At 33.3% G+C, this 72089-nt stretch overlaps 9 non-coding genes across 9 annotated transcripts; all 9 read right to left on the bottom strand.

Moving 5' to 3' along the window:
• Positions 1 to 46037: 46037 nt before the first annotated feature.
• Trnaq-uug lies at positions 46038 to 46109 on the bottom strand. Its single transcript has one exon. It is a non-coding gene; the product is annotated as a tRNA-Gln (tRNA).
• A 75-nt stretch (positions 46110 to 46184) lies between these two features.
• On the bottom strand, positions 46185 to 46256 carry Trnaq-uug. The gene has a single exon. It is a non-coding gene; the product is annotated as a tRNA-Gln (tRNA).
• Positions 46257 to 46768: 512 nt separating this feature from the next.
• Trnaq-cug lies at positions 46769 to 46840 on the bottom strand. The gene has a single exon. It is a non-coding gene; the product is annotated as a tRNA-Gln (tRNA).
• Positions 46841 to 46915: 75 nt separating this feature from the next.
• Trnaq-uug lies at positions 46916 to 46987 on the bottom strand. Its single transcript has one exon. It is a non-coding gene; the product is annotated as a tRNA-Gln (tRNA).
• A 75-nt stretch (positions 46988 to 47062) lies between these two features.
• On the bottom strand, positions 47063 to 47134 carry Trnaq-uug. Its single transcript has one exon. It is a non-coding gene; the product is annotated as a tRNA-Gln (tRNA).
• A 75-nt stretch (positions 47135 to 47209) lies between these two features.
• Trnaq-uug lies at positions 47210 to 47281 on the bottom strand. Its single transcript has one exon. It is a non-coding gene; the product is annotated as a tRNA-Gln (tRNA).
• A 74-nt stretch (positions 47282 to 47355) lies between these two features.
• Trnaq-cug lies at positions 47356 to 47427 on the bottom strand. Its single transcript has one exon. It is a non-coding gene; the product is annotated as a tRNA-Gln (tRNA).
• Positions 47428 to 47501: 74 nt separating this feature from the next.
• Positions 47502 to 47573, bottom strand: Trnaq-cug. The gene has a single exon. It is a non-coding gene; the product is annotated as a tRNA-Gln (tRNA).
• Positions 47574 to 47648: 75 nt separating this feature from the next.
• Trnaq-uug lies at positions 47649 to 47720 on the bottom strand. Its single transcript has one exon. It is a non-coding gene; the product is annotated as a tRNA-Gln (tRNA).
• Positions 47721 to 72089: the final 24369 nt, after the last annotated feature.

Genomic DNA, 72089 nt, shown 5'->3' with positions numbered 1-72089 from the left:
AATCTGAATCATAACTTCTCGTCGATATTCAGTATTTGGATAGATCCATGTTCAATTCCTATACTTCAAAGTCTCTTCGGAAGGGTGAAACCCAAGTAAAGGCTTTCACATGGAGTGCTTAAAAAAACAAATACCTGAACCGAGTTTGAAAGGAATCGATAATGACTAGCGTTTTATTAGGGTTTTGTTTGCCATCTCATCCACCGAATTATCTATCTATAGTGGATGCTTTTCTACCGCAGCACCCTTAACCCTTTCTGAGCGGTAAGTCTGGGGTCGCAAATAAATCTCTTCAACATACACGAAGGCAAACCTCCTTTTGTGTACCTAATAATAAAATACATTTTTCTTTTTCACTGGAGCATGGTTTATATCATATTTTTTAGAATATGTTAAAAGGGTAGGTACCCCGAGATAGTGCAGAGGGTAAACCATTTTCGGATAAGGGTTGTAGTTACCATATGTATTATCATGCATATGCAAAGTAACGGTTGGAGTTTTTTTAATCAACTATTGCTGTTCAACCATCCACAGGGTACAATATGAAAAAAAATCTTCGGGTTTTTTATGGTATGAGATTAAATTCTTCCCCTAAAAAAATTTTCTCTTGTTCGAAAAATAAATTTCAACACAATTCTGAAATGGTCTCAATCATTTAATATTCCCAACTATAAATAATAAAATAATAATAATAAAAATATAATGATTAATTCATTTAAGATTGAGATTTCCGTTTTTTTTTTAAATTTTATAATTATTTTATACTTTGATATTGCCTATTAAAGATAAATTAGAAAAGAAAATGAAATGAGAAAATTAATTGAATAATTAAGTACTTTTTCTTCCAGATTTCAGTATCTAGTAGATTAATCACTCTTTTAAAATAGTGTTGATTTTTATTTTGATGTATACAACACCTTCAAGAAAAACAAATTATTCGTCATTGAAGAGAGAAAAAAACCTTACATTTCAGGAATAATGAAATAATTTGATAAACTTGAAGAAAAATTTTATCATAAGAATAGTTACGGAAAATATTTAAGATATCATCAGATGAAATCATTTTTTATGTTGAAGAGTAACTAAAGCAAATTACATGATAATCAAATAAATACTTATTGGTACCAGATCACAATTGTACCAAAAGTTATATTTAGCGACATGGAAAAAGAAAATATTTCTAATTTAAAATTTCCTTAGCCAATTTCTGAAATGATAAACCACATTGAGAAAATGCAAATAACAAAAAATTGAATTATTTCACTGGAATCATCCAATCGTATCGGCCAAATTGCCGAACAAAATACTTTGCAGTCTATTGACGGCTTCTTTTCATCCTTATTTGCATAAAACCACAATTTGCAATCCCACAAACGCCTTTATTATTCATTATTGCAATTATTACCTACTTCCGTTGCAGTAACATCACTTTTTTCTTGGAAAAACTGTCCTGCATGAGAAATATACTCACACTAAAGCCGTTTATCAAAATAATAACACAGCTTATAATTACGCGAAATGCATCGCACATAGCCTGAAGATTTAATCAGTCGAAAGAGGTAAAGTGGTAAACAGGATACTGCAGTGTCCCTGGTATATAGTCTATACACCTGACAGGACGATATGTTCATTAAATTGCTCTACTGGTAATATATAAGATGTTGAAGCTACTGCTGTTTTACGTTTTCCTATGAACTAACCTTTCATCCTGGTTCTATTCAAATGTTTTTTTTTTCATCACAAAATTGTGATGACACTAATAATAATATAATGACACTAATATTTGACACTAGATGTCCGGGCCAAGCATAAGTTTTTTTTTTGTATTATATACCAAATGAAGTCATGATCTTTATAATCTAGCTAATTCTAATCATTCAAAGATTTTACTTTTGATTTTACCGAAGATTGAGAAAGGAGCCTAGTGTCCTTCTCTCGAATACAAAAAAGTGTTGGTCTCCGAAATTCAAAATTTCCTCAAATTTTGAAGCAGTCTTAACGTACAGGATACTTTTCTGTATGAAGCGCATTGTAGGGCCATAATTATAACCACACTCCTATTGAGTGAAATGTAATAAATTTTCAATAGGAAGAGAATACGACGCTACCTTAATGTCCGACGAAGTTGACTGTTGACCTAGATAATATTGAAGTACCTAACATTCAGATTGTATGCACAGTAAGCTAAATAAAAAAAATTAAAAACTTCAAACTCTGATTATTTCAACCCAACAAAACTAAAAGTACTTTTTTGGTCCTTTGAGTCGGATGACACAATGAATCAGTGTATTCAACAACAACATGACCAGGCCCAGACAAGGCAGAATACAACTTCACAACGAAGAACTACAACTGCTTTCGATTGGAAACTGTCGTTTTGACCTGAGGTTCTGAAATGCGCCTCACACGATATGATCAATTAGAACGACTGATCCAGTAGACCAAGATCTGACGATCGGCGATATTAAGAGGGAACACCACCACGTGATATTCTCGTGATCTGTCAATATTTACCTAGAGGTGGGGAGACGAAAATAATATGCAGTACTGCTAAAACGATTGAATGATCAGTAAAAGTTGGGAATATTACAGAAGTTCCAACTTTCGACAAAAGATTGTACTTTTTCACCGAATATTTTTAAAATACATCTATACTTTGTAGGGAGAACGAAAAATTTTCAAAAATTTTTTTTCTATCCGCAAATTGAAATATGGAAATAGTACAATGTAGGTTATCTTTTATCCAAGAATCGGTGATTTATAAGAAGAAATATATCTAATTTTGAGTGTTGGAATTGCCTTCTGCAACGAGTATTAGACGATATTTTCTCTATTTCAGTCGAGTTGTGTGGAATATTGTCGAAATTCAATTGAAAATTCAGATTATACATCTTAGTGACTTTTGTGTTGTATCTTGATAGTTGATGTGATTGCTACGAAAATACACAGATTACAGAATTCGAATTCGAATCGTACGTTTCGAATTTTAATATAAATTATAATTACCCATTTAATTCGTGAATCATGTCTGACGAAATCGATTTGACACGATCAGAATTAAGAGAAATTGTGAATAATGTTGCAAATCATTTCACCATATCCAAATTATTTTATATTAACAATTGACCTGTGTTGTGTGTTGAAATTTGATAGGTTCGGAAGGCTGGGTAGACAACCACAAAACGAAAAATATAACTGAAAACAATGCTGTAATGAGTTCATTACAGCACTGTTTTTAATACTGAAATAGAGAAACGTTTTTACGTTTTGAGTTGCTCTTGCGCAGATCCCTGTTTGAGACTGATCGGGAAGATAATCGTCCAAATTTTCCTGTTTAGTGTGAACAGGGATTATGCCCATAAAACGTCAATTGAAGGATGGTGCTAGGGAAATCAGAAAGAATTCAACGTTTAATTTTTAATCAATGTTTAGGAAAACGGTGCAACTGGCCATAAAGGGTTTATTCCGTAAACTTCCTAGTGCCAAGTGAACAAGGCCAATTACCTAATGTTTCCTTAAACCTGCCGTTTTATTTCCATATCTATTCTTACATTCTAGACCCCTTGTATCGAACACGTTCGATTCAACATAGCTTCACCTGGAAATTAAGTAGGGGAACGCGCCTCTCTTAATGCCCCTATACAGTGCGATGTCAACAGATCGTCAGGTTCCTTTCAAGCCAGTGGACAGGTGGAGCGTTAAGAAATAGCTCGCACACATCGACTACTTTCAGCATTTTTGTGACATCTGAAGAAATATATTATTACCGGTCATTTCCGCCCAATAAATTGACACATCATTCCACTTTGTTATCGCAATCTCGAGTGAGGAACAGTCGTTAGAACATTTAAAAAAATACCGATTTCATTGAGACCGACAGATGGCTGATTATATGTGTGTATTTCGAAGGTGTCGCTTAGTTTTATGACAAATTCGAAATTAATTATCACCTGGCGTCTTAATTTTAAACTAAAGGGTGTTTTTTTTTGAGCTATAGAACTTTAAATTGCAATAAAACAACGATAGATCATTCGATTGATATGAATTTTATTCATCCGCAAGATAATCTTGTGGCATTACATTTTAAATATGATTTCTGGCATATGATTGCCACGGCTGGCTCGGATGTAGGCCAATCTGGACGTCCAATTTTCGATGACTTTTTCCAACATTTGTGGCCGTATATCGGCAATAACACGGCGAATGTTGTCTTCCAAATGGTCAAGGGTTTGTGGCTTATCCGCATAGACCAATGACTTCACATAGCCCCACAGAAAGTAGTCTAGCGGTGTTAAATCACAAGATCTTGGATGCCAATTCACATGTCCAAAACGTGAAATTAGGCGGTCACCAAACGTGTCTTTCAATAAATCGATTGTGGCACGAGCTGTGTGACATGTTGCGCCGTCTTGTTGGAACCACAGCTCCTGGACATCATGGTTGTTCAATTCAGGAATGAAAAAGTTAGTAATCATGGCTCTATACCGATCACCATTGACTGCAACGTTCTGGCCATCATCGTTTTTGAAGAAGTACGGACCAATGATTCCATCAGCCCATAAAGCGCGCCAAACAGTCAGTTTTTCTGGATGTAACGGTGTTTTGACATACACTTGAGGATTAGCTTCACTCCAAATGCGGCAGTTTTTGTTTGTTGGCGTAGCCATTCAACCAGAAGTGCGCTTCATCGCTAAACAAAATAAAATGGACGTAGTGCGCGATACGTATTCCGCACAGAACCATTATTTTCGAAATAAAATTGCACTATTTGCAAGCGTTGTTCAGGCGTGAGTCTATTCATGATGAATGGCCATACCAAACTGAGAATAAATCACTTGACAGCTGTTAAATCGGTCGCCATCTTGAACAGTAATGCCAACTTAAAGTTATATACCTCGAAAAAAAACACCCGTTACTACTTGGACGAAATAATCATAATTTGTTGGATTTGTTGGATCATCCTAAAAACTGCATTATTATTTCCACATAAATGAAGAAAATTGATCTTCAAAGATTTTTCATTTGAATATTCATTATGAGTATAGATTGAGAAAAACACTGAAAATTTTAAATAAAAATCAATTACTTTTCGTTTTTCACACAACTTAGTATGAAAAAATCATTGAACCAAATAATATTTCGCTGCTTTGATGCTGAAATTATTAGCCCAAAAATCCGAATTGAATTTTCAAAAATTTATAATTCCGAAACTATTAAGGACTTGCTCCGGTGGCTCTTTTTCCTTTTAACTTCATTGTGGAAATATCACACAAATCCTATATAAACAACGATCGCTCAAACGATCTCAAAATTTTATGTGGTTAGCACAACCAGAACCATAAAAAATTCGAAGAGAATATCGAAAAACAAAAGCCTGTTATTTCAATGGCAAACCTATCCGAACGACTTCAAATTTTGCGTGTATATAATGTGAATTAGAAATTCCAAGCTCAATATTGAAAAAGAATCTCGCATATTTCCTTCAATACAGATTCGAACGAGTTGAAATTCTGCGTTTATATATAGAGAATAACTATTTCAAGCTCCGTTGCGGAATTTCTTATCAATAGCAATATCTGAATTCTGAACCATAGAAAATATGTCAGCAAAATAACGAAAAACATAAGGAAACCACTAATGTAAAGACACGGTTGCTAGTTGTCCATGGTGGGGTCATGTATTGACTATCTCCCCGGTCTCGGCTAAAATATTTCTATGCAAAATTTGAACTATGATAGTTGAAGAGATATTATTCTTTCTAGAATGTGTGTGAGATGTCTGACAAAGAAGAAGAAATAAAATGAGATGACCGATGTAATTTCGGTTTTTTTTTTCAAACTTCTACGTTTCCTCAAGAACGATTTTTGAAGAAAGTGACAAATGACATTGTGTTGGGAGTAAATACTCTATAATTCCATTTTTTGGGCATGTCCTGTTGCTGATTAATTGAGGATTCGTTTCCATAATTATTGAATGTGTAACTCGTGCTCAAAAGGCTGAATATTAAATACTGAAGTAAAAATCTATCGTATTAGAAAACGTTCATTCTCACTGATATATATTTAAGAGTGTAAATATTAAATCGAATGCACGATCTAGGTTGTGAGTGAGAAATCTACTACTAGGTTGTGAGTTGGTGGTTTAAAATTCACACGATATTTCTTGAAAAAAATTACTTCAATATAAATTTGAACAAACGTTCAAAAGCTCCCGACTCCAATGATTTCCTCATTTTGGTTTTTCAATTCTAAAAATAGATGAAAACATCGAAGGAAAAATTCAACTTGGATACAAATGAAATTTTACATGTCACCTCTAAATCTTTCCGCTTTTTCCAACTGATAGAATTCTAAAAATTTTGAAATTGAGGAAGTGAACTACCACCCACGTGTGTTTGCAAACGTTCTATCCTGACTGAAGATCTAGACCTGACGATCGCCGGGGAGAGTGTAGGAAAACTAACGATCTGCAAATCTTCCCATATCTACAGGTCGCAGATTGGTGAGTAGGTACCCTAAATCTCATGATTCGTTTCATATTTTTGACATATGTGTTTGCCATAAATCAAGATTACTCAATTACATTGACGAATAACTAGTATTTTCTGTAATGGTTGTAAATCCCATGCAGAAATGCAACTTATCAATACCGATAGCACAGCAGATAGAGAAAAAGAGGAGATTTATATCAACAGGTATTCAAATGGTTCAGTATCCTTACAACTCTTGTTGTCGAGATGAAAATCAAGACATCACTCTACCACTTAGTACATAAGATTTTGTTTGCTGATACCAATAACAGTGTTTAGATCAAGTCGATAATAAACAAACACTAACAACCTGGTACCTAACCCGTTTGATCAGTTTTTGTACCAGTACTGCAATGATATGTCAAGTGTGTGCAGATATGTTGGTTAACTGTTTTTCTTACATTAGCAGTTGATATAATTCAAAATATAAATAATTCATGAACATCATTTACGATCCTTATGGCCAGATTTACCGTTTATTTTGATTAAAAATTTAAAGGTTGATCAATTTCTGATTTCACTTGCACCGACTTTTATAGGACGTTTTATGCAGAATAATCATCGTTTATACTAAGCAAGCGAATTTGATAGTTTAGTTTTGAAAATTCTGCGCAACTCAAAACGTATCTATAGATATTCATTCATCTATGCTTATAGACATAAGAGAAAATTCAAAACTGAAAGATGAATTATCATTTGATTATGGCCAACACATTGAAATGATCGTAGCATCACAGAACATTACACTAGATACTCAAGTATTTAGTTCTTGTTATCCGAAAATGATACATATTATAGAAGAAATTATAAGCACACATTATTGAAATTGTTGTTTTATAATTGTTTACTTTCTCACTATAGATAATAATCTCGAAAGAATGTGCGAGGAAACGTTTAAGGATTAATAAAATAAAACAATCTGATTTTATAACTCGATTACGAAACAACCTTCCAAAATTTATTCCTCAATTAATTCCCTCAAATAAGTGTCTCTTTCTACACTGATTCCATCGGTTTAACATTGGAATAGCCTCCAGATTGATAATTAATTACTTCCATAAAAACATTCAGGTACTAAAAACCTAGGATAGTGCTTCAACCCCCTTGTCGTCGTACAGATGCGGGTTGCCCTAATGAAAACCTGAATTTTTAATTTAAGGGTGTAATGATCAACCATCCCCACCAGGCAGCTCGAACCCCTTCCCAAAGGAAGGGTTGGATCTTTACCATACTCAATATTATAATATCAGTGTAGTATCTATACCTATCGCGAATAACATTACTTGAAAAATATCATCTGATGCAGTTTTACGTGGATGCTGGAGTGTTGTGATGACTTCGTTCGATCAGAACTTTTCGAATTAAAAATTAGTGCCTTATGAGATGAAAAGAGGAAAATGTTGATGTGACGTTGGTTTTATTCATAGAGGTGTTGTACAAATGTTCATGAAGTTATATGTAAGAATACATTTTTATTTTCGTACTACATATATTGCAATTAATTATTATTGAAAATCTTCTAATAATAAAAAAAAATATATATTGTATATATTGCTATAATTAATTTTAAACTATTTGTCATATTTCCTATTTAATCCTATTTCGATAATACTCCAAATATAGTTAATAGTAAAGTTTAATTAACCCTAATTTCCAGTTTTGCAATTTTCTCATAGAAATATCTCGCGATTATCGATATTGATTAGAAGGAAATCCAACAATGACAATAACAAAAATAAAATCAAATAAATTATAAAAAAGTTCATGCCTCATAAAGAAAACTATTGTCAATTCTCAAGACTTGTCAATGTTAATACACGATCCAATGTTAAACCACGGCTAGCAAGCCCGAAATGATCCAAAAGTTGAAATCAAAGTCTCCACGGATATAATTTGACCATTTTTTATGTAATTAACAAAATAGCTATAATTTCTGTTGAAACATAATTTTTATTCAATACCGGAATATTTCAATCTATTATTCTGTTATAAATATGTAATGTGTCGTTTTTTCCTGAGCACTTATAATTATTATATATTTTATTGATGAAGTAGCCGTCAACTTTTTCGAATGGGAAAGAAGTAAATGATAGTTTCAACCGAATCAATAGTCCATAGTGGTATAACAATATGTATGGGTATAAAAAGATAATTGCGTATATATTCATTTTATAATTAATAAACGGGATTTCCTTGAGTTTTCAATCGATTCACTGAGAATTGATTTGACTTATTTCTGTCGTTCTCGCATGGAATATTTTCATAATTGCTTCACTAATGTTGGAAGTGGATTAAATGGAGCAAGTAGCACTTTGCTCATTCTGAAGATAATTAGGAATGAAAACTATTGGGAAACTATACCAGAGTTCCCGAGAATTCGAAAAATAACGTAGAAAAATTTGATGAAATAAGAATATTTGGGAGGACACCAAATAAAAATTGGGAATTACATAACATATAGCATAATGGAAATCAAGACAGCTTCAAAGTGAAAAAATTTTTTGACACGAGATTTTCTGTAACTTTACTTAGAAGTTAGACTTCAATTATTAGGTACGTACTTCACAATGTCGAACAATTAATTTATTTTTAGCAATGACATGACATATCGAAGGAAACTGTCGTTGCCTGACTGACAATCCTTTTTCAGCTTACAAAATTCTGAGACACAATTCCTAACGTTTCATTATCACTAATTCAAATTCTCTTAATGAAAAAATATGAGTATTGCAATTAAAAATTTTATCCATATTAACCAAAATCAACTCCTATTACTAATGACATAAGAATGCACAATCATAATAAGTATATAGCAAAGGGTTGACAACACAAACATTAGAATTTTGATTGCGTTCTCAAGGTGCAGTAGGCTTTTTCGATTCGCTATACGTGACGTCATGCCATTCCTTAAATAAATTAATCATAGTTTCAGTTATTTCGCACATTGATTGTTTAATTCTTCTCGTTTGATAGGCATGATTGGAAGAAAGTAATAAACATATGGAGTATCTAATTATAGTTTCATATCCCTAAGTTTTGCCCAGTTACCCAAATTTTAAGATATTATTCTAAATACATCCATTGTTCCTTTATTTCATTTTTTGGAAACACTATTACATTTAGTTTGTATACAAAGCATTATGTATTGGATTTTACACAATAAAGAAGTGGAGGTTAAAAGCTAAAAGATCCATAAATTGTATGTAAGTAATACTATATTTTCTTGATATACCTGAATTTTTTGAGTTGAATCAATCAAAAATCTCGAAAAGGAAACATCTTACGGAGATTTTTTCTTTCAATACAAAAACTGAAATTACAACTCAAATGCGTTCCTTCATTTGTAGTCCATGAATAGGTATAAAAGAAAATTATGAAAAATCTTTCAAAAAATTATAAAAGTTCATTGAGTCTACTTGATGAAGGTCCTCTGTGAATCCTCACTAGAGAAACAGTTACGTTTAGTTCGTTTGAAGTTCCTCAATTTTTGTGAAGTAGGTATATAAGTGGTGATTTGGTAGATTCAGTAATTTTTTTGAACTATAAGGCACTGATGTGTAAAAATTGTTAGATATAAATATAAATTATATATACCAAAATTCCGATAAGTACTTCTGTCTTTATGTTAATTCATTTATTCAATTTGCAACCGTTTACTCAATTTGTACAGGGTGGGCAAATAAGCGAGGTAAGCGGCTATATCTCAGGATCCACTCATCGTAGAGACTTGCGGTAAAAAATTTTAACACTAAAGTGTACAAGAGAACACACTGGAAATTGTTTTGAAGTTCATACCTCTATCGCTAGGGGGCGTAATAGCTACCGTCGAGTAGAAAAATGAATCTTACTCGAAAATGTTTCATATGAAGTTGAAAAAAAAATATCATCACTGTAATCCTTGGAAAATACTCTATCTTTTTGAATTGTCACTTTCGATTTTACGACATCAAATAAGGGTAGGTGAATGGGAGAAATCTGACTGATTGAAAAGCCCGTAATTTCAGTTTGGCTCAACATTTTTGAGCAAATTAGATCTCGTCTGAAAGATAATATCTTGTTGATTGAGGACAAAATATAGTCATGATAAATTTGATTTTGCTGCTTTCGATAGGGGGCGCTAAGTCAGAAGTTCATTGTTTTGTTCATTTTACTCCGAAATTTCAAATGTAATGATAAAATTTTCTTCACAGAAACAGAAATTCCATCAAATTTGCATGAAAAAACCTGAAGGTCGCAAAGCGATAATTTCATGCGTTCTGAAGTTATGGCCGAAAGAAGATATTCTTCAACTGATGCACTGCGAAAAACCAAATTGTGTCTTTAAGTTCTAACAGAAACAGAAATCCCATCAAATTTGTATGAAAAAAAAAATAAGGTCGCAAAGCGATAGCTTCAGGCATTCTGGAGTTATGGACGAAAAAAGATATTCTTCAACTGATGCACTGAAAAACTAAATTGTGTCTTCTTTCGACCATAACTCCAGAACACCTGAAGCTATCGCTTTGCGACCTTCTGGTTTTTTCATACAAATTTGATGGGATTTCTGTTTCTGTTAGAACTTAAAGACACAATTTGATTTCATTTTCATTTTTCTACTCGACGGTAGCTATTACGCCCCCTAGCGGTAGAGGTATGAACTTCGAAACAATTTCCAGTGTGTTCTCTTGTACACTTTAGTGTTAAAAATTTTTACCGCAAGTCTCTACGATGAGTGGATCCTCAGATATAGCCGCTTACCTCGCTTATTTGCCCACCCTGTACAGTTGTAGTTATTTTGAGTTAGTGTATTACTTTGGAAATAACTCACATAGACGGTTTTGTAATAAATTGTTTTGAAGGTAAATATCTTCATATGTTCCATTTACCAAATTTTGGCATTTTATTTGCATAGTACTATGAGGTTTAGACCCCACGCGTAAACATTGTCCAGTGCTGACATCTACATTGCACATTTCATCTGCTGTCGGTCATGCAAGGGTCCGAAGCAAGAACTTACGGCGTATTTACCCGTTCATGTTACAATTACCGATGCCTGTATGCACCATTAAGCATTATTAAGCTGCATTACCAAACATCTGCACCATGTGGTAGACATGCAAATTCGGAAATTCGCAAGTAATTCGTGTTTTTCGCATTAACCGCCATTATACGAATAATCGGAGACGTTCAAAGGTCCGGGAAAGTTTGAGACGACGACCATGGCGTGAGCGAATTTCGCAACACAAATCGAAAAGTGCAATGTCGCCTGCAGACTTCGCAGCCATTAATAACGATCGGCTTTGTGGCGAAACACATTTCGTGGCTTCTTTTCTCGGGGAGAATGTCGACTCATGGAAATTTAATTCGACTAGATTGGATTGTATTCTCGATATTTTCGGTTTCGGAATTGTGCACAAGCATTTGGGCGTTCTCTGAATTCGTTTTGGTACAAATATGAAATGTTGGTCTAATAGGGATGTTGCGTCAAATAATAAAATCAAATGAATTTAGGTTTTGCACATTAAAAACTAACATAACATTTTCATTATCTCATTTTTCGAATTCAATTCAATGAAATTGATTTAAATTGCGTTAATTCTTATTGACTAGCACGTGACTGCGATCGCCAATCAAGGCAATTTGACGTCATAGCACTGAAACGTTTAGAACATAGACAAACTAATCTTATCTTGAACTAGTTTATCTATGGTTTAGAACGTCAGATGATATAATCAAACTGACACGTTAGCAACGTGGTAAGAGTAGAAGAACTAGTTAGTTTGTCTAAAATGATGACTCTGTTATGCAGTGACGTCACCATAATAACGTGACAGAATGAAGGGTTTCAGCGGGAATTTTGAAAACTTTTTTTATTGGTACTTTCTATATTTTTCCAGAAAAACATTTTTTTTCGTGTTTATATGGCTTATCTACAAATTGAAAGCAATTTAAAATATAGGCTGTTAAATTATATTTAGGATTTGGAATATTTTGTTATAACTTCAGTAAAGAACTTGGTTTGAAAATAAAACTCTTTTATTACGTATTACGACAACTTGTACAACTTCTACAACTTGGTTAAGTCACAGACATATATTGAAATGTCATATACTATGTTGACCATAGAATTAGCAGGTGGGTATGTTCAACATCCCCCTTCAATTTAAATATTCATAACAAATTTTTAAATTGCGAACAAAAAAATATTAATACATTATTTTACATTTAACATGTTTCTGAAATAAACAAATTTTTCTCTTTGTAGAGATTTAGTAAAAATATCAGCTACATTTTCACTTGTGCTTACAAATGATAGTTTGATTAAGCCTTTTGCAACAATATCTTTGATAAAGTGAGCTTTAATGTCAACATGTTTTGACCTTTTACTATTCTCAAAGCTTTCAATTTGTTTAAGAGCACTTTGATTGTCTATCAATAAAATTGTGTTTGAAATGTTCAATTCAAAATCTGCACAAATACCTTTTAAGTAAAGTAACTCAGAAGCAGCCACAGCACTGGCTAGATATTCAGATTCACAACTTGACTGAGCTACCACATTTTGTTTCTTCGATATCCATGTCACTAAATTTTTGTTTAAAAATATTGCACAACCACTTACACTTTTCCTGTCTAGTTGGTCGCTTCCCCAGTCTGCATCAGTGTAGGCTGTTATCTCAAAGTTTTCGTTGCTTGTTTCATAAGTCAAATTCAAGTTAACAGTACCTTTCAGATATCGTACAATTCTTCTTGCAGCGTTCCATACTTGCTGTGTAGGTTTTTCCAAAAATCTGCTTAAAAATATTACAGAATATGCTATATCAGGTCTGCTGATTGTAGCAATATATAGTAAGGATCCAATAATTTCCCTATATGGTACCTTAATAACTTCTTGATCTTCAACTTGGAAGTTTGGTTCCATAGGTGTTTGAGCTTCTTTACATTCATGTAGATTAAACTTCTCTATGATTTTATTTATCAACTTCTTCTGGCTGATAAGCCATTTGTGGTCTCGTTCAATAATTTCCATTCCTAAAAAATTTTGAAGTTTTCCCAGATTTTTTTGCATTAAATTCTAGTTCTAATTTATGTTGAATAAAGTCACTGTTTCTGCCAGTTACAATTATATCATCAACCCATATTAAGAGCCATACATTGTCTCCTGTATACAAGCAGAAATCGTTTTTAGATCTCTTTAATTTGTATTTTTCTGCAAATTGCTGAAACCTCTCGTTCCAAAGTCTTGGAGCTTCTCGTAAACCGTATAGTGCCTTTTTCAATTTTAATGAATTGTATTTTCCTTTTGTATTGACACCTTCAGGAATTTTAATAAAGATATCGATGTTCAGTTTTCCATTGAGAAATGCTGTAGGAATATCAAATTGTTTTATATCCCAGTTCTTTTCTAGAGCATGAGAAATAAAGAATCTTATTGTTTGATATCTTGCTACAGGTGCATATGCATTATAATGATATTCTTCTTGATATCCCTTAGCTACTAATCTAGCTTTCTTAACTCCACATTGCTTGGTTCTAAATACCCAACGTGTATCAATGGCAGTTTTTCCTTCTGGTAAAATAGCTGGTTCCCATGTTCCATAATTTTCGTGTGCCATAAGTTCTTTGCTTATTGCATCTTGCCATCCATTTCCAATTTTCATGGCCTCTTTATAGTCTTTTGGATTTTCGGCTTCTGTCAAAAGACAATAAACATGGTATAATTCATAATCGTTGAATCTTGACGGTATTTTTGTTTGTCTTCGTGATGTTGTTTCTGTGTCACATAGCTTGTCTTCTTGCGGTTCTCCAATTACATAGTTTTCTTCATTTTTCATGTGGTTATCAGATTCTCGATATGATGTGTCATTCTCATCAAACTTGACATCTCTGGAAATAATGATTTTATTCGTTTGTGGATTCCACAATCTGTATCCATTTGCGCTATATCCCACCATTCTCATTGGTGTTGCCCTGCTTTCGAGTTTGTCTCCTGAATTTGGTATTTTCACAACCCAAACTTTACTTCCAAATACTCTTAGCTTGCTCAAGTCAGTCTTGGAGTAGAAAATACTGACTGGTATCTTTCCTTGCAAAGCAGCTGTTGGTGATCTGTTCAACTGGTATGCGGCACATTGAATAGCTTCACCCCATAAACTTCTAGGTAGGTTTGTTTCTGTAAACATAGCTCTTACCTTGTCTAATAATGTCCGATTGGCTCTCTCACTAACTCCGTTCTGTTGTGGTGTGTAGGCCAGTGTATACTCGGTTTTAATTCCTTTTTGTTTACAAAAATTTTTCAGTTCGGTACTTGTATATTCACCTCCTTGATCCATTCTTATTCTCGAACACACAAATCCTTTGGCTTTCATTTCTCTGATGTACTGCATTAGATTGAAAGGTGCTTCGCTTTTGTTCCTCAACAGGTATACTGTAACAAAATGTGAATGATCATCAATTATAGTTTGATAATACCTTTCCTCATTCAATGTAGGGGTTCGTATTGGCCCTCCAATATCTGAATGCAAAAGTTCCCCAACAGATTTGGATCTCGGTAGTTGTTTACTCTCAAAAGGTTCTCTTGTTCCTTTGGCTTCTCTACATGGACTGCATGTGGTTTTTGGAGTTGGCAAATTCATCTTCTTCATATAACATTCCGAAATATGTCCCAACCTTCTATGCCATATATCTCCTGTTGCTACTAGGTTACATACTTCTTCTTGTAATTCAAATGATGCTATGTATAATTTGCCCATAGACTTGCAATTTATTATTGTACCATCCATACTTTCTATGAAAGTTTTGTTTTTATCAAAAATCACTTTTTGTCCTCTTTCATTTAACCTTTTCACAGACAACAAATTATTTGTCAAATTTTGTACAATAAGAGCATCAAATCGTATGTTCCTGTTTTTATATATAACTCTTAGTGTACCCATTTTCTTCGCAATCAAAAAATTTCCATTTGCAACCCTGATTTTCACTTCATTGTCTAGATTTCTTACATCTGTCATCAATTCTTCTACTTTTTCAGTGACAAGATGGTCAGTGGCTCCACTATCTAAAACAAAATTTATTTTCATATCAGAATATGTTATATTCACCTCTCCTGAATTGAGAATTTCTGAAATGAAGACTATTTCTTTCTCATCTGAGTTTTCCTCACTTGTGTAAGCTCGTCTATTGACATTTCTGTTGAATTTACCTCCTTTTCTCTGTGTGTAATTTCTTCTACCTCTACTTAAACTTGATACCTCATTTTTGTTCTTCTCCGGACAATCTCTCAGAAAATGATCTCCTCCACAACCATAACATTTGTAGTCTTTTTGATTCTTCTTTGTTAAAAATACTGTGTTTCTTTCAGTGGGTCCCTGCAAATCTTTGAGCTTCAGTTCTGCATCCAAAAGTCTATTTTTCACAAATTCCAACGTTATGCCTGTGTTAACAGTTTCTATGGCTGTTATGACTGTGTCATATTTTTCGGGCATTGTTAACAATAAATAACAGACCTTATCACTTTCATCTAGATTTGCACCCGCTCCTTCAAGTTCTCTCAGCAAACTTTCAACCTTCATGAAATGTTCCTGTAGTTCATCAACTGTACATTTCATTTTCAGAAGTCTTTTCATAATGTACAACTTTGCTAGTGGACTTTTCCGTTCAAATATGTTCTTCAAAGATTGTAACATCTCAAGAGCAGTTTTGGCATCCTTGATGTATTCCAAGTGTTGATCAGACATACATTGAACTATTGTACCTTTGGCTTTTGAGTCTGATCGATCGAATGCTAACATATCTTTCTGACTGAGTTCGTTATATTCATCCTGGGTGGTTTTTAGCACGTGACTCACTCCTTCCTTGTCCAGCAGGATTTCTACACGAAATCTCCAATTTGAATAATTCGTATTCGTCAATTGAGGAAATGGCAGTGATACTGACGACATTTTCTTGCCTTTTTCTTACTTTTACTCTTCCGTTATAACCTCCAATTTTCCAGTAGATTTTTTTATTCTTAAAAAATCTTGTTTTTCTCCAAACCTAAATATCAATCTGCATGTCTGGTCCCATAACCTGTTAAATTATATTTAGGATTTGGAATATTTTGTTATAACTTCAGTAAAGAACTTGGTTTGAAAATAAAACTCTTTTATTACGTATTACGACAACTTGTACAACTTCTACAACTTGGTTAAGTCACAGACATATATTGAAATGTCATATACTATGTTGACCATAGAATTAGCAGGTGGGTATGTTCAACATAGGCAACATCCTCATTGTAGTTTTTCTGTTAATTTCCAGTCTACAAATTTCATCAAGATGAAAATTTGCATTCGTATAAACAACGAAAATTTTAAGCCTCAGAACCATCGAAAATTCAAGAAGAATTAAATTTTGCACATATACCGGTTGTTATTGAATATCGACAAACTCCAGGGGCTGATTCTTCATGAAAAAATAATAAAATTTTGCCATATAACTTTTGTTCGCAAATGCTTCGTATTCCGAGATATAAGGGTTGTTGAAGTGTATTCATTGCTCTTAATTTTTTGAAAGAAAAAAATGGCACGCCACTGGAATATTTAAAAAGAAAAATCATTTGTGAATTCCTCGTTCGATTTATGAAAAAAAAATCTTTTATTTTTTGCATAAAAACGACACCCCATACGAAAAAAATTAATAGGCTCTATGATGTACCGTTTTCGATAAAAAATAGTTCAATGTTCGATACACCAGTAATTTTAAAAGACATATTTATATATCTTGCAGAAAAGGGAGATCGAATAAAAAGTGTTGATTACTGTGAGTCAAATATTGATGTGTCGATAACATTGAAGTTATTTTTCTCGAAAACGGTTTTAACGACATTTTATTCAGGTTTTTTTTTGTATAAGAACTGAAATTTTATTTCCTTCACCTGTACTATAATTTCTTCAATTTTCTACTGTTGCCTAATTGGGAGTCTTTTCTCCCTTCTGCATAATTTCTCCAATTTCGTACTGTTGTCTATTGGGAGACTTTTGTCCCTTTTGCATGTCACTCTTTTTTCAATTTGGTTCTTTGAAAGAGGTGTGTCCTCTTATCTGTTTTTCTTATTGGGATTTGTATTATCTTTCTTAATTCCCTATTCTCATGATCTTTCAGAATCTATTGTTTCCTTTCGTTGTTTGTTAATTATTTTCTCAATATTTTTAATTTCCAATTCTTCTTTGATTTGGTGGTTGGTTATATACCATGGGGCGCCAACCGCTGTTCTGATTTCTATATTTAGTGTATTTTGCAACAGATATTTCTTGTTGTCTTTCGTATTATACCAGGTTACTCCTACATACGTAATGCTAGTATTATTTTTATTATCTTCATCTTGTTTTCTAAGGAAAGTTCACCTTTTGGGTTGAGTAACGGGTAGTCTCCCGTGCAATTGCCTTCCCCTTTTATCTGCTTTCTTCTATTTGTTTGCTAAAGTTCATTCTTTCAGCTAGAATTACTCCCAGATGTTTTGCTTCCTTTTTCCATTCTATCGTCTGATTTCCTACTTTTTTTTTAACGACATTTCAGATGGGTAGCTTGTTGATGAATATGAGTTGGGAGCATCAGGAAATTACTCTGAATAGACCCTTTCTCCATTGGCCTGTTAGTTAGAGGCGATTGAAGGCACTATTGATAAACCCGAAAATTACGCCTCTCAGTCTTCGTAGGAACTCAACAAAAACATGAAAATATCGGAGTACAATAACCTCCAAAATCCAAACGTTTATTATTCAAACTTTTCAGAATTTATAATGAAAAAAATTCAGTTTAACAACTTGTATCTACGGAAAGATTCTAGATATAAAAAAATAAAATTCACTTGAAGGAAATTCTCGTTTTAACTAGAACTATCACTCCATAAGGTTATGAATGGCCCTGTATAATAATAATCATTTATAATTTTGTTAAACAGAAATCAGGCGGCCTTGAGACCTTGGAAAATACAATTTTCCCAATCCTCTCACCGTTTGTTGCGTTGGTAGCGGTCCGCAATTAGGACGTCCGTAATGGAAGCGACGCTCCATGAATGAACCTAGCGCCAACCAGGGAGCGACTCAGAGACAGACCGACGCCCGCAGAAAGAGAAAACGAGATGACGCGACGCCCGCCGAGGGAAAACGCTGGCATGGCAAGGCTTGAGGGGGGAAAGAGTGATTAAGAGCGGAGCGTCGACGCCCCTGATTGGTAGTTAAAGTGGGTGATTAGTTCGACCGTCTGTTACGGCGTCACGACGGCCATGACCCAGACAACTCTGTCAAACTTAGGCGGCAATTAAATGGGAGACGTCGGAAATAACAAATTCGGAACTGTGTCACCGACGCTGATTTGTTACTCGGAATTCTGGTTGTTGCTCTTGATTCAGTTTGTATACAGGGTGGATAAATTATTGAACGGTTTATTTTTGTACTTTGTTGAACAAAAATTGGCTGCAAATATGGATCCTACATTTTTCCAACATAAAAAAGTTTGTTTGGATTTGCCCCCCTTTATTCTTATTTATTATTATTTATATAAAAACCTTCAAAATCCACTATAGGCCCTTTGGCAGTATGAGAAATATTGTCCTATTTATTTCTATACTCACATACTAATTGATCAAATTTTGAGAACGGTTCACATAAATTTACCAAAAAATAAGTTATTAAATATTTAATAAAAATACTCAAAACATTCGAACCTTTTCTCACGGGATGAGAATTTGCTGTGAGCTCGTTCTTTTGGATTTAGTGTTTTGCTAGGAATTCAGACATTTACTACAATAAAATATGGTACTTATTTTAAGAGTTTCAATAGATTAATCATCCCTATATTAAGATTATTGATAACTTGAGAAAATTGAAACAACATCGGATCCTATCCTCAAACAGATAACTCTTGTAAGAATGCTAATGAAATACTATTAAATTATATCAAGATTATTACACGCATGAAATATTGTAATAATATTCGAAATTGTGGGAATAGAATTTAATAATTTTTAAGGTATGAGAACAAAAAACTATCTCTAAAATATTTGTGATTTCCGTTATCTCAACTTATTTGAGTTAATAAAAAAATTAGTTAGTCACAACTCATTGTAAACTTTATATACTCTAACAAACCGAAAATTCGTCACTTCGAAACTAGTTGTAGTAGCCTATTAATGCCATAGTCACCAAAAACCATAAGTTGTTGATATTATTTATTATTATTTATTTCATTTGTAAATTTTCGACCTTCAATGTTCATAATTCGTTTTTTTTAGCAATTATTATTGTTCTATTCAGTTTCTTATTGGTTATAGAGACAAGCAATAGCATGGAATAGAAATAGTAAGCATGGATAGATATATTCCATAAATAAAATAATATTTACTCAAGTCGAAATGAGTAAATAATTTCCTGAAATTGTTTATTTCCAAGAATTTTGTAAAAATTTCATATCAGCCTTTTTGAAATTTCTCTAATTTTTTTGGTGAAGAAATCTACCGAATTTTTGATGTAAAGTTTTTTAATCTCTTTATGATATTTGAATTGGTTTATGAAACGAATATTCTTATGAAGAGATTAAATTTAATAATAATATTTCATAATAATGTGCACTTCAGTAGGTATCTAATTTTCTATCATATTATATGATGTTTAAATGAAATTTTCATCATTTATTTCTCATACCATTTTCTTTTAAAGACTTTTACATTATTATGTAAGTTTTCTAGAGTTTTAGGTATAGTATAGTCAATGGTCCCCTCTTCGATTGTTCCCTTTGAAAAAGACTAAAAGTGTTTCACGATAAGGAATAGTACATCACTCCTGTACGAAGGTTTATGAAATTACCATACGAAGATGACGAAATACTGTTGGGACGATATCACTACATCCGTCAACCCCTTATATATTTCTCCCCCACATTGAAGGGCAACGAACCTAAACTTCAAGATCCCGCACTTTTTCAATACATGCATACTACATCAAGTTCGACAATATAAAATTGATTTTCCCGAAGGAATGAGGAAACATACGAGGAAGATATGCTACAGACCGTAACAAAATGGAAACATTCGGATGTATAACTTTTTTCGTCGGTTCAATCTATTAGATATGAATTAAATATTTCGAATAGTCACTTGAATACTAGGGAAAAAAATTTTTGAATCATAAAATTTCAATATAAAAATAACTGGCTATATTAAACACAGAGAATTTCGATGAAATATTTTTAAATTAATAATAAATCACAAAATAAACAGAACAGAGAATATATCAGGAATAATTTTGAATTATTTTTAGATGGTTAATAATAGAAAATCATTTGCAAATTTTGTTTTCAATCAAGACGTAGTAATCTAATAGAAATTTAATTGTTCTCACTCACATTCTATATTTCTTACATATCTTAGAGTCAATCAGAATATTCAAATCACATATTACGAGTATCAACGAAGATGATCTATTCATACAATAAGTAAATATATACTATTTAAAACTATAAAAATACCAAAGGTATTTAAAGAAATAGTGTAAAAATTACATTATTCTGATGGCGAATACTGCAAATTATTCGTTTTGTTTTTAAAAATTCGAAACCCAAAATAACGGAAAAATCGTAAATATAACGAATAGAATAATCAACAATAAAAAAAATTTTGTGTTTATCCATAACCTAGTAATCTTATACATATAAATTACATTTTTCTTGCCCACATTCTGCATTTATCATTGTTGATTAAAAGATGCGATGGAATAAATCATATGTAATAGCATATACTGCAATAATTTCATGTATACCGTAGCAGTATTATCAGAAATAATATTATATAAGAAGACAAACTAAAAGTAATCAGAAACTTCTCCAAAATATTCAATTACGAGAAATGATATTTATCAAAACAATGACAAAACGCTCGATTAATCATTAACAATTTTTGACAAAAAAACAAAATCTAACTCACCTCTCTCTTTTCCAGGAACAACTGAAACCGCCAGTTTGACACCTATTCGCTCACATGGACAAGATCAAGGATGGCGCTGAAATTGGGACAGAGAGAATGAGGTTATGTCGGGCAGAGTGTGCCATGTGATTAAGAGGGAAAATTATCGCGGTGATGAGACAGAACGGAGAGAAGTTGAAGGGAGGAGAGGAAAAGAGCGAATGGAGCTTTCCGCGAAAGTTTTCGCGGACTCATATGATGCATACGCGCTGGAGTAATCAAGTAGACCTATGTAAGAATTTTCATCTCGCTCACGAGGGGTAAACGAACGAGGGTGGAAGGAAGAAGGAGCGATTGTATCTCTTTGCGAGCTGCTGGTGAGGAAACCCGGAGCGGCGTTGCCATATGTCGCGATTCAAGGTATATTTCTTGTGTGGAAGAAATAATCGGGAAAGTTTTTTCAGAATATCAAAAAAATTGATTCTTAGAAAAAATAGCATATAACCGATTCAATCAATGAAATATGGAAATTAAATGACAGTTACTCTATTACCACTTTTATTCAAATAGTTAATATAACAATTGTTTCGCTACACAGTAGCTTCTCCAGATATTTTTAATTTTTGAATAACTAACTAAAATGTAAAATATCTGAATCGAATAACTGTCGTTTAATGTATATCAAAATGAATTCCATCAAGTGAAGACCGAATCAATCCGACCAATGAAATATCTTTCTTGATTCAAGTGAAATAAAAATTTTTGGTACATATTAGCTACGGAAAATATGAAAAAACTGATATATATTTTTTTAAATTACATCCACTATGTTTTGTTAACAGTATAGCTTTCAGATGAATTAGAAAAAATATTATCCTGCATTACAATATATCTTCTGCTTGCGAATTTTCATATATTTTACCATTTCAATATATATTTTAGATTAAGATAGATAAATATAAGAGAAGAAAAAAAAGAACCCAAGATTTAAATATTGAAGTGCTAGTATAGTCATATATTATTAATATTGTTCTTGGAATAATGAGTTTTTGTTATTTCTCTAATTATCGCAACAAAAATAGCATATAATATTATTACATTATTTACCACTAAGTGCCTACCTCAAAAAATTTATATTGAATGTTTTACGTAGGTTTTGACCCTGTATTATTCGTCGGGAAATTCGAAAAAAATTTTCAAGAAACTATGCTGGCCAAGAAGTTATTGTGAGAAATATTGTTTTCAGTGTCATCGCATCAATATTTTCCAAAAAGTTCTTGTACTTCCCGAAAAAAACTTGAAAAAATTCAAATTTGATTATGATTATTATCAGAAATAATTTTATAGAAAATAATAACATAACATAGTCATATAATCTAAAGGGAGAACTAAAAAAAAATATTTAAGCATAATCATAATAATTCCATAAAATTCTTTCAATTCAATTCTTCAGCTTTATACGATGAATTAATATTTCTTCGAATTTTTTTAACAAGAATCATAAAGACAAGCTTTTTTGCGCTTTATTATAAACCAATGCGTATCTCGAAAGTACCCCAAAAATTATATCCCAAAAATGTTATATGTCGTAATGACGCATAGGCACTCATCTATCAACGAGAAAATTTTCTCGCCAAATATACAATTTTCCACAATTTCGAAAAAAAAATAAAAGTGCGATCTTCACCATCATTTCATTCTATTGGGGATTTTGAAATGTACCTATTCATACTTCGAAATTATTGTCAAAATTTGGGGCGAGAGAAAGAATATCAAAATTTAAATAATGTAATTTATTAACTTGCAATTGCTTCATCATTATAAACAATAAGTGAATTCGAATGGACTGTAGATAAGTTTCAAATTGGTCAAGAAAATACATAGGATGAAACACTTGAAATTCAAATAAAAAAAATTAAGCAGTATACAATAATTAGAAGCAATACAATCTGAAGAATGATAACTGAATAAATGGAAACATGAGATAACTTACTAATTCCCTCACTCAGTTGCATGAGAACAGCGATGAATTATCTCAACTATTTCAAAGAAACTATAACTGTTTCTGTTAACCATGTGAAAATTTCGCCATTTATTCGCTTCAGCCTGGTGTACCTACCTACTCAGATCGTATTAATTCTTAGGGAGTTGATAATTGACGAAGTTTTCTACCATTTAAATACAGCTCCAACAATCACATGCGTGTGAATAAGTGCCACATTGAGCTTGTAATTCCTGAAAATTATACGATGATGTGGGCTGACCGATAATAATTTATGATCAGCGCCATCTTCGTTCGAAATCGTAATTGAACATTCATCATACCTTTTAATGAGTAATGACTGAGGATAGAACATTTGTGTTATTTGGATTGAGACCTGCTTCCTTTTCATAACACGATATACTTATGCACATAAATAAATAAGAGTTTTGTTGCTGATTGAACGTTTACCAGAGGTTTATATATGATTACATTGTTTTTGTTCGAAAAAACTAGATATTTTCATCCATGATTATTATTACATAATTATACATAATTATACATAATTATATTATTTTAGAAAGAAACATCATTTAAGTCACATAACATACAAAAACGAATTTTCGAACAAAACTCAATGAATCTTATTGTACAAACAGCATATTTTATTCCACGCTTTTTAGTTCTTTTTCACGTAGAACACTACAATCTTAAATATTAATTATTTCCTTCGATCTACTTTAATAGATCGAGTCATCACAAAAAAGTTCATAAATAAAATAAAAACAAAAAATTTCCACAAATGTATGTGGAAATCAATTTTTTTTCATTTTATTTATAACGAAAATCCGCCAAGTAAAGATGGAATCCATCAAACAAAAATATTTAATGACGAAAACATATTATGCGGCATAGGTAGTTTTAATTCAATTTTATTTTCGTTAAATTATACGAATTATTGTCTAACTTTTGAGGAAATGAATTTTTCATTTTGATTATTTATATTTCAAATTCTTCAAGATCCATGGGTCAATAATGTTATTATTGTCATTTTCAGTAACTGGCCCATAAACAGAAAATTCATATTTGTCCTGAAAAAATTCCAGAGGTTGACAAAAATTTTGTTTTCCAAACAGAATAATTCGAAACAAATATTCATTTTGAGTAGTAATAAGGAAAAATGCATGTATAAGACTGGAACGAATATACCGAAATATAGAAAATTCAAATTACCTGTACTGAATTGAATAAACACACCCAAAAGAAGATGACTTCAAATGATCCAACCTTTACATGATCAGATAGTATCGTACTCAAAAATTGGAAATTCTTTTGTACGGTTTTTAAAGGTTTTTTAATTCTAAGAAATAATACAATGATTAGGATAACGACATATGTACTTACATACTTCAGTTTAACTGTTTGTCACTGCCGATGAGAACTTTATGAAATTTGACCAAATTTAAGGCAATAGTGCAAGCAGAAGGAAGAGTTAAAGTTTCAAAGCCCTTGTTCCAAATGGTCAATCTTTGGAATTTTCTGGTGAACGTAAATATATGAGCACATTTAACTGGAAAAGAGACATATAGAAAATTCTTCGTAAGGCTAGCAGGTATGTGGTCTAGGAAAAGGGTTTATTGGCAGACTTGGGCTAAAACCAAAAATGGCGATGTTGTTATACATGGTATGTCCCTTGCATGGTGGACAAAAATTGAAGTCATAACACTCAATCAGTAACAGCAGCTGTGACAACACATTTTCTACAGCGGCGATAAAGGTCATACTGAACTTGCCTACTTACCTTCCTTATTTGTTACATGTTATGAAATGTAGCCTGCTAGATAGTATAAGAATCTCCCAGAGTGATAAGCTCTTTAGAAGGACACGTGCTGTGCAATCTCTGGAATTAGCTTGTGTAAGGATAAGGACAATACACCTAGACAGACCATTTCATTAACCTTACGATGTGAAAACTAAGGCTCCTAAGGATGTTGTCAGGTTTGCCAACAGTATAAAAGATCACCTTTTTACTAATTGACAGAATTTTAAGAAGAGAAAATCAAAAATGGTTTTAGTTCTGACAAGCTCTAACCGATCGCTATAATCTAATATAATCTAGTAATCTAATTTTAGTATAGTCTCAATAATAATTGTAGAAATATTTTTACTCTATTCTTCGGTTATCTTCTTGGAAAACCTTTCCTTATTTCCTAGAAAATCTCACAATTTTGCAACAGCGTCGAAACCCCGACGAAGAATGTGTATTATTGTGAGGCATCCCCCTCAAAAGGACGCGCATGTTCAAGATGGCTGATTCCGACGTCACCCTCGCTTCTTTTCATTTAGTTCGCGGTTCATCCTTGTAATTATTACACGTAATTAGATCCTCCCGACCTATCTCAACTCTTCAGGAATTGCCTCTAGAATATAAGGCTTTTATTGCTGGTCCGTCATTTGATATATCGCAGATTTGAACGGATATTTTTTGTGGATTTCGTCACGTGTGGTGACTTTGGCGTCCTCTCCCCCATTTGATGGTCTGTCATCGATTTTATTTCCTATACACGTTCTTCCAACAATGGCGAACACAGATAGTTGGTTCAACAGGCATGTAGTTTTCCATTCGAAGTTGATGGAATGGATTTTATCGGAATTTCGGTGTTTGCACGTATTGGGGGTGTGTTAAGAGAGTTGAAAGAGGTTGTTGGAATATTCCAGAGAACATGAAAATACTAAATTGGAAAAATGTTTCTAATCGGCATAATTTCTTGAAGAATAGTATGTTATTTCTTAAAACTCATTTATATTTGCAATAATGGAACTTTGGAAATGTTGAGTAGAAAAAATCGTTTGGAAATACGAAGAATCCAAAAGTTCAATGAAAATAAACCATCCGTTTGCCTTATAGATCTTTCAATTTCTGACAATTTCTGACAATCAATATTTTTTAACCTTCCATATTTCTGGAGGAGTAAGTATTTCCAAGTCGCTATCACTGTCCATAACATAAATATATCCGATATTTTTCCAAAAAACTGTCAGATACTTCATAAGTTGTCGAACTATAATTATCATGGACACACAGTGTGTCCGTAAAGTATGGAACAAATTCATTTGAAGCTAAACAGTCCATTTTACGAAATAATCCTGAAACACGTCGATTTTACATTTTAATTCACCGTATTTTGAAATAATAATCTAATATACAGGGTGAATTACTTAGGAGTAATGACGTCACCGTCATTTTTTTTTCAAATGGAACACCCCCATTTTGTCTCAATTTTCCATTACTCTAGCTGAGCTGATTCCTAAAATATATCACATGTTGATTCCAATTTTACAGGGTGGACAAAAATACAATAGATTCGTGTCCTCATAAAGTAACGCGTTACATTCTTTATTAGTTAAATTAACAATATCATCAAAAATACTTGAATGTAACACGCTGTAGTTTGTTACATTTTTAGATCAATAAAAATGAGCAGTTTATACTTGTGGTTTAGAAGACAGAATATGAAAAAAATTATTTCTTATCAATTAAAAAAAAATAGTCAACTAGTTTTTTGTGAAATGTCATTATTTATTTATTACCACTAGACAAAAAGTATTTTTGATAATATTGTTAATTTAACTAATAAAGAATGTTACGCGTTACTTTCTGAGCACACAAAACTATTGTATTTTTGCTCACCCTGTACCAATTGAAATCAACATGTGATACATTTTTGGAATCAGCTCAGCTAGAGTAATCGGAAAATTGAGACAAAATGGGGGTGTTCCATTTAAAAAAATGACGGTGACATCATTACTCAACTTATATTAGATTATTATTTAATATTCGGTAAATTAAAATAAAAAATCGAAATGTTTCAGGATTATTTCTTAAAATGGTCTGTTTAGCTAAAAATAAATTTGTTCCATACTTTACGGACACAGTGTATACATTTCCATAGCACCCAAGCATTCCAACAATTGCGATTTCTATCAAATTTCGTTTTCATTTATCACTACAGGAAGAATAGAAAGATTGATGGGAATTGTAATAACTTTCGAATACGATATCCTACATGTATCATTATAAACAATCGAAGAAAAAATTATATGTTTAACTCGGCAGCAAAGTAGATTGACTTGGCTGAATTCCTAGCCTCCCTACGCACGGCTATGAACTATCAGCCGAGGTAGTCAATCTATAACTTTGATGCCTAGTAAAACAAATAACTATTCTCAAGTAGAGTAGGGAAAAGTTATCGACTGTAGGATTGACACAACAAAAATTATTGGGATAACAGCCAGGTTAAAATTAGAATTAAATCAGATTAATTCATTCGAGCTTTTACTAAATGTTTTATTAGCATCTTCAGAAATCTACAAATATATTCAGTGTAACTCTCATGTTCAATAATCTACAAAACAATAAGATGGAACTCACGATTAAGTTGAGGTTATACACGCTAAGCCATATCCAGAAGCAATCCTTAATGTATGTTTACTCATACAGATTATCACTTGGACAATAATCTAAAATTACCTACTATTGTTATTATTAGAGTCTTCTAATTTTGACCTGACTGTTTATCCCAATAATTTTTGTTATTCTCAAGTATATATTGGTAATTTTCTTGGGATTTTGTATTTTTCTGGGAAATTTAATCCAAAATCGTCACAAATTACATTTGTTCAGAAAATTCGACATAATTATCATTTTTATTTTTTATCGGCTATACAATAGCATGTTATGTGGGATGTGTCTGAATGCTAGACAGCCCAGAAATTTTCAATATGGATCTAAATTGTTGGTTTTCAAAAGTCCAACCGAAACTTGCACCGAATTTCAAATGAATAGCTTTCACACTTTACGAGAAAAGCACATTACTTGAAGAATACTAATACAGAAAGTCTTCTTCAGTAGTTTTAGAGATATTATATTATTTCAATCCTTCCGATAAATTCACTCACCCTTCCTTCAGAACCGAATGCGAAAATGAAAGCCTCCGGTAATCTAATAACAAACCCATCATCATTTCACTTCCTTCTGTATCCAACCCCTTGCCGAAGAAAAACTACCTACAGCGTCACTCGATACTATTCCAGACGATGAATAATGACTATCCCATTCTATGCCCGCATTTTCACAATTGGGCCTGATTTGAATATTCCAGTCAGAGCAACCGTTATTCTAGATATAAAAAAGGAGAATGCAGTCCAGGTAAGCGACAGACTCTTTATTCTAACCCGACATGCAAATGTCACGAGGGGCGTTTGACAGTTCTTGAATTATACTCCAATAAACCCACTGGAGGTTTTGTCTGTGGACTTGTTTGTGATACACACTCGTTTTTCATTCACGTATGAGATTTTCTCCTTTTCCTGCGATTCAGGAAATTCGCTCCGATTAAGATAAGGGCTGGTTGATATTTGGCTTGGATGTGGGGTGGTCAAATACTTATAATATAATTCGAACAGTTCTACGAATCAAGTTAAAAACTAACGAGCATTCATCTAAATTCGTGGTCAAGAGTGCTGTGGAGAAATTAGAATGGATTTTCTGTGATTACAAGTAGCGCTGAGCTTCTACCATATCATTATATGGTGATTTGTCCATTTCACTTGATTCTGTCATATTTAGAATTTGGATTTTCGAATCTGTGAGAAAAGTATTACTAAATAATGAAAATTGGGTTTTTCCTACGTACAAAAGGCATTCATGATGGACATCTGAAGGCGTATGAAAATATTCTATAGATGAATGTAACGAAGTTCAGAATGTTCCCATTGATTATAAATGTTTCTCTATTTCAGTATCGTAATGAGTTCATTACATTACTAAAAACAGTGTTGTAATTAACTTATTACAGCATTGTTTTCAATTATATTTTTCGTTATGTGGTTGTCTACACTGACTTCCGATCCTATCAAATTTAAAACACATTTCAAGTGTCAATATAATATCATTTCGATAAAGTGAAATGATTTACAACATTATTCGCAATGCCTCTTAATTCTGGTGATGTTAAATCGATTTCGTCAAACATAATTCATAAATTGAATGCGTAATTATAAATTATTTTATTTATTTATTTTTAAATTCAAATTCCGTAATCTGTCAATTTTCATAACAGTCACACCACCTGTCAAGATACAATACAAAAGTCACTAGAATGTATAATCTGAATTTTTCATTGAATCTCGACAATATCTCAAAACTTGATTGAAATAGAGAAAATATCGTCTAATAGGTACTCGTTGCAGAAGGCAATTCCAACACTCATGCGTTCGAAAACTCACGTTTTTCTTTCTGACAAAACATGGTTTCATCTTTCTGTATGTCAACTCATAAAATATGAGAATGTGGAGAAGTGAAAATCCTTTTTTTTTATTGAGACACCCCGCCATTCTCGAAAAATTGAGTTTGGTGTGTCGGAGGCGAATTATTGGCCTAATTTTCTTCAATGGAAAATTAACAGCAGACCGGTATAGGGAAGAAATTCTTGTACCATTTATTGAATTTTGAGGAATTGACTAAAAGCTTCTTCCAACAAGATGGTGCAAGAGCACATACGGTCTTGCGACCTCTCACACCTTGTGATGTTTTTTTGGCCTCATTTGAAAAATTGTATTTTTCAAGTACCTAGGTATACCTGATTTAGTCCAACTGAAGGACAGTATTATCGAAAAGGTTGAAGAAATTAACAACAATTCACACCATACATTAGATAATGTCATCAATGCCATCACAAAAAATGTGAAATATATTTAGAACAGATTTCCAGCGGCTCCTTCAATTGAATTTATGTTTTTGTATGGTTAAGGATCGAATGAAAGTCTTATGTTTCGTACTTTTATTTTTGGGATAAATTCTTAACTTTTTTCATTCCAAATGAGAATTTCAAGCTGATTTTTTGAAATTCCTTAACCGAAAGTTGTCAGAATCCTCATATTTCATCCATTCATGCAAACTTGCCAATAAATTCGCAATTTTGAGGCAACCATTTTTGTGAATCGAGGGGTAATTAGCCAAAGAAAGTTGAAAATTGAACTGGAAGTTTTGTCACGACCATTTGTTGACATACTTCAATTCTGGGAACGATATGGTACTAGCTAAGAGCTACTTATAATCACAGAAAATGATCTCTAACTTCTCCACAGCACTCTTGACCACGAATTTAAATAAGCGCACGTTATCTGTCATGAAGTTTTTGAGTGGGAACAAGGCCGTATGATTTCTTACAAATGTCTTCATTCAAGTACACTCTATGAAAATGTAGCTCCTACAAAAAGATTAAAGAAACTTTTTTGGTGGAATTCTAGAGACACCTTATCTTCATAAAAATTAGAATAGGGGTGTAATAAAGGATGTTTACTCCTTAAATATAGATTTTTGCTTTTTAAAGAAGAGCATCCGAGCTCTAGATGTCAGTTGGTCGACAAGGACTAGCAATTCCCATATTCAATCCCAAGCCTTGACAAACACACGAGATGCCGTATGCAGATGTTGTCTAAGATACCTGCTGACTGCTTTGCATATGGCCCTAACCAACCTCCGTTTCCGAGTGTCAGTCAACCCCTTCTGGAAGCATTGTCCCTTTCAGGTAGCTGCCTTCCGTCTTCTTTGTGCCCAGATACAATCTCAAAGAAAGTAAAAGGGTTCCTTACCATATGTCCCAATGAATATTATAATGAGCGTCCTTTGAATCTATTCAAGGTTTTCCTACGACTATCATTTGGGATTTTTTGTTGCCTTTCAAGCCGTCACTTGACGTCTTCTATGGGGAAAATTGGGTCGCGACAGTGAATTGGCCTATTTTGGAGCAAGACTTTGTGAGAGAAATTGAATTAAGCACTTTTCTCATGGCTCTTTTGTCATGCAAACAGATATCATCGCATCGATATGTGCAGGTTTGTTGGGAATTACTCTTGGAATTAGCGTTGGAAATAAAGCGAAATTTATTTATTTATTTATTTAACATAAGCAGGAATCCTAACAGGAATAACCCAATCACAAGGATCCACAACAAAAAAGAAGAAATTTACAATTGAGAATGAACATGAACTATAAGATAAAACATATAAACAATATCACAAAAAATAAACAATTTAGTAATTTCTACATAGATACAAATATAATTTTTCCCTAGAAGCAACTTGAGAATTATTGAAAATGTCAATAAAAAAAATGTGCCAGTTATAAAACCGCATGATTTTCAAAAAAGTGAAGTTATAAAACAACGACGTGCGCGCTCTTGGGACATAAAACAGTTCTCTTCGACGTCCGGTGAAAGCACGAGTGTTCAAATAAACCTCACTAATGAGAGGAAAATCATTTATTATCCGATATAAAAAAGTTTGATCGAATACAACCCTTCTTTGCTCCAGAGTAGTCAATCTATAAAGCCTCAACCTTGCACCATAAGGACACTCAACTTGTCTATTCCAGAATCTGTAGTATAAGACTTTAGTGAACTTTCTTTGTACTCTTTCGATCCGATTAATATATTTGTGATAAACGGGATTCCAAATTGGGGTTGCATATTCAACTAAACTGCGAACAAGCGAAAAGTGAAGAACCTTAAGCGTTTCCTCACTTCTGAATGAACGCGAAATTCTCAGAATGAAACCGAGCATTCTGAAAGCTCTGGAAACATCATCTATGTGATGTTCAAATGATAATTTCGAATCCAGATATAATTCCAAGTCCTTGACTACTTTCACTTTCTCCAGAATCTTATTGCTCAGAGATAGACACGATGTTGACGATTTTAGTGAATGTTATGTGTTTGCACTTGTTAACATTCAAGGACAAATAGTGCAGGGAACAAAATTCATAAAATCTGTTCAAATCATCCTGAAACTTCCGGGCATCACCCGAATCCTTTACTGCAAAGTACATCTTAATGTCATCCGCGTAAAGATCGAAATTTATGTTATGAAAACATTTGCAGACATCGTTGACATATAAAATGAAAAAAAAATAGTCCTTATTTTTCCCATTTTTCACTAATAAGACTTATTTAGTGTTTCAATTTTATTAAGTCTTGATTGGACTTTGAATAGTTATTTATAATACAAGTGCAGAAGGCATTGATATTCTTCCACGAGTTCAAAATTCAAAAACGAGCCACGAAGTGGCGAGTTTTTGAATGAACGAGTGGTAGAATGAGCCTTATGTACGAGTATTATACATTATTTTCTCTAATTCATTGCATTTTTATTGAACTTAATGAAACATTTCCATAAATATCATTTAGTGATTTTTGCATTGAAAAATGTTGGTTGGCAGAACTGATTTCTTCAAGGCAAATTGATGAATTGACAGATAAAGCCGTGGCGGAAAGTTCGGAGTACCAACATAGAATAATAAAATATAACCATGAAAACTGTGCGTTTCTGATATATTCTCGCACGATTTTGTTCTACAAGATGTGGAAGAATGAACGGAATAACCACAGAATTAGAGAAACTAATAACCCATGTGCCTATAATGATTCCTCACCATAATCTGCAGTGTTTTTCATTCAATATTTCGATTTAAAACTAAAACATCTCAAAAGTGAATTGTAATAATTCTGAAAGGGTTGAAAGTATTATTTTATGAGTTTACATTTGAATAATGCTACATCTATCTGTTGTCGACAAGTTTATTTGGCAGTTTATGATCAAGTTTACGAATCAAGAACTTTTCTGGGAATTTTTAAAGTTAGTCGAAGATGTTGAATCAAAGTGATACCAGAAAAATCCAAAATTCCTATTACAGAGAATAAGAAAATTTCATGCTATGAAACAAGCTCGAAATAAATATGTCCGCTTATTTTTGTTTCATCACCTAGCAACTGCTGAAACACGTCGTGTTTAAGTTTCGATATTTTGCACTCTTTATATGATTAGGATTGAGTAATGGTAAAAAATTGCAAAAGTCGAATGGACAAGTTCAAAAAAGTTGGAAAAATATCAATCAAGCAAAGTACATAGTGCTTACATACACGTGCGTATTGAGCAATTGTCTGCAGCCTGTTGGCAGCTGAAATTTATGCCATACGCGGTGGTCTGACCACGAAAATATTTCATTATTCCCATGATTTACATCATGTAGAATACTCGAGTCATGAACACAAGGGTCCTCCTCATCGGTATAATTTGAATACAGCAGTTCCTCTTCCGGGAATAACCCTCTCTCAAACAGTTTGTGATTTATGTTCGGACTTTATTACCTGCCCCGAGCGTCAGCTGTTTTACACTCCCAATACCGATTGTCTATAGCTGGATGGTAACGGGTTTGTTTTTTTCTTTCTGCGTCGACAAGATCTTGCTTGATAAGTGGTAAATTATAGTGATGAATTTGATCTTTGGTCACGAGCACTGAAAGCGATTACATATGCATATGTTCCCTCCGATGGCATGATGTGCTCCTCACCAAGAAGCAAGACTGAACTGAATTTGATATACGGGGTGAAGTCTCGAAATGTGTTTTCATGGAAAAGTTATGGAGTAGTGTTCATTTCTTTAATTTTTTTGTGTGCTGAATCCGAATCTGTTTTTTGCATATAACTCGTAAAATATCAATTTTTCGTGAATAACTTATCTTTACAAAAATAAAGTAAATAAAATTTCCTACAAATTCTTTTCATTAAGTTTTTTCGCCGATGAATCGTTTTGGCTCAAACGATAGTTAAAAATTGGCGATTTTTTTTCTGTCTCTGCAAAAACCCTATTTTTAGCCGAAGGTGGATAAACTTAACTGAAACAAGATCCTTATAACTAAGCCGAAACCGAAAAAACATGCTAAAGTTGATGATTAAGCTCACAGAATTTTTAGATTATCGTGGTATTGACTCAGAATTTTCATTTGAAGATCAAACAATAATCAAAATTATCTGAGCAACATATGGCATTCTAGAGAGCAAGTTATTTGAAAAGACCAAATTTGTTGAAAGTACATATTTCACAGTGACGAACCATATCATCAGTGTCAACAAAAATCATATAGAATCATTCCGGTATTTCTTCGATTTCTTTTAATCGATATAAAAAATAAAAGAAAACTTACGATTAGTATTGAAGAATTCTGTTGATTAGATTATTCGTTGCTTAGAGTGTGTCTCAAATTCCATGCACACTGAGAGCATCTCGGAAACTATGGGATTCTATGATCTATTACGAGTAAAATATAAACCATAAAAATTCCTGAAAAAAACTTTTTTGAATTTTTTTAACATCTCGAATAGAAACCTACATATAGCGAAATATTTGGAACAGTAATTTTTCATAAACTCTCTTCAACTCAAGAGCAATACAAAATATTCAGAGTCTGATTTCTGATGTTATTATTTCGAGAAAAGATATCGGGGTCCTTGAAAATTCTTATAATTTTCGAGGAGCTTTGCGTGAGTATCAAATTTGGGACATTCTGTATTATTTCGGACGATAATTTTTTCCAAAATATTCTGTAGGTAACGCAATAAAAAGTATTGGGAATGTGTCATAGGCAATACCCAGAACTTTTTAACATATGTGACACACATTCACTTAACTAATAATACATATAATTAAAAATCTTATATGGGATGAGCCCGGGTAGTAAGAGTTATTGAAAAAACGATTCACTTCATTTTACATTATCCATGATCCATAACGACATTAATTCTACATTACTAATCTTTCATAGAGAATGTTTTGACCGTTCTAACAACCAATCAAATTTGTCAATTTCACCCAATAATGTCAATATCACACTGTTGTCACATGTCAAAATCTGAGATTTTGGTGGTTTCGACTAATAGCAATGCATTATTCCAGCCAATCATTCGGGATTATACTAATAATACTACTTCCTCATCGATAATACCTTGTTTACATTGAAACGTCAAAATTTTACTTTGAATTCGTCACTATTGACAGCTTAAAGTGCATTTTGAAAAATTAACACAAACCGATTCAGTGTCATCACCCAAGAAATTATTGAGCATTTAAATTGTTGAAGAAAATAATATTCTCAAATAAAACTCGTTCTTCGAATTTTATCAGATAATTTTTCATTTTCATCATTCAAACTGATTTATTTGAGGCAAAAACATTCAAACAAACCGAATATAGATAAAATCACGAGTCCGTTAGGACGAGTGATTTTATCAATCGGTTTGTTTTCATGTTTTTGCCAAATAAACAAGGAAGAATTATCGATAATACTCGTGGGATTACCTTTGATAATTGCATTCAGTGCAATTATCAATCACTATGGCAACACGATTGAGTTTGACAACTTCATCCAAAAAAATTTCAAAACGTCACGTTTTGGCAATGCGTAGGTATGTTCAAAGTATAACAAAGTATGAATGCGCTAATCAAGGAAAAATTCCCAGAAATACAACATACTATCACAAATATATTTGGGGAATATTATTGGAATTTTGCTGCTAACGAGAATACTGAATTGAATGAACAGCTCAGAAGAATTGACGTTGATACTAAAAGATTGGGCGGACTCAAAATGCTTCAAATAGTGATTGCATTCTAAAACTGAAACGATGATGGGAACAAAGTCTATAATCATATTTTAATCAACTCATTTATTAATAATTGATTCGACCTTTGATGAGTTTATTTTTATTTCTTAAAACTTTTCCGCTTATAAAATTCCTTAAAATCGCCCCATGATGTTTGCCGATATACTTATGAAACCCCCTGTATTGTGTAATAATTATTAGTATTGGCCAATACAGGAGGGGAAACACCGAAAACCGGGCAAGGGCGAATATACACACACATATGGCCGACTTGATCGGTTTACGCCATCGAAATACAAAGTGATTAAACGTTCAACTGATTAAACGGCCACGTTCATCGACTGTAAATGACAGTTACACGCTCGAAAATAGGAAATTCTATGGACGGTATGCGATAATGAGGCCGTTGATATTCAGATAACGTCAAAAATACCTCTTAGGCGCTGAGGAGGCGTGAAGAAGAAATAATAAAGTAAATTGGAATGTTATTGTTGAAAACATTGAGTTTTATGGACCGTCCGTTTCTGATAACGGCTTTTTTCACACTGGGAAGCTATGAATTTATTATGTCCTGTTGGAGTATCTCAAAAAACATGGGAGTTTTACTTTTCCTTCGAATGAAATACAAAGAATACAATATTGTAATTAGGAAAGATTTACTTCTTTGACATGAGATTCAGCCGTCTGAAAAGTTGTTATAATAAAATATTCTCATCTCTAAAATTATTTTAATTTTATTTTTTCTTTCAGGTTATCCAAGGACAACGGCTCGAAAAGGTTCTTTTCAGATGTCAAGAACATTACAAATTTTTTTGAATAAATAATTCTGCTGACTGTTGTTTCATTTATATATGTTCCATCAATTTTCATTATGTAGTAGCTTATGCTAATATGTTGATGCAATTTACGATACCGATTCATTTTCAATAATAAAAAATATGCGGAATGTTTCATAGGAAATATTTCAGGAGATTCAACAATATTTTTTTTTGCATTTGCGGTTCATATTACTAATTTTTATGAAGAATTTTAATTAATCATTATCATGTTAATGAATCCATTTAAAATATTTATATCCATACGATATTATGTAGCATTGTTTGGACACATTTTTCAAGTCATTTTTATCAAATGTCCCAAAATTATAGTTCAATAATTCACCACCAAGATGGATTTTATTTATTTTTCACGGAATTAACCCAGCTAAAATCATGATATTCGAGTCGAGTCGAGTCTTCGTACTCTTAAATATACTATGCAAATTTCAACCAGGTGCGTCTCAAACTGGTTGCTCAAAGGGTAAAATTCATGATAACTTTTCATAACTCAATATTCCACAATTTTGGGGCAGTAGGTCGATTATCAAATGTTTTTAAATTCTTTTTTTAGCATAGAATCGAATGTTTTTTAGTAGGTACATAACATTTTCATAGTATGTTCACAGTAGTAGATAGAGCTCCCTAGTAACAAGAATCTTACCCAATTTCGTGATTTGTGAGAAAATAATCCTTCTTGAGAGTCAAGGGTTGTTGCTGCGGCGGGAAACATTGTTTGGAAAAGAATTCCTCAATATTGTTGGTCGTAGAGTACAGTGATTCATTATCGACTATTAAATCTGGGACAGTCTGCATATACAGGGTGTTTCCTAAACATGCGGCAAAAATTCAGGGGGTGGTTCCTTGGACTATTCTAAGAATATTTTGTCCTTTGATGATTTTTGAAAAACCTATTTGTTTCGAAGATACAGGGCGAACAACATTTTTCATATTTTTGAAATTAATAATAGTTTAAATAAAAATGCGTACCGCACTGTGTTCACTAAGTAGGTACAATTTATTTTTAAATTTGTTGACCAACATTCCAATTACTAAAAACGGCCAGTTTTTTGACTAAAAATTGCTAATACATCACAAAACGAATTCAAATGAAAACCGTGTTTAATCTGTATTCCTTTACCATCTGCACTTATCAATTTTTAGTCAAAAAACTGGCCGTTTTTAGTAATTGGAATGTTGTTAAACAAATTTAAAAATAAATTGTACCTACTTAGTAAACACAGTGCGGTACGCATTTTTATTTAAACTATTATTAATTTTAAAAATATGAAAAATGTTGTTCGCCCTGTATCTTCGAAACAAAGAGGTTTTTCAAAAATCATCCAAGGACAAAACATGCTTAAAATAGTCCAAGGAACAACCCCCTGATTTTTTGCCGCATGTTTAGGAAACACCCTGTATAATGGCGAACTAAAGAATATAGTTTGAGAATAACACTTTCCATTATCCCATACAGTTTTAAGTCAATAATGAAATTTCTTCAATTCAAATATCCATCTCAAAATTCGTTGTTTCTTGAAACTTTGGCAAAGTCGATGCATTGGATACTTAAAGCCGAAAATTCATAAGAAATACTAATCATTGAAAAAAAAAACGTATTTCTAGAGGCCAAGAAATGATAAATAAACGAAAAATCAGTATAAATTTGAACTGAAGCGGATATTGTTTCTGTAGAAGTATAGGCACTGTGTAGATTGCCGTATTTCAAGTTTCGATCATTCGCATTACATACATACTAATTAAAAAGATACCTACTCTCCCTTCGATAAACAGAATAGTGTTAAACTGCAAATCTTATATGGTTTAAGCGAATTTCAAAAGTAGCTCATATTTACATACGAGTATTACATTTATATCTGTCGCACTGTTGAATTTTACTATCGGAAAAATACTCAAATGAGCACTTCAATGAAGGTATCAAAATTAATGCTGCGCTTCCATATTCAGAGATATAGATTTTTATTTATTGAAGCCGTAGGGGACGATCATTTTTTTGAATATGTTGGTTCAAGAAGATTTGAAGAATTTAAATCATAATATAATTACTTTCAAACACCCTATATTCTGAAGGAAAAAAAATATTTTTTGGTTAACAAAACTAGACAGGATATTATTGGCTTACTTCGACTTTGAGGTCATTGGCTGATCGATATCCCACTATTGTTGAATTATCAAATTTATTTTAAAATCATTATTTATTATTATTAGGTAGGTATGATGTAGACTTAGCGAAAATTTCGATTTAAAGATCAACTCGTTGATTTAAGTCCGAATACTATAGTGAATCTAAAAATGAAATAAAACAAAACACAGAAATTATTTTATTACGGTATCCCACAAAACGCATTCGAAGTTTCATGAATTTCACTAATATAAAATATGAAATTCAGTTTGCCACTAATCCGAAATGTTCTATATACGTAATAAATAAGAAATTATATACGAGTATTTTCGTATTCTTCTGGAAGCATTTAATATTTCAATATTCGGAACTGCATATTAATGCATGCAGTTCATCAGACCAATATTGCTATTCGCAAAATTAATGAGATTCTTTTGTATAATTATATGTATTTATGTAACATTCAATCATTTGTTTTCCATAATTCTCACAATGCATAATTCACTATTGGCAAAATATTAAAAACCATTAGCTATCGCTAATGATTATTCTAAATCAAATTTCTGATTAGTGGATATCCATGATTCTATGACCCCTTCAGAATTAAAGATTCAGTAAATCAATTAATTCAAAATTTTCCATATATAATGGAAATGGAAATATAGCATGATATTATCCTCAACCATGGTTTCCATATAATGTTTTTCCTTATACCCAACTATGAGAATAGAAGCGCTACAAAAAGTGTACAAAACCTTTATGTTTTTTTGCGGAAGCGTACATTCAATAATATAGAAGTTGAAAGACGTTAAGTTAAATAGGTCTGTATTCAAAATCGACTCACAGCTCAGAAACTAGATTCGGTAGTGATATGCATATTACTTCTTCTCTATGACTAATAATTAAAAAGTTGTAGAGCTAAATAGACGTAGTCTGGCTAGTACATAAATTGCATATCTGGAGCCTTCAAAAAATCATCTCAAGCCGATACATGATAGAGACTATTGCGAAAATATCTTTGTGCCTTGTAGGCGTAGTAAAATATTCAAAAATTTTATCTTATTTTTCGGAATATAATTTATCTTTTGGAATCCTAAGTCGATTCCAAGAAATTCTCTCTGATGGGATAAATAAAAATATATCGAAAATTGAATCGAAACATGCTGAATGTCAAAATGAAGAAATCGAATTTTCACGTCATGTTCAAAGTAGGTACCTATCTACTTTTGATTTTTGTTTTTCGATTCCAGCATAATGGCTGGTAGAGGATTAAGTTTTTTCTCATTATTCTTTCAGAACTTCATTAACGGTTCATTTTCTTATTATTCCAACTCATATAATAACTATTTCGATGGGTTTGAAAACAAAAAGGGATTTTTCTGGCCTATAGACAAAGCCGCTGTACTATCCAACCAGTTGCAGAAAACATTTGGCAAAATATCAAGCTATTACGAAATATCTGTACGTACAATGGTGAAAAATATCACTGTCTACATCGAAGATCAGTGGAAAATGAAGCCAGATTCCAGAATGACTATGTTGGAACGTCATGGTGGTTAAAAGAGTACGTCTTTTTCTAAAGGACAGTTTATCTTCAAAAAATGAGGTTTCAAGAATACTTCCAGGCATGCTTTCCGAGTCTGATTTTTCTTTATAGCTATATAATTATCAGACAATGAAACATGAATTCATGTTTGATACAGACGGGATCCTTTTAGAAGTGCCAATTTCATATTGATTTGAATGAAAAATGTTGATATCATTTATAATTTATTATAATTTTGTTAATGGAACTTTTTAAATAGATTTAAAAATTATTTATCTGTTTAGATCATACCCAAGAGCCATAAAGTTCATATAGATTCTTTTTGAAAAGTCGTAAAAAATAAATAAGGAAACAAATAAATAACTAAATAAATTGATAAAGTATTTATGTTAAGCACAAGGGCATAATGTATTCAATTATGACCTTGAAAACTAAGCAATAAAATTAAAATAACAAGCGGGTACTTATAGCATAAAAATTATTTAAAATTCGATTGAAACTTCTAATTTGTAAACAACCTGATTGAAGGACTAAATGGGAACATAGATATCACCTCTATCAATAAAAAATCACACATATACAATTTGTTTTTCATTTTCTTACAATCCTATCATACTAAAACACCTATAACCCATTTATATTTCCATGTGGTTATAAATAAATACAGACTGATTAAAAAATTAGCACTTTTCGAAGAAACTCAAAAGTATATTAGCATAACAATTTTATTGGAACAATAGTCAACTTGTTCCATGTAATGAATTAATTGATTTCACAACGTTTAATCTGTGAATCGATTAATGAACAAGCATAATAAACATGAAACGATTCCACCCTTATTCGATTTTTACACAACATGCAAGTCATTAGCTCAAATATACTCCTCGGAAGTCGAGCAAGAATTCCAGCAAACACTAATTACTTTCTCTCCCTCCCTTAATTAAGGCGCCACCTCGGTTATTTGAGTTAATCGGTTTTACACCACACGCCCTTCCTCAAGAGATTTGATAGTATGGGCAACTGGTTTGTTGCGTGAAAAAAAAATATCCTTATAATATTAATTAATTCTCGTTAACTATCCAAAAAGAGAAAATAATAAAATGTCATAGGGTAATTCTATAAGCGCCCTCTGTCAAAGAGGGGTTAGACTGAGAACGAAATAAACATCTAGGGTGAATCTGTTGGATCACCCTTACAGGAAACATTATGGGGTGCAGGGATGGTGGAAGAAAGTTTTGATATCGGGCTGTTACCCCTCAATCCTCTTGTGGAGGGGATGAGGGTGGAATAGGATTCGCCCTTCCCGTGAAGAGAGGCAACCCTTAATATCCACATGTACCTGAACCTGATGTATAGAAATGAGCTGGCAAGTTGGAATCCTATATGTTGTCCCAATTCGAATTTATTCGCCGAAATGAAACAATGTTTCCTTGTATTGTACCTACCATTTTAAAGTTTGTAATGGGATTTATTATATTATAATAATTAAGAAACTAATCAGCTCATCTGTCACCGGTGGCTATCCAAACTAGGTATATGAAGATATCGTATATATAAATGATGGTTTTTAATCCGCATTTTATTTTTAATTTGAGAATCCAATAAATTAGTGCATTAAAGAAAGGAACTCCCAAAACATGTGATATCTGATGATACTTCCAACTTCATACTACCGGAAATTAAAATTTTAAATATGAATTCTGAATTAACAAGTCGAATAAATACAGTTCGTAGCTATGTGAAGTGCTCTCACAATTTGTGATCTTCGTAGAATATAGGTTTTTCAGAAAGTGAATTGTTATCTCAGACAGACGTTGACATGAAAAATAATAAGTTTCTCTGTGTGTTTGGATGTCTTGATCTCGACAATATAATTTTGGTACTTGAGATATATATGAATAACTTTATTCTAGAACTTGACACTACTGAATAAATCACAGTAAGAAGATTTTTTTAAGTACTTAATTAAAAAAATACCGGATTCATTAATTTCTTCTATGAATGTCTAATTTTTCTCTAGTGGGATATATTGAATCCAAATGGGAAACGTACTGCAATGAAATGATGGGTATTCGATTATGTAAATTACAGCGCATCCACCATAATCAGGAGAGTCTACCGATAATAGGATTGCTTCTAGTAATTAGACGAATAACATTGCCTACAGTTCAAATTCAACACGAATTTTAGGTTTTTATTTTAACTTAGATATTAGTGCGAAAATTTTGACTGCCTTGAATTTTCGCCATGCTTATGCATGGCGCATAACACAGCGATAAATTAAGTTCTTTTTCGACATCAAGAGTAATAACTGTATAAGTCAAGCTGATGAAATTGTGATTTCATAGCTTTAATTATCCCAAGAGTTAAAAATTCTTCAATTTAAGTCAGAGTAATCCTAGGTGGAAATATTGAACTACTATTCCCATTTAATTTTTATAGCCTACACATTGAAATACGTTATGTTTCCCAGGAGAAACAGAAATAAACATTTTTTGGACAGATACTAACCATTGGTTTATCAATAATAACACAACAAATTCCACACTATGGATTAATTTCTTTTTCCACCACAAAATATCTCAACGCATGAAAAAACAATCATTAAAAAACCATGAATATCAACTAAGTTCTAAGATCTGAATGAAATTGTCAAAAATGTATAGCCTGGAAACTATAGAAGCTTGGTGGAAATTATTGTATTTAAGTTCTTGGTAATATATATGAATGATAAATTATTGTCAAGTTCACTGAAATAAATTTTTATTCTTTTGGTTTTTCTTCAGAATTGAGTTACCGAGATAAAATACTCAATTTGAATAAAAACAGATCTTTATAAAAATTTCATGCTCTAGATGTTATAGTACCCGAGAAAAGTTTCAAACGGCAGACGAACTGATTTTGATTAATTATTTACAATAATAAATTTTTGGAATATGTAGAAGAAAAATTCACCGCTTAAATTTTGGATTAAGTAGAATCCAAAAATCGAACAACAATCCTCACGCCGTTTACAAAACTTTGTTGTATATTTTATAAATTTTCAAGTGCTCTTCGAGTGCTTCTTGCAAAGCTATACACGAATTGATTCACATTGACCTTCCATGGTGAGAACACAATCCCTGAATTTTCAAGTAAAAAATCAAGGAATCGATTTGAAAAAATTCATTTCGATTTATTTGCTAAGACCGTTTTAGAAAATAATGTTTCTTGAATATCCTACAATTTAAAAGATTATGATATTATTATAGAAATTATCATTCAATGCCAAAACTCAAAATCTCTACTGCGTCAGTTCCGTAATAACAATATTGGGTTATTTTTTTCCATTTTCTTCATACATTGTGATTATGATATCAACTTGAAATTTTCACGAGGCTTGTGATTGCCATACTACCAAATGCAAGTTTTCACTTTGATCGAATGTGCACCCCCAGTCAGATTTTCTTGATTAACTTAACCAGAGTTCCTGAACCTACTCCCAAAATTTTAAGTTTTTGTTATAAACATGGGTAAATAAAAAGAATGAAAAGTAAGCTTTTATTCAGAACATCTCGAGTTTAGCGTTGCCGAGAATATTCACGCTCACTTAGATGTTGTCTCATCTTTTCTGAACATGTCTTTTTTTAGGAATTTCGATATCTCACTTTGATAGAAATATTTAGTAAACTGAAAAAAATCTGTTTGTTGTATTAAAACCCGACTTGGTCGTATAATGAAACTTCATTAACAATAAATATTCCATTGGTTTAATGAAAGTTGTTCGTTGTTCCTTGATTCAATAAAAAGAATTCATCAATATGATGAACGACTTCATTGTATTATTTATTATTGATGTTCATCGGTTAAAAAATGATAAGTGAATTCATCAATACTTTTTCAACTTTTTCATGGAATTTATGTACACTGGTTTCGTGTATCAATTGAACTCAACTTTAAGAGCTCAAATAAATTACGTTGCACGAGAAACATTTAGAAATGAAGAGACCAGAAATTTGCTAAGTAGTTTGGTGGTAGGCCCCTATTTTTTAATCCTTTTTTAATGATTGAAGATGTTCTATGAGGAAATAATAAACCTCAGTGTGAAATTTAAGTGCTTTTTTTATTCGATATTTATATTTGTATACATGCGAAAATACAACTGTGAAAATTTCAGGGAATTAAATTCTTTTTGAACCATTCTGAAAGTTTATTATACCAAAATTATAAAGCAAAGGTGGACGTGCATCCCACACGATTAGAAATTCAGAAATCGACCATTTTCCGTGTCGATTAAATCCACCGCACACAAAAGCCATATTTGTGATTTATTTTATAGGGAGGGGTGTTGATATTATGGCTCTACAGAAATGATGTCCTTAATTTCTTTGAGGTATGCTTTAGTCACGTCCGCGAAGGCAGAGGTCGTAAACTCTCTATAAAATGACTTCGATATAGCTGATAATGGAAGGCTCGTAGCGCTTTCAGGGCCACTTTATTCGATGGCGATATCAGAGTGTGAATTTCTGTTGGGGGTTCTGGTTTCCGCAGGACACGTCCATAAAACGTTAGGCAAGGGCAATCATTTCATGAAGGATCAACTCCAGAATTAATCAGAGCTAAATAGACCAATCGAAACGAAAGACACTGCCACATTTTTCTAGGGTTTTATTTTTTTTTTACTGAATTAATATTTCAAGTTTTGTAAGTATACATATCTCATATCATTACGCAAGGTATAACAAGGTATAATTTATATAAATATTGTTATGATATATGAGATATTGAATTGAAATCTCCTTACTAAAATTATTGATAATTTTTATTTTAATTTTACTGAATATTCATTGATGAGGGTAGAACTTGAAACAGCATAAATAAATGAGGCAGGGATCAAGTGTTAATAATATTACCCAAACTTTGTTGTGCATATGTTAAACAGGGTAAATCTATGACTTGTACATATATTTCAACCGAAGATTCCTAGGGTCAAAAGAAACACTTTTCTCGTTAACTCGCATTCTGGAGTTGACTGGACTTTGATGGATGGATGGATTTTATGTTCCCGGAAAAGATTCATCACATCAATAGAAAACTATATCCCAAAAATCATTTTCTTCAACTTCCATTCGTGAGATATAACTAAAAATTACATTTTTTATGGATTTTCAACAGCCTGTATTTTTCAACTAAAGGAAAAAGTGTTTCCGCTTACCTCGGGAATCTTCAGTTGAAATATATATACAAGTCAAAGACTCACTCTGTATATAGTAAAATGAATCCCAAAAATGTCTAGATATGAAATAGATTGAAAGTCTTTGAAATGATAAATTACAATGGTTCGACTCACTCGGCTCCTTGATTTCAAGTCCAGGTAAATAACTACGGAAATATGGAAACCCGATGTAAATAGAAAGTTTTACTAAGCATTTGACATCCCATTTTGCTGAGCATGTTGAGCAGCGGCAAAAGTCTATTTGTAGTAGGTTCCACTAAGATTCGAACTCTGGTCGCTAAATTTGAAGTTCAGAGTACAACCATAACACCATGGAACCTCAATGTAAATAGAAGTTCTCTAGAGTGCTCAAGTGTTGCATATTTTCGAGCAGAACCAAAATTGTATATGAGATAGGTTCCACCGAGATTTGAACTCGGATCGCTGGATTCAAAGTCCAGAGTGCTAACCATTACACCATGGAACCTCAATGTAAATAGAAGTCCTCTAGAGTACTTAAGTGTTGCATATTTTCGAGCAGAACTAAAATTATATATGAGATAGGTTCCACCGAGATTTGAACTCGGATCGCTGGATTCAAAGTCCAGAGTGCTAACCATTACACCATGGAACCTCAACGTGAAAAAAGTTCTCTAGAGCTCGTAACATATAATATTTTGAGCAACAGCAAAATTATATTTGTGATAGGTCCTCCGACAATTGAAAACAGGTCGCTGGATTCAAAGTCCAGAAAGAAATAAGGAAGTGTTTATTTACACATTATTCATACAAGAAAATTTCTCAGTAGTTGTCAGTTAGAGATATACAATTGATAGTTCCTGCAATTCATTTTTGCTTTTCTATAGTTTTCGTAAAATAAAGACATATTTCCTATGAAAAGTTTTATACAAGGATAATAATAAATTTGTTTCATAAGGTAAATTATGTACACGAAAAAAAATGAAAAACCTGCCTAAGGATTCAAAGTCCAAAGTGCTAACCATTACACCATGGAACTTCAATGAAAACAGACAGTTCTCTTGAGCTTTTATTCATAAAATTTTTTGAGAAGCGAAAAAATTAAATTTGTGATAGGTTCACTTCAAATAATATTCTGTTGACCATCGACAAAAATTAATTTTTGATAGGTTCCACCGAGATTTGAACTCGGATCGCTGGATTCAGAGTCCAGAGTGCTAACCATTACACCATGGAACCTCAATGTAAAAAAAAGTTCTTTAGATCGCTTAAGAGTGCATTATTTTTGAGGAGCGCCAAAATAAAGTTTCTATTAGGTTTCACCGAGATTTGAACTCGGATCGCTGGATTCAAAGTCCAGAGTGCTAACCATTACACCATGGAACCTCAATGTAAAGAGAAAGTTTTCGAAAGCTCTTCAAAGTACATTTTGTTGACCATCGACAAAAATTAATTTTTGATAGGTTCCACCGAGATTTGAACTCGGATCGCTGGATTCAAAGTCCAGAGTGCTAACCATTACACCATGGAACCTCAATGTAAATAAAAGTTCTTTAGATCTCTTAAGAGTGCATATTTTTTGAGGAGAGCCAAAATAAAGTTTATATTAGGTTCCACCGAGATTTGAACTCGGATCGCTGGATTCAAAGTCCAGAGTGCTAACCATTACACCATGGAACCTCAATGTAAAGACAAAGTTTTCGAAAGTACTTCAAATTCCATTTTGCTGACCAGCGACAAAAGTTTATTTTCAAAGGTTCCACCGAGATTTGAACTCGGATCGCTGGATTCAGAGTCCAGAGTGCTAACCATTACACCATGGAACCTCAATGTAAAGAGAAAGTTTTCGAAAGTACTTCAAATTCCATTTTGCTGACCAGCGACAAAAGTTTATTTTCAAAGGTTCCACCGAGATTTGAACTCGGATCGCTGGATTCAGAGTCCAGAGTGCTAACCATTACACCATGGAACCTCAATGTAAAGGGAATGTTTTCGAAAGCTCTTCAAATTACATTTTGTTGACCATCGACAAAAATTAATTTTTGATAGGTTCCACCGAGATTTGAACTCGGATCGCTGGATTCAAAGTCCAGAGTGCTAACCATTACACCATGGAACCTCGGTATATGCAGACAAGTTGTCGAAGGCTCTTATTTGATTTTCGGAAGTTCATTCACACCGTGGAATCTCCCTGAAAATAGGTCAACGAAAGTTCCCAACCTAAGTTTTCATTTATATAGATAAAATGGATTTAAATAATATTAGGTATTATTATTCGGGTATAGTTGTTGAACTCTTATTAATGAGCTGTCAAGTTCAGATTGCCAATTATGACCTCATCTCTCATTCGACGTGTACCTATGTATATATTTGGCATATTATCAACTTTCCATTTGGAACCTACATGGAAAGTTATATTTTTACACCTGGGAATTCTATCAATTTAAATATATCACTTCACATTATTCACGATTATAAAATTATCTCTATTCGAAACTTAAGGCTGATAAAAAAAAATCACATTGAAAAAATAATTTTGAGGATAATATGCATCAATTTGCGAATATAAAAATAAATAACGATTAATCTATTCAACCTTATCAGCATTCGCATAAACAAGCCTGCCATCCGAAATGATGGTTCAGCAAGTTGATACATCCTATTCGAGATAATTTATTGAAACCAGCAACAATTAAGATTGGTGTATTAGATGACGAGAGGTCTATTATCGATAGTCCTCTCTCTTCGTTATTAGAGGAGTCGTGGTGAGTATCTGAAGGAGATCATATTACCCGCAATCCACCACTTCACGTTCAATGAATGGTTGTTGTGAATTGACACCATGTTTATCTTGTAATTCGAGTGGAGACTATCCATTTGGAGATGTGTTTGCTGAGAACGTTCTCTAATTTATTATTCAAGTTCAGAACGTTATTGGACGTTTTAAATTTTATGGTGGGAATCCGTTATTCACGCATTTGAGGATAATAACTTGAATGTGATGATAGGAAAATCGGAACACCATAAAATTTGCAAAAATAATTATAATTTTGTACTACAAATATTCTTCTTTCAATTTGAAGGTTTTGAAAATGATTATCGAAATAGAATTTCATTCTATCACCAGAATCAGATAATATAAAGAAGGAAAATACTATTTTGAATGTCCCAACCAGATTATTCGTAACGAATTTCTTCAAAATCTGACTTCTTAATAGAATATTGAGACCACGATTATTCCACGTTTACGTATTTCCGAAAGAAATGTTCATGGAACTATTTACTAATTCGAATCGTATCATCACATGTCTTCTTTTTATTTAAGGACTGGAATTTATTTCCCTACGTATCTACTATAATTTCGCCTATTTTTCTACTGTTGTTTATTTGGGAGACTTTTCTTCCTTATGCATGTCACTTTTTTTTATTTGGTTCTTTGAAAGAGGTATTTTCTCTTGTCTGCCTTCTCTTATTGAGATTTATATTACCTTTCTTCGCTATTGTGGTGCTCTTTTAGCGGCTCTATTGTCTTATTTATTTGTTTGTTAACTATTTCCTCAATTTTCAATTCTTCTCGGATTTGTTGGATGCTTTGCTTATATACCATTGGGCGCCAACAGCTGTTCTGATTTCTGTATTCAATGTACATACTTTATAACTGATCTTTCTTACTGTCTTTCGTTTTATACCAGGTTACTCCTATATACGTTATCTTGGTATTAGCACTATATTTATTATCTTCAATTTGTTTTCTAAGGTAAGTTTACTTTTTGGGTTGAGTAGTGGCCAGAGTCTCTCGTGAAATTGTCTTGCCTTTATCCTACTTTCTACTAGATGTTTGCTAAAATTCATTCTTTCGTCTAGAGTTACTCCTAGGTATTTTGCTTTCTTTTTTCATTCTTTCGTTTGATTTTCTATTCTGACGTTTCCTACTTTCTCTTTCTTTTTCTCTTTTCTCTTTCTTACTATTCCTCAAAAGTAGATTGCAATTGTTTTTGTTGTATTCACTTTGAATCTCCATTCGAAGTAGGTATTTCATCAGTTTATCTAATTCTGTAACAGACTAGTTATTGTTTTCTGTGTTCTACTTTGATAGTAGATAACAGTGTCCTCTGGAAACTGAGCTATCTTGCATCTATTCATTTAGTGTATAAGTTGAATAGCAGCGGTCCTATCACCGATCCTTGGGGAACCCCAGCTGGTACTATCGATATTCACTATAAATTTTCTATTTGCCAGGTACGTTTTTATGATTATCGTAAGTTTGGTTGGGAATTTCATCGACTCAATTTTGCATATCAGACCTTGATGCTACATTTCATCAAATGCCTTTTCTATGTTTGAAAATATTATACCATCAGTGCGGTATCAAAATGAAAATAGTAATTTACGTAACAAGTCCGGAAAATAGGGTTTTTTTGGACGAATAGACAAAATTCCAGACGAGCGTAAGCGAGTCCTGGAAGTCTGTGAGTCCAAAAAAACCATTTTCGGGCGTGTTGCGTACAATATTTTTTCGGCAACCATGTAAAATAACACTATCGCTGCTGCTTTTCATATTTTATTGCGATTGCGATCAAAAAACATGCAAATTTTTGACAACTAATTTCATATGAACTGTCAGTCGTTATCTCGGTTGCTATGTATTCTATGATTCTTTTCCGGCCTAGTCCGGGAAGTACGTACTTTCCGGACTAGGCCGGGAAATGCTACTTTCTCAGAAAAAAAGCGTCCGGGAAGTGAGCAGTTCCCGGACGGTCGCCGAAAAATACATTTATTTAGGAGACCTTCTGCTACTTTAGTAAACACTAGTAAACATTGCAGAAAATTATGTCGCAGATAGACTTTCCAACAAATAATATGGCCAATAGGATTTTGTAAGGGGTGTTTTTTTTCGAGGTATATAACTTTATGTTGGCATTACTGTTCAAGATGACGAACCGATTCAACAGCTGTCGAGTGATTTATTCTCAGTTTGGTTTGGCAATTCATCATGAATAGACTCACGCCTGAACAACGCTTGCAAATAGTGCAATTTTATTTCGAAAATAATGGTTTTGTGCGGAATACGTATCGCACACTACGTCCAGTTTACTTTGTTTAGCGATGAAGCGCACTTCTGGTTGATTGGCTACGTCAACAAATAAAACTGCCGCATTTGGAGTGAAGCTAATCCTCAAGTGTATGTCGAAACACCGTTACATCCAGAAAAACTGACTGTTTGGTGCGCTTTATGGGCTGGTGGAATCATTGGTCCGTACTTCTTCAAAAACGATGATGGCCAGAACGTTACAGTTAACGGTGATCGGTATACAGCCATGATTACCAACTTTTTCATTCCTGAATTGAAGAACCATGATGTCCAGGAGCTGTGGTTCCAACAAGACGGCGCAACATGTCACACACCTCGTGCCACAATCGATTTATTGGAAGACACGTTTGGTGACCGCGTAATTTCACGTTTTGGACCTGTGAATTAACCTCCAAGATCTTGTGATTCAACACCGCTAGACTACTTTTTGTGGGGCTATGTAAAGTCTATACGGATAAGCCACAAACCCTTGACCATTTGGAAGACAACATTCGCCGTGTTATTGCCGATATACGGCAAATGTTGGAAAAAGTCATCGAAAATTGGACGTCCAGATTGGACTACATCCGAGCCAGCCGTGGCGGCCATATGCCAGAAATCATATTTAAAATGTAATGCCACAAGATTATCTTGCGGATAAATAAAAATCATGTCAATCGAATAATCCATAGTTCTTTTATTGCAATTTAAAGTTCTATAGCTCTAAAAAAACACCCTTTATAACAATACATCAGACATAATATCAAGAATATCCCGAAACTCAACAGATGTATCATTTATTAATTATTATTTATTTTGATTCAATTCTCACTTACTTCCCTAGGGAAGTAAGTTTTCACCTGATGCCTGTTGTCAATAATAACCCAAGCTATCTCAGTAAGTAGTACTTTAACCAGATTAATGTCGTAACAGACTACTTTCTATGTCAGTAGTGGAGGAATTGTTTTATTCATTCAAATTTGATATCTCCCACTCTTATTTATACTCGTCGATTTAGTAACTTTTTCTGCACATTCCATACGTGACTGATAACCTAATAAATTTGTTTAATGATCCAATGGACTCCAAAAATGTATAATCAGACTCCATTCTGAACAACCCTGTATGTAACGACCAGAAAATTCTGATCTCTGGTTAATGGCAGTTCGTTGAACTATTGTAATTCAACGAATGATTAAGGAAAAGGGTGAATTTTATGATCATCTGAAAAACATTAAAAAACATCAAACATTTGGGAATGATCGCAAACGCGTCTTGTGATTACTTGATTGTTGTTTGATAACATACATTCCTGCCTCACAATAAACATAATCATCACCGATACCAACAGGTAATTTACATGTTACATATCTGGCGTAAATATACTCTTGTATTTCGCGTGATCTACAGTCATTCCACTTCCTATTGGACAATCGCGAGTCATACGAACACAATAGTTGCAAGCCTTATTACAAGGTACTCCGTCATGTTGCTGTTTAATGCCATTGTTTTCCGTGAAACCATTACTCGATATAAATACTGAGTGTACCAAATTCGATGGATAATTAGACGTTGCTGCGTAACCAAACTTGGGATTACATTGAAGATTAGGATCCTTGGACTATTGCGCAGCCAGCATTTTTTTTTGGGAGGGATAATTTTGTGCTGAACATCGAATATTGAACTCCATTCCTGATGTTTAACCTCAATCGATTAATTAAAAGATTGGAAATTTCAACATATGAAATAGTTTCAATTCTTCAATGAAAAAACAAAATGAATTCTATGGGTAGGCACTCGAGAAGATCAAAAATCAAACAGAACAGCTGTATCTCTCAAATACTCAATCAAGCTATAATAAGCCTTATGCACAAAAAATTGTCTCAATTTAGTCCTAAACACAGTAACATCAAACTCTCAACAAAACAGGAATATGGTTATATAACCATAAACTCTGAAATTGAGGAGAACGCTCATATTTGGACGTTCTGTGAGTAGGAACAAACAGAGTTGATACATTTGACGGACAGAAAGCTTCGGTAATCTCCTGTTATTTTCTTTTACCTGAATCAAACACTTGAGAATAGTAAAGGCACAGACATTATCTGTTTATCAGCAAAAAGTACATGAGGTACGAGAGCTCAAACCAAAAATTAAACGTAAAATTCTTTTCTGAGATATTAAAATTATTTCCACACTCACCGAATTACCCCACACCAAATAAAATATTGTAACTCAAATGAGAGTGAAAAAGGCCGTGGTATATATTTATCAAAAATTTCATAGGCAGAGATTCTTTTAGTCTACGGAAACTTTGTACTCAGAAAATGTATATGATAACACCATCTCAATTGATCTCTGATGAGATAGTGATGCCACCGTAGTCTAAAGTGAAAATTTCATCTCTAGATCTGAGACCGATAATAACCCACTCAGTTTTATCAATATTCACAATTACAGAATTATCCTCACTCCAATTTGTGAAACTTTGAACTCAAGTAGTAAAGCTCGAAATCAAGTCATCTCGTGTTTTCGCAGAAATTGCAGAAGTGAACATTTCCATTTCGCAAATATATGACCAGTCATGCCGTCAAATAAAAAATGAGAGGTCCCAAAATGGACCCCTGATGAACTCCTAATTCAATCAACTTTTCTACCATTGTACCTACATGAATGAATATACATATATTCATTAAAGTAGGTACAATGCTTGGAAATAATTTGTTTCAGTCATAAAGCTCAAAACTATGTTGAAATGTGTAACAAGATGCTTAAAACACACTAATTACACAATCACTTAGACCGTTTTCCAGAAAATTTAGGAGACATGAGTAAGGAACAAGGTGAAAGATTTCACCAAGATATTAAAGTTATGGAGGACCGCTACCAAGGAAGATGGGACTTGCACATGATGGCAGATTACTGTTGTAGTTTAAAAAGGGACTGTTAAAAAACATTCAAGAATGTCGCGGAAAAAAAGCTTTCGAAGTGTTGAGTGACTATTTGATTTCTTCAATGTTTTTTTTTTGTTTGTAAGTACGGCATAATATTGTATTTTGTATAACCAAAATAAAAATTTCCTATCCACTTTTGTTTACTACACTTACGGATTTGTGTTAAAATAATGTAACTTTTTCTCTTAAATTGTATATCTTAAAAATTTGAGCTCCTAGGTAAATATGAATATGTTATCTTAATTCAGGACATCAAATTGATATGTCCTGGCTTAAGAACCTGAGAGACTGGTTTAACTGTAGTAGTGTTCAATTGTTCAGGGCTGCAGTCAACAGGGTCCGGATTGCTGTGATGATAGCTAACCTCCGATAGGAGATGCACTGCAAGAAGAAGAAATTGATATAGAATCGGCTGTTCCCCTGATAATCATCAAAAATGATGTTAGGTTATATATAATTGACTGAAATCAATAATGTTTAAAACGTCTAAAAAAAATCGAGTTTATGGTACCCTGTATATCTCTAGCAGTTGCGCTACTCGTCGTTGGAAGCTTTTCGCGGTCGTAAAAAATATAAGGAAGTAGAAAAAAAAAGGGTTAAGTACTGAGCAATTCATCTGAACATTGTACCTATCAAACAAATGGTGGTCGGTAACGGTATGGCAATAAATAACATCGAGTTGTTCTCAAGTACCTGCTATACTTATTTTAAATGAAACGAGTGTCCAAATGGTGACCGTTGACCATGCGGCTCTTCGCTAGTCGTTAGCCAGGAGGACATCTGCCATCTGCCTACACTTCAAGACGCCCAACATGAAATAAATATTCATTATAGCATTTTTGTCTTCTATCTTTTATAAAATAATTATTTCTAGATTAACTACCAATTATAATAATAAACAGTTTCGCCTTATCGAGGATAAATCTATCGTTTAAATTGTTAGAACTTCGAGAATCCAACGTTGCTTCAGCTCGATTTCGATCTTATCGATTTCGGTGTCGTCAAACTTGAAGGAGTTGAATTTGTTTTCGTGTAGGATTATAGATCTCATAGATGTGGGGATGATATTTTTAAGGTGGAGGGTTAGAAAAATAGGTACCCACTTAATAATAATTATGAACTTCCTCAGTGAACTCACGAACGGAATCGAATTCAAAGAAATAAACTATGGGAAGTTCGAGAAAACCAATGACGATAGCTTTTGCATGCTTGTTCCTCTTCGTACTTTCCAGCTACTCAACTTATCTTATTAAGATTAACTTAACTTATTGGATTAACATTATTTAAGATATGATATGATGTTATTCAGTTATTCAGCAGAATATTTCAATTGGTTCTGGCCTCTGATATGCTCAATTAAGTATGAAAATAACAGAGGCCAAGATTAAAAATTATGTGACATTGATTTAAATTTCAATAGTATATTTCTCAAAAAGTATACATATCACCACGTACACCACGTACAAGTAATTTTTTAGCAATGAATTATTACCTCTGTGGTAATCATGTTTATTAATGTTACTGTATTGAATCTTGAATAAACTCTGTTATTATTATTATCATCTAGATTTAACGCAATCTGTGTTATTACTGTTATTTTAAAATATTAGGTGCACAACTTTGCTTCCGCCGTTTGCAATAGATGGCTGTAGCGGTAATTGGTAGTCGAAATTAATAGAACGTAGATGTCGTTCAATAAGCTTAGGTATTTGTAAACATAACGCCATCGAAATATTAGTCGATTTGTATCTGCATTACTCTCGATTAAACATGTCAGCTTACGAGCCAAATTCTCGTCGTTTGCTGGTTTTAATTTTCTACTTTTATATGAAGAAATCTGGGGCTGAGGACCATCGAATGCTCTAATTTACCAATGCTGAGGCCGCTATTAGTGCCGAAAGTGATTTCAATGCTTCAAGAACGGTGATTTTGACGTCGAGAGCATGGAGGTGGAAGAGAAAAAGTTTTCAATGCAGAATTGGAGGCATTACTTGATCAAGACTCATGTTAAACGCAACAAGATTTGGCAGGACTATTGGGAGTAACGCAACAAGACATTTCAAAACACCTTAAATTCATGGGAATGATTCAGAACAAGGATATTGGGCGCCGTACGAGTTGAAGCCGAGAGATATTGGACGGTGTTTGTTTGCTTGAAGGCAAGACGAAAAGAATTTCTGCATCGAAATGTCACTGGAGAAAAATGGGTTCATTACGATAATCCCAACCGCAGAAAATCATGGGGATATCCCTGCCATTCATCCACGTCGATGGTCAAATCGAATATTCACGGTTCCAAGGTCATGCTCAGTATTTCGTGGGGCCAGCTCGACGTAGTGTATTGTGATTTGTTAAAACCGAATTGAAAAATCACAGGTGAACGCAATTAATGCGTTTCAACCGAGCATTGAAAGACAAACGGCCGCAATACAAAGAGAGACATGAAAGTGATTTTACAGTATGACAATATTCGACCCCATGTTGTGAAAGTGGCCAAGACATACTTGGAAACGTTGAAATGAGAAGTTCTACTCCTCTCGCCGTATTATCCAGACGTTGTTCCCTCGGACTATCACTTGTTCCGATCATTGACACACGGCCTGGCTGACCAGCACTTCCGGTCTTATGAAGAAGTAAAAAAGCCTATGAACAATGATTGGAGTCATTGCACTTTGGACTGTAACGTTTTCATGGGGAATATTAAAACACTGATGGACGACAGACGAGAACTTTATTGTGGTACAGCACTTGGAAACATCCTCGATCCTCTCCTAACGCAACTGGTCATTACCTCATAACTTACTCCACTGAACTCTCCTCTTCCGAGTTATACCTGGGTTACAAACATAAAATCATATTGTACATCATGAATTTCTTCTTCCTTTTCTTATTCTCTAAGTTGTATCCCTGCGCAATGGTATGATGGTACCTTCACACTAATTAGGGTAGGGGAAAGATATTCTGTATTGTATCTTTCTGAGAACCTTATGAATGAGAAAGTTGTATGCACAAGTACCATAAAAGACCATTGTCACACTAATGCAGTATTGCGACGACAGTTTAGGCTAGACACAGACATTATGTCTAATTGCTTTTTGTCACCACAGCACTATTTTTTTTGAGGCATTTGAAAGTGAATGTTGAAGAAGCCATAACAAATATACAAACGCATATGGTCCCTGGTGCATTGGGGGCTTTCAAAAGAATAATAAAATAGAATTTCATACAAATGTTTAAGGCAGTTTATATTGTATAGTTATATCAAGTTTTAAACTTTCTATTAATTAAATACCAATAAAATTGGATACCAATATAATTTGAGGATTGCGTTGTGTAACCCTGCAGTTTCGAACGTAATAAAAGTTAATTTTCAGACACTGAAAAAAGTTAAAAACTACGCGGTTACACAATGTAGGTAGGTAATGCTCATATTGTTAATATACAATTTGTTTGGTGGCAAAAACCTAGTTACTATTTTTTAAGTAATGTCCCATGAACAAGTATCTGCCAAATAATGGAAGCTGAAGCAGTTTAATATTTGTATAGTTCAGGGACAATTAAATATAACTGAAAAAGAAAAAAGCCTTTGTCGTGTGAACTTTGAAGGACTTTTTATTTTTCGAAGTCAACATCGATTAAGAGTTTTTCGAAGAAAAATTTTATTAGAACTGTGTTTCACCTGAAATAATCGACCCAAGACATACTAGAGGCTCAAAAACAAGGTATCCTCAATACAAACTAGATCTTCAGGATAAGCAAAAATTGAATAAAAAAAGGCAATTTGAAATATATATTTGAACCAAGCTGCTTTTTTTTAGTTATAAAAAAGTACTAGGTATTCCTTAAAACTGTAGATATTTATGAAATGAGTTCAACATTCTCAATAAAACTTTTTTATTCCATTTAATTCATAAGGGTTTTCAACAATTCAAAAAATTAGGATAATGGTATATCAAAGCATATTTGGATTCTTAATTCGATATCAAGTTAATTATGGAAAGTAGAGAGTCTTTTTCAAAACCTAAAAAAGGGTTCGTATTTCTCAACTCTGCTCTTATCATAAAGAAACCGTCTTCACTACCATAATTATAGGTGACCATTTGACAATCATTTCATCAAAATGTCAAAGATGCGGCTGCATATTCCGACACGCACTTGTAGAACTCGAGAAAGAAACGAGATCATCCCAATGCGTTACAAATTCATTCAATCTGGGCTAAGGGCCTAATACGTTTTCGATATTTTTACCTCGATAGTCGACGCCCACCCGCTCTTGCCCCTTCACGTTTCGACCCCTCTGCTTCCCAAGCAGTGTGGTGTAAACAGACTCTTAACTGAGAAAATCCGATAGTATTTTTCAAATTATTTCTCTCTCATTCGACGTTTCTGCCTTCATTGTGTGACGAAACTTCACTCCATCATAATTTTTCACAATTCTCCTCCGCTGTCACCATTCTGCAACTTATAATTACAACGTGATTTACCATTTGTTTTTCCTCCGAACCGACTGGAACGTTAACGTCCTTATTATGATCTGCAAGTTAAGATACTGGTCGAACATCTAGATAGTTTTGTTTCTCACGCAAACTTAATTATATCAAATTTCGTCCCGGCTCCCATTTATAATTGACATAATAAATTTTCTAGCGATCGTTTTTTTCTGAGTAATTGGCGTATGAAACACACCACACGTCGGAATATGAATGAGTTATACGAGCATGTCGGACTTTATCTTGACTCTTGAAAATTATTAGCAGAACCCTGGAAACTGGGAATGAGATTAATGAAATTGCTTGTCACATCGCCTGACAGCGCTTTTTCACCTCATTGAAATATAATATCCATTTGTTACAGCGTTGAGATAAGAAGAGTTACTAATTAGAGAGTTGCTCGATATGCAAATAAATTCTAAGAAACCTTTCTACTTCTTTTTTCCACTTGTTGAGCAATCATAAATAAGTCATGTTTTCACGTCTTCATAGTGCCTTTCAAGGACGCCAGGATCTTGCATATTGCCTGCACTAAGATAAAATAAGGGCTTTGGTGATAGACAGTCGGCATTGAAGAGAGTTGCTTCATTTTAAGAATTAACTTTTCAATTCAATTTCCATCTTAATGAACTTATCTCGAGAGAATGAAGGATTATTGGGTTTATTGCTATTATGTTCTATTCCTTTACATTATACAGATAATGGCAATGTAATAATAATATTTCTTTATTTCAAGTAAATTCAAAGTTACAGTATGAAACTAAAACTGACAATTTAAATGAAATGACGTCAAAATTCTGAGCTTTATCCAGCTCGATCAAAGTATTCCCTTAAAGCTATATGGTTCTAAACTAATAAGCAGATGTTTTACTCTATTTCGGAATGTTTTATACTGTGTTATACATTTTATTTCATTTGGCAATTTATTAAAAGTTTTGATAGCCATATAAGAAGGACATTTCTCAGTTAATGTAAGTCTATGAGTTGGAAAATTTATATCTAGGTTTCTGGTATTATAACTACTGGGATTTTCAACTGAGAATTTATGCTTATTCTTATATAAAAACATTAAACATTCAAACAAGTATAAACCACATACCGTAAAAACATTCTTAATTTTAAATTTTCCCCTACATGATTCTCTATAACCCATTTTACAAATAATACGTATAGCTCTTTTCTGAATTAAAAATATCTTTTCTAAATTTTCATTATTTCCCCAAAAAATAATACCATACTTGAGAGTGCTTTCGAAATTTCCAAAATATATAATTCTCAAGGTATTCTCACTCATATACTCTGTAATTGATCTAAGTGCAAAACAAATTTTACTTAATCTTCTACAAATAATTTCCGTATGCTGGCGCCAGTTCAAGAATCGATCAATATATATGCCAAGGAACTTTACTGACTCAGATATTTTGAAATTAAATTGTGACAAAGCAATATTATCTGACTTTTCTTTTTTTGATCTATTTGTATCAAATAGCAGGACTTTTGATTTATTTTCATTTAATATTAGATTATTTTGATCGAACCATGCTTTTGACTTTACAAAAATGTGACTTGCTCTTCTTGTCAGCTCTTCAAAATCTTCTGCACCAGTAAGTAAATTTGTGTCGTCGGCGAACTTGACAATATTTCCTTCACTATTTTGAATTATGTTTCCCAAGTCATTCAGGTAAATTATGAAAAGTAATGTTCCAATGACGCTTCCTTGATCTATTCCTATCGATCTTGTAAGTATTTTCGATTTGCTAGTAATATTGTCTTTTGTGACGGTAACTCTTTGTTTTCTATAAGACATGTAGGATTTCAGCCAATCATTTGCATTTCCTCGTACACCATAAAATTCCAGTTTTTTAAGCAAATATTCCATATTCAATGAATCATAGGCCTTGGAAATGTCCAAGAATATTCCCAATGCCATTTTTTTGTCTTCGAGTAATTCCAAGATGTGCTGTACAAACTGAAAGATGGCTGTTTGTGTCGATCGTCCATGTAAATATCCGTGTTGAGTGTGATTGAATAGTTCTTCTTCATTGAAAAAATTTATGATTCTTGCAGATACCAGCATTTCAAAAACTCTAGAGAAAGCTGGTAGTAGACTAATGGGCCTGTAGTTGCTTAAAATTTCTGGATGACCTTCTTTGAAGATGGGTTTTATTAATGCCATCTTTAGACTCTCAGGATCTCGTGACTTTGCCAATAAAGTGAATTGAAGCTTGAATAAAAGGGTGAATAGACATCTTTCCCTTTTTTTCTACGGTCGCATTCCTTGAACATATCGTTTTATCATCTCGTCACAATCTCTGTTTTATTATAACTTTGAGACGCGATGTCTAAAACGATAAGGTTTGACTCACTATAATGATGAATTAGTGGTTAAATCAAATTTTGTACATCGTTTCAGAAGGCTGGAAACTCGTCAACTTTTGAACGGAAAGTTCTCCAAATTTTTCTGGTTCGATTGCCGCTATTATGTTCATTAATATACAACATTTGACTAAGTCAATATAGCTCTTCGAAATGTTGTTATCGTATTAAAGGACGAGTAGAATTCAATTTCTCTCCAGAGTTGTGTTAGAAGCCGTCTAAGTTCTTGAAGCCTATGAGGAGGTGGTTGGTGAGAATCTAGCTGATCCCAAGTGTGTTCAATGGGATTGAGGTCTAGCAACCGAGGAGGCAAGAGCGAATGCGGAATACCATGGATTTCCAGAGCTTCATCGATAATTCTCGTACGAAGGACTGGCGCATTCTCGTCCACAAATAAGGAATTTGTCCCAATAGCAGCATAAAACAAAGGAATGATATTGTTAATGACTTGCTCTATGTAAATCTGCACAGTCATGGTATAGCATCAAGCACCAACAGTGTTGTACGTTCATTCGAACAAATGCGAACAGTAACTGAACCACCTCTGAACTGATGAACTTCCAGAACCGATATGCAATTTTTGGGCATCAGAGGATGGGTCCATACCCGAACACGCCTACTATCAGAAAACTATCCATATCTCGACTTATCTTTGAACAATACATACCTCCATTGATCGTTCCAATTTACGTGCTCATTGGCCCATTCCAATCGAAGTTGCATATGATTTTGAGTTAATGGAATCCTTCTCAAAAGTCGTCGAGATCATAGAATTATGTCTCGAAGTCTTCGACGAACTGTTTCAATCAAAACCAAAACACCAGAAGCATTCAAAAGCCGCTGTTGCATGATTCGACAAGTACTCAAAGGCTCTCTACGTGCAAATACAGTCAGAAGCCGATCTTTTGTATGAGTGGTAGATCTTAGGTGTCCACTTGTCGGTCTTTCGGCAACTTTCCCAGTTTGTCGATATCGATGGAGGAGTTGAAAAACTACGTTTTCACTAACTTGAAAGAAATCCGCAACATCTCTCTGATTACGTCTCATCTCGATCATACCAATAGCCCTATTGGCTTATTTCGCAATAAGTTTACGTTGAGGCATTAATGCAAAATACATTTTCAGATTTTGAATCAAAGTTGATTGTAAGAACGTAAAACAACAACTGATCCAAAATTTTTACAAACTATTACGACAAGAACATACCTGAAACTGAGAAAGTTATCAAACAAAGAGCCAAAAAACCATTCAGATATAAAGAAGTAAACATTTTATTTCACAAAAACATTTGATCGGCAAAAATCGGCAACTTTTGAAACGGTCACAAAATGTTTGAACTTTTTAACTTTTATGGAGCAATGTATATTTGATAGTTTAATAGTATTTTCTTTATTTGGAAGTGTCAGGTTTTTAATGAAGTTGTTTATTTCATATAAAAAAATATATAATTATACGTTTTGGAGAGACTCTCCTTCTTCAGTAAAAATGATTCATCTGATAGTTTACAATATAAAATATTAATTAAAATTGAGCCTGTAAAAAAACACAAACATTTAAAATAGTATACACAATAGTTTACTTCACAAAATAAGTTAATTAAAATAAATGTATCCCACCTTCAATTTCTCGTCAATTCACAATATTGGAACGTGAATGTCAAAGTCAGTCTTCTTTGGTATGTGTCACGTTTTAGGTCTTGTCTTCTTCTTTTTGTTGTGTCGGTTTTTTAAGGAGTGGTACATAAAACTGACTGAGTTGTTTTACGTCTTGTCTATCATTTACTGTTTTTTCCAAGTTTGATTGTATGTGTATCATCTCCCATATTTCTCTCTGTTTCCGTTTTGGCTCTATTGTTAGTATTTTTGTCTCGTCATAGTCGAATTCGTGTTTTTTTGTCTTTTTATGTTTGTTTAGTGCCGTTGTTGCGTTTTTTGTGTATTTATGAGCGTTGAGTCTGTCGTGTAATCTCTGTGATGTTCGTCCAATGTATTGCTTGTCACAGTTTTTGCACGGAATACTGTAAACTAGATTAGACTTCTTAGATTTGGGTGTTGAAGTTTTTAATTTAGTGAAAATCTCCTTTATTTGATTTTGAGGTTTATGGACTAATTCGATGTTGTGGGGTTTTAATATCTTCGTTATTTTATGTGACAAGTTTTTTGTGTAGGGAATTGGTATTCGTGTTTTTTGTTCTTTCTTTTCCTCAGTTATTATCGTATTGTATAGTCTATGTATTCTTTGGTTTATTAGTGGTGTAGTCATCTTTGTAGGGTAGTTGTTCTTAATAAGTCGGTCTTTCAATTCTTTTATAATTTTTGGTCTCAATTCCGGTGATGTAAGTTTAAGGGCTCTGTCAATGTATCCAATTATTGTGCCTCGTATTTGTCCGGTGTGATGGTTGGAATTATAGTCCAAGATGCGGTCGGAGTTTTGTTTTTTATTTTTCCATTCTGTTAGTATTTTGTTGTCTTTGTTGATGAGTGTCATGTCCAAGAAGTCTAATGTTTTGTCTTTTTCCTGTTCGATCGTAAATTGTAATAGTGTATGAGCATTGTTGATAGTTTGTTTGATAGTTTATATCTATCTGATAGTTTGTGTTCGTAATCATCAGTAAATTTCTTCATTCATTTTGTTGAATCCTTGTTATGATTCTAGTTTATGTTATGCTGAATAAATAAATATATGATCTTCAATGGTCCAATTGATGCATTAATGGACGAGTTCTCAGAAGCTCCGTACTTCACGCCCCTGCTTTCCTCATTTTTACAATTTCCAGCTTATATTCGACACAAATCCTGTCGCATATTCATCCTCAACACAAACGTCTCATTTCCTGGATCACGTACCCCAAGAAAGTTCATACATGTCAAGTTCTCGGCCTGACCTATCGCATCACCCATGTCAGAAATGTCGTGTGCAACGGTGAAAAATGAATGTCACCAAATCCTCGTCCCCGAATTCGGATCTGTACAAGCAAACATTCGTATATCAATAATGTACGCGGCTCGTCCGGTTGTTTTTCGAGTCTTTTCTTTCTCCTGCCGTCTGCAGGATATAAGTGGAGAATAATGGTGGTTCTAGTGAATATTTGATAACGATTTTTCTCCCCCGATCATCGATGAGGGTGGCGGGTAAACGTTGTCGCAGACTGCTGCGATTCCCACGTCGCTTTGTTTGACTCCGTGCCACTTATGGCATCACCGCTCCATTGGCCATATTGGAAAAAACAATGGCGCTCTGCATCTCCCGTGCAACGACACGGATTCGTGACGTGAGTCCCCGGGATATACGGGGATGAACTGTTCCCTTGAGCTGATAGGATTCGGGTGTTTCATTTGGTTCAGTTTTCATTTTTTCGTTTTCGTTTCGAGATTCTTCTTTTTTCGCGAGTTCGAGAACAGCGAGTTATCATTTTTTCCCAAAAGGTGGGTAATTTTCGGATATTGTTCCAAGGATGGTCTTAAGTAATTCGACTTTATGAGTTTAACTCGCTGATTAAGGCTATAGGGATTCATCAAGTCAAGTAGCTTGATAGCTTGATTAACTACTTGACTAAAAAATCAAACTTGTGACAAATTACATACTTGACTTTTGAATGGACTTGATTTGAGGTATTCATTGCTTGACTTGATATCAAGCTACTTGATATTATTTGAGCCGAGACTTGAACTTGATACGCACGACTCGCACGCCGGTATATATTTTTGCAAGCTCGTGCGCGCTAAAACAAAATAATCATCTTCAAAGGATAAATACAGTGAGTTTGACATCGTTCTCCTAATTTTATTCACGAAATCGCCTGTAAATCGAGCAAATGGAATGACTTGGCGATATGAAGTTGGTAGTTCTGAAGATTTGTTTAGTAGGTGAAAGAGGCACGAAAAAGTTTTTCCATACTTGGCTATAATGGCCATTGATGTACAAAGCTACTCCACCTCGAACTTCCTACCCAAAAAGGGAGTGAAAGAAGTCTTTTTATTCAATAAATAATGTTGAATGGTTATTATGTGCAAGGTGAAGTATAAAATGTGCACACTACAGAATAAAATTGCTAAAAATCAAATAGTTCGATAGAACTTAGTTAATTTTTCAAGAACTTGATAAAGCTTGACTTGACTTTCACCTTGATTTGAACTTGGAATGATTTCAAGTCAAGTCAAGTAGCTTGAATATAAAGTAAAGCCGTGAATCTCTATTGAAGACTTCTTTCTAATCACTTCGGTCCGTCCGTAAGCCCAATCTACGAGTAAAGGATAACCTCGAGGATAACTCTTGAAGAATGTGGTAGGAACTTTTTTTTCCATCAAATTGAAATTAAGAAATCAGTTTTAATAATGATATTTTTTTCCAACCATCAAAAAATGTTGACATCTTTGTACTATTTTCAGGTGCAAAAGCCATCAATTCCCTTACTGTACAAAAATTTGCTCGTTGCTTAGCAACACTTTTAATCCTAGGACTAAAAATAATTGCATTTGAGCTCTCTAATTGAAATTTGAAGAAAAAAAAACATTGTCAAACAAAACTTAGTAAAACAAACTAATTGCTATCGCTGTTATAATTAATAGGTGTTCAAATTTATTACCAAATTATTAACGATTTTTGAATAAAACTAAATTTATTTTAATTTTGACTTGGTTGGAGAAAAAATAGTATATATCATACCATAATATAAGGATATACTATGATCATACTTACTAAAAGTGCCTATTTTTACTCACAATTTTGCATTCGCTCGGTTGCGCTGCGCTCCTCCTCTAAACTGCAAATATTGCTCGTAAAAAAATATGCATTTTTAATCCTTATAATATAATATACTATTTCTCGTAAGGAACTAGCCACCTTACCAAAAGTGGGCATTTTTTGTCCCTCCCTGCAAATAACCGAAAAAATTCTAATCGAATCAAAATTCCCTCTGAAAATACTATTTATTTATTTATTTAAATTAACGTGTCTCGACAGCTATGGTCATTGACACAAGATCACATTGAAAGTAGTCAATATTACATCAAAAAAGATTTGAATAATAGAGTACAGTTCATTATCTTTGAGAAATCGTATGGTTGCTTCGATCTGGGTGGGTGAACTTAGTACATCATGCAGGTGCTCTTTGATACCATATCGTCGGCGTGCATCTCCATAGTACAAAAAAACCATCATTATTTGATGTTTTAGTGTTTTTTTATATTTCTGAACGTCCTACCTACATAGTATCATACATCATTTTGAAGGAAAATAAATTACGAATCCAACGAAGTAATAATATACAGGGTGTTCCATTAAAAAAAATATAGGTTTGTGTTGAATCTTCAAAACCATACCCCGAAAAAAAAAAATTGAGTACGCCACTGGATTTTACGCAGAATTCTGATTCAGATGTAGTTTTTACCTCAGCATTATTTCTACTAACTTCTGAGATAAAGGAGGGGTCTGAAAAGTATCAATTTCCAAAATCGCCCTGTATCTCTTGAACGGAGACAGTTATGCAAAATCTGATTAGACCAACTCGAGTTTCACGAAAAAGTAGGACAGGAACGTGAAAACCGCAAGGCTCTATCTTAAATAACAAGCGAGAAACCTGGCTGTCTCACCCAAAATGGGATGCACTGTACATGAATGATTGAAATGAAACTCGTGTGTAGGATATATTCGACATACGAGCAATATTATTATAATATAATTCAGATATCATTTAAATTTCTAGTAAAATGATAATAAAGAATTTCATTGCTGTGGTTGAAATTTAGTTTTTTCTAAAGAAATAAAATACAATTTATATCTTTTTCAATTCTTGAATTGACGACATATACTGAAAAAAATTGTGTGTAAATTTAAATGAATGATTAATGTCATGTCTGAAACTCTATATGAAAATTCCGAGATCAATTCCATTTTTCCATTGATGTTGTCCATTTTTTTCAAATGTTCTGCTCACCTCGGAGCAAAAGGGCGAAAGCGTAATTTCCCTTCCGTTCTGGGGGGAGGGAGAGTCCCCAGTGTTGCCGGCAAGGAGATTATCCCGAAATAACATCAAAATATTAGCAGCTAATCACTTTAGATTAAGACGGAACTGCTTTATAAGGAGGGAATTCTTTCATAAATCTTGTCGGGGAATTTAATGAGGATAAAATGGTTATCATTCGCTGCAGATCTCAGGCGTATAAAGCAGACTGATTTATTAGGATTTTTTTGGAATTCGGGCTATGATTGACTCGAGGTTTTTTAACATTTAAGGCAACAGTGATGGAATCATCAAGTCGTCAATCCAATTATGTCTGAAACGAAGGTACAGGGAATTGGACAATGAAACACAAAATATGCATTTTATCCGCCATACATAATTTTGTCCACACCCGTAATATAATAATAGACTTTATCTACTTCTATTGAATTATATATTCATTATTCAACTGCTTTTGAGAAATTAATAGTATCTATTAACAAACATCGTGAGTTATAATAACTCACTACTATAACTCACTATAATAAATCGGAAAATATGGATCTGTGCTTCTATACTTCTCTGCTTCTATTCGATTGGCCGAAAGGGAACATTCCATTATTGTTATTGAGGGGAGGAATGTCCGAGTGAATGTCACTTTAATAATTTTGACGTTTTCAAATTGAGTTGATATCTAATTATTGTGAATGTTTTGCTGAAAACGATTAATTCAGATAGTGAAGATGAAATAATATATAGGTATACATTTCCAAAAGACAAACAGCTAATGTTACCATACAGAATTACTTGGCCGAAAAAAATATAAAGGGGTTTGTAGCTGTTGGAATATTACTTCATCCGAACAAATTACCAGAGAGACAACCAACCCTACACTTGAAGTTTTACTTCATGTCGTACGGTGGCGCAGCGAGTCTGCGCGTGGCGAGGCCATCGAGGGCCATCAAGAGAGAAAACAAGAATAGACCTTCGATGATCGAGAGCGAACGTCAGGGACATAACCTTAGTGTGTCAGTCCCTTCTACCCGGCTGTCTGTCAAGCCCCTTCGGTTCTACCTTCTGAACTGTACTTGTTAGAGATACAGTTAGACTTACTAGAGTGTCTTGAGAATAAACGATTAATATCATCATCTGTGTATTAGTGAATACTCTGTATTTTATATAACCCAAATATTCCAATATATATTCCAATGGTACCAGTAAGGTCATTAAGTCGTCGTTTACAGGGAATGTTTTTTGGTATATTTCAATGCATTTTTATAGGCAACTAATGAGGGTTTTCAAAATAGTTCTATGTCTGTACTCTGTACTGTATTCGAGCTAGCCGAAGCTAGTTCGATTGTGATTGGTGACACTAAGTTTCCATCTCTCTTTTATTCGGGATCGAGCACATATGTTTATTTCCCGTTCCTTCTGTCTGTATTCTAAGTCTGTATTTTTTTCTTAGTATTTATTGATAAAGTCGTAGATAAAGTATAGTATTCAACTTGCGGTAATGGTCATAACTCACTTGATGAATTACAGCACTCGCCTGCGGCTCGTGCTGCAAACTTCATCTGCGTGAGTTATGACCTACATTACCGCTCGTTGAATAATATACTATTATTCCAGTTTGTTATTTTGATTTTGTTGCTTAGTTATCAATGTCATTATTGAGTGCATTATGCCTTTGGGAATATTGTAAATACTTAATGGCCATTTAAAATAATGAAAACAAAGAAATGAATTATAAATTTAGTTTTTGAGTTTATTTTAATCTTAAAAAATACTTGGTTCCATATCAACGAAGTGACAAACAAATATTTTCGAATTCACCAAACTATTCGAAAGTAACATAGGGGAACAGCTGTTTTGGTGTCGAGGTTTTTTTGAACTGATTTTATATCAATTTGATATCCTGAATTCAAATAACGTATTCATTTTCACCTCATTTTTAAGATATACAATTTCAGAAATATAAGTTACATTATGTCATATCAAATCTGCAAGTGTAGTGAATGAAGTAGATAACGAAATTTTGATTTTAGTTATACAATATATAATATTATATCGTACTTACAAACAAGCAGAATGATAGTCCGCAGTTACAACAAGCTGCCAAAAACTATGTGCTTTTCAAACAACAAATAGCAGGTAGGTACGTAACATTGCATTTGACGCACGTGCAGTTAATTTTATGGCACTCTATATTTCCTTATAAATAATGAAAAATTGATTGAAAAAGTCTACAAGGATATAGCATTAAAAAGTTTCATTTTGAGATAATAATAATACTTCGCTGAGACAAACAAAAAAATTGGAATGATTATGTACTGTAATGAATATTCATAATACAATTTTGACAGAAGTTTGGTTGTCTTGTTACTAAATCATCTCCTTACCTATTTGTTAGGTACAGCGAAAAAAGCGCGCTTAAGTTCAAAGTTGAACAACTTTTTTTGTTATTTGTTTATTAATCTGGCTGCATTAACACTGTCATTGAAACATACGGCATTCTTACACTTGTAAATTGTTATTTGTTTGCTGCACACACCAACATTTTCGTCACAAAACTCCAAAATTAAAGCGATCTTGTTATGTCAACTTAACGACCAAAAAATTCGGTAGTTTTTTCAACAGAGTTCCTAAATTTGAGGTAAAACGAAAATATTAGATTCTTCGGATCATTTTGAGAAAAAAAATCCTAAAACATGGGCCAGCAAACGGTTTGTTTTCGAGATACAGTGTGTTAAAGTTTGATTTTTTTATAGTTTTTTCTTAGCATCTTCCCTTCACAAAATATTCAACTTGAATTTGGTATATATATTCCAATTTGAAGATTTCATCACGTGATATGCTAATTTTGAATGCAATTTACAGGGTGATATTTTTTATGGAACAGTGCCCAGAACTTTTTTTGGTGAACCACTGATAGCTAGAAAAATGAACGAAGAAACTCTGGTCCACACTTCTTGGTTTCTTCTACCGATTTTCTGAAAAAAACTCTCAAACAATCTTCCAATTGTCCTCAGAAGAAAACAAATTATTTTAAAGGTTCATACATTAAGCTGTGATGAATAAATTGAGTATAACTTTTGGTACTTATTATTTATTTATTTATTTAAATTAACGTGTCTCGACAGCTATGGTCATTGACACGAGATCACATTGAAAGTAGTCAATATTACTCATTGAACCAATCTGTAGCGGAGGTTAATAAAAATTCGATATACTTTTACAATCATCACAAAAAAGTAGGCCTAAAAGAAACACCCTATAGGGTGTTTCTTCTTTCTCAAAATCAAAGAGTTTTCGGACGCATATTTATAGGACGTTTTTTCTTAAAATTCCCCAAGAAATCTTTCATTATCCTTTGTACCTTCAATTAAGGAACATCCTGTAATGCTTTCCAAGAAAAAAGTGTTTATTACTATGAGAACATCTTCTCTTTATTCATAAGGTGAGCGTTAATGTGAAATGAGAACTCTCGGTCCTCTCAAAAATATTATGAAGAAAGAAATATCCCTAACAGTACAATGTGCCCTTCCAGGTAGGAAACGAAATGTCCATAGCTGCAGCAAACGACTGAAATGAGCCAAACCTCCCCCTGAACCTTTCATATCTACTAGTTGAACTCAAACACTCCAACTTCAAAGAACAGATGAGACATTATTCTCTGCTCCTTCAGTACTCCTGAAACAATGCCACCTTCGCTTCCATCCCATCTCAATCTCCACCATCTTTGCGAAAGCGAGAATGTCTCCAGCAGGGAGATGATTACTTCAGACATTGTAATTATTTTCATCCTGAATAAATCCTGCATTCCGAATGGATGTTGGAAAATATTTCCTTTTATAATATGCGAACGCCAATTTCGAAATATAAAGAAGCCCAATTATGGAGAGAGCGTATCTTGGGTAAACTTCATATACCTCTACGTAGCAGCTTCAGCGTTTGTGAGCAATTTTGTGATAAATTGGAATCTTGAACTCCCCAAGTGGCGTCAGTCCGCCCTCCAAATATTAAATATTGGATCAGCCTTCGGAAACACACAACAAACATGGTCCACTCGAGGAGCGATGGAAAAATAATGATTGTTAAAATCCGTTACTTGTTTCTTGATATATAATGATTCTTTTATTACATTTTTATCTAGATTTGCTCCGGATATTCTTTCGCATTGTTAGGTTTAATTGGATGGCGCAAAAGAATCGCGTTTCGTTTGTTTCTTTACCGGATGACACAAGTCTAAGAGTCATCTTGGAATAATATAAAGGTAAAAAAGAAGCGAGGGGGGGAAGAACCGGAAATGAAACCAATTAAGTTTGAATCGAAATCGAAAAGTTCACATTCGACATTATCAAGACTGTAAAAAAGAGTTGAAATAATATTATGTGGAATGATTAGTCTGAAGCGTTATGTGCATTATGTGTTTCATAAAACTTTTACAGCCTCGATTTCATTATGATGATCAATGATTCCAAAAAGTTTTCTTACCAACATATCCGCGATATTTTGCAACTTGATAATGCACGCTCTGCATAACTTCTAATTCTCAGACATCTCAGAAGATAGATATTTGAATTGTATAATTCTCTTCCAAGGAATATAAAAGCAATATCAAATATAACTAGTTATTTATTATAATATCTTCTTGATTTGGAGCCATGCACTATAGAAAAAGTATATTGTAGAACAAGTTGCAGAATTGGCTCCTACATTGCCTTCTGCAACAAGTATTAGACGATATTTTCTCTATTTCAGTTAAGTTTTGTGAAATATTGTGGAAATTTAATGAAAAATTTAGATTATATATCCTAGTGACATTTGTATTGTCTAATGGCAGTTGGTGTGACTGTTACGAAACATTGACAGATTACGAAATTTGGATATGAATCGTCACAGCCGTCTTCAAGTTGAAGACGGCTGTGGAATCGTACGTTTCGAATTTTGGAATAATTTACAATTACGCTTTAATATCGTTAGTTATGTCTGACGAATTCGATTTAACACCACAAAAATTTAAAAATAAAAGCGAATAATGTTGCAAATCATCTCACTATATCCAAATTATAGATATCATATTGACAATTATTGACGTTTGTTGAAAGGACCCCGCACGTTTAGTATGGAAAATGGCTTTCCGTGAATTTGGCTGAATTTTTGATATATGAGGATTCAGTTATTATGGTCTCTCTTGAAAAAATCTCACAATATGTCGTTTCTCGGTCATGTGAATTATTCTGGCGTCATCTTGTGGCATGAAAAGATGTATGGAAGATCTTGGATTTTATATCTCATTTCATAGCCAATGTGGAGCAGTGTATAAAAAATTATCGATGGCGGTGCCTAATATAACCAAGGAAGATCATTTCTCAGTCGGGTTCTGGCCGCCGAACATCCAAATTCCATCAAAACCAGAAATGAGAGCTCCCCGATTGATGAGCAAAAACCCCGAAAATTGCAAAAAATCCATTTTCAAAGCTCCATATCTCGAAAACTGTCCATTTTTGAGCTTTGTGGCTAAGGACTTTTCTGATCAGTTCATCAAGAACTACAACATATCAAAAATTCAGCCAAATTCACGGAAAGCCATTTTCCATACTAAACGTGCGGGGTCCTTTGATAGGATTGGAAGTCAGTATAGAGTATAGACAAT

The sequence above is a fragment of the Harmonia axyridis genome, chromosome 2 (genome assembly GCF_914767665.1).
Source record: "Harmonia axyridis chromosome 2, icHarAxyr1.1, whole genome shotgun sequence".
Lineage (NCBI taxonomy): Eukaryota > Metazoa > Arthropoda > Insecta > Coleoptera > Coccinellidae > Harmonia > Harmonia axyridis.
Note: the sequence above shows the minus strand (reverse complement) of the source record. Positions and strands in the feature narration are given on the sequence as shown.